General features: G+C 37.8%; 1 protein-coding gene and 2 long non-coding RNA genes across 3 annotated transcripts; 2 read left to right on the forward strand and 1 right to left on the reverse strand.

Moving 5' to 3' along the window:
* Positions 1-22,439: 22,439 nt before the first annotated feature.
* On the reverse strand, positions 22,440-23,485 carry LOC125268198 (aerolysin-like protein). The gene has a single exon (XM_048190283.1). The coding sequence runs from the start codon at positions 23,438-23,440 to the stop codon at positions 22,493-22,495; it is 948 nt and encodes a 315-aa protein (XP_048046240.1). The 5' UTR covers positions 23,441-23,485; the 3' UTR covers positions 22,440-22,492.
* A 10,472-nt stretch (positions 23,486-33,957) lies between these two features.
* Positions 33,958-34,263, forward strand: LOC125268199. The gene is made up of 2 exons (XR_007184825.1): positions 33,958-34,036; positions 34,224-34,263. It is a non-coding gene; the product is annotated as an uncharacterized LOC125268199 (long non-coding RNA).
* Positions 34,264-53,981: 19,718 nt separating this feature from the next.
* LOC125268432 lies at positions 53,982-56,180 on the forward strand. Its single transcript, XR_007184879.1, has 4 exons — positions 53,982-54,396; positions 54,813-54,903; positions 55,230-55,304; positions 55,844-56,180. It is a non-coding gene; the product is annotated as an uncharacterized LOC125268432 (long non-coding RNA).
* Positions 56,181-72,089: the final 15,909 nt, after the last annotated feature.

Genomic DNA, 72,089 nt, shown 5'->3' on the forward strand with positions numbered 1-72,089 from the left:
TTTGATCCAAAACACAATAATATTGTGAAATATTTTTACAATTTAAAATAACAGTTTTCTATTTGAATATATTTTAAAATGCTGTTTATCAAAGCTGAATTCAGCATCATTACTTCAGTCTTCAGTGTCACATGATCCTTCAGAAATCATTCTAATATGATGATTTGATGATCATTAATCATAAATGTTTAATGATCATCAAATCATCATATTAGAATGATTTATGATTATTATCAATGTTGAAAACAGTTGTGTACAGTGGCATGAAAAAGTATGTGAACCCCTTGCAGAATCTGTGAAAATGAGAATTATTTTAATAAAATAAGAGGGATAATAAAAAAATGCATGTTATTTTTTGTTTAGTACTGTCCTGAGTTTAGATATTTTACATAAAAGATGTTTGCATTTAGTTCACAAGACAAAACAATAGTTGAATTGACTAAAATAACCCTACAAGTGAAAACTTTTGAACAGGATGAAGATGTCACAATTTTTCTTATTTTGTTTAAATATCGTCGTTTTTTATTTAGTACTGCCCTTCAGACCAACAGAAGATACTTGCATGTTTCCCGGCAGAAAAATTAAGTACAATTTACCTTGATATTTGAATTCAAAAGTTTTCACCCCTCGGCTCTTAATGCATCGTGTTTCCTTCTGGAGCATCAGTGAATGTTTGAACCTTTTTTAATAGTTGTGTTTGAGTCCCTCAGTTGTCCTCAGTATGAAAACATAGATCTCAAAATCCTATAGTCACTGCTGGAAAGGGTTAAAATATGCAAAAATGCTTGAAAACTGATGAATCAGCAGGAGCTGGAGGATTTTTCTGAAGAACAGAGCTCAGTTTAACTGCTCAGGACAAACAAGAGACTCATGAACAACCATCACAAAACATAAAAACAGTCGTGGATCATCAGGTAACCACACACAGTATTAAGAATCAATGGTTCACATACTTATGAATGGGGTTATTTTAATAAATTCAGCTATTGTTTTGTCTTGTGAACTAAATGTAAACATCTTTTTCGTAAAATATCTAAACTCAGGACAGTACTAAACAAAAAAATAACATGCATTCTTTATTATCCCTCTTATTTTATTAAAATAATTCTCATTTTCCCAGATTCTGCAAGGGGTTCACATACTTTTTCATGCCACTGTACAATTTTCCCCAGGATCGTTTGATGAAGAAAGTTCAAAAGAACAGCTTTATATATATATATATATATATATATATATATATATATATATATATATATATATATATATTACTGTTTTGGATCAAATAAATGAGGCCTTGATGAGCAGAAGAGTTTTATTTTAAAAACTATTGTTGCTATAGACAATGCACGTCCTGATTTTGCTGAGTTAGATGCGTTCCTGGGTCAACATCTTTTATTTTTCATGATTTTAAGCCTAAACTTGACATAATCTGTAAACTTGTCCCTCAAATCTGATTGGTTGATTTGAATGTTGTTCCAGGATCAACAAAAATGTTGACCCAGGAACATGTTGAACATGTCAATATCAGGTTATGCTACAGTGCCAGTGTAAATGTATCTTAGGGTGTATTCACACAAGGAAAGTCCACTAGTTCACTTGCTTTGGTCCGTTTCGCTTTCACACTGCCCTTTTGGAAGTGAACCAAAATTTGTAAACAAAACCACACGTGTACTAAGGTCATCCATTCATTGGACAGAAATTCTCAAGCAGAGAACCGTACCATTGTTCCACCTCTTCAGCCGGGTCTCAGTACGGTTGTTTGATCCGCACCCGAGTGCAATTGCTGTATTCACACCTGCCCAAAAGATCCACACCAAGGGGGGAAACGAACTTGAGTTTGATTCAGTCGAACCAAACAAGACAGGTGTGAATACACCCTTAAAACCAGAGAAACCTGCTCTTTTTCCTCAGATCTTTGGTTTCATCATCTATGACACTGAACATACTTATAAGTATACTTTTTTTTTTATGATTTCAGTTTTTACCATCTCTTCCAAGCATTCCAATGTTTATTTCTGAATAGTGTATTTACAATTCCCATAAAATTGTGTGTATGTATGCAGGGGCGTAGCAGCCATTTTAAAAGTGGGGGGGACAGCTGTATGGTGATGTGACCCAAAGCTGATGTTCATAATAATAAATTCTAAATAGAATACCAATTGGCATTTTACAGCACCCTAGTGGCAATTTTGGAACGTGTCGTGATAGCTTACAGGAACCTATTTTTGTGAAATCATCCTCAAAATGTAAAAATACTGCAGGACTTTGAGACCAATGTGAGACCATCTATACTTTATTTAGATAAAGATATTTTATGATATTTAAAATATTCTCTGCATTCAATAATAAAATGCCTTAAACTGGAAATTCAGTGTTTAATCTTGTCATTATAAATTACTCTATTCTCCTATTTGATACTGTTCAGTGCTTTGACACAATCTGTATTATTAAAAGCACTAGCTATATAAATAAAGGTGATTGATGGTTGATCTTTTGTTTTAAGGAATTAAATTGATGTGTAATTCCTTAAAATATTGGCAAACAGTTCCAATTAAGAAAACACTGCCTTAAAATAGTCAATCTGCTTTTTTTTATACAAATCTCACCTGTACACATTCTGGAGAGGTTGAGCAACTGTCCCCTCTCTCTGTCAGTGACGTCACAGCCTGCCGTTCCTACAGACCAGTTAGGACATAAAGTAGAATATTTACATAAAGTATAAAAAAATATATATTTTAAATTTGATAAAGTATTTTAAGATATTCGGTGCAAAACAAATTTGATTTATTGTGAAAGGATAATTCTTCTCCGCGAGCAGCACGTAGGCAACAAAAGACAGCAGAAACCAATAATTTGTTACGTCTCATTTAGCAGACGCTTTTATACAAAGCGACAAGTAGGAGAGCATTTAACACACTGAATCCGGCGCGACGTGACGAGGTCCATACGGGTTCTGTTGTCTTTTGACGTTACAGCAGTTTAAATAATAACATGAAAACTTTATCGCGTGATTCGTGTCATCGCGACATACTGTAACATACTTACAGTGTGTGTTTGAAAAAAGGATGTAATCGTCCTTTGCTTTTTTCTGGGGTGCATTTTATCCCAGACGGCCTAATAGCAAAGTGAATGAACGAACGAAAACTCACAACACCAACAAGAGATTTGAAGCTCATAGCAGACGCGCCCAAGAGATGATTCGCTCTGTGATTGGCTGAATGTTAGTTCACCCAAATCTAAGTAACAAATCAGAGAACACTTCAGCAGGGGTCAGAATCACCAGTTTCTAAAAGTGCGGGGGACGTGTCCCCCCCGGTTGCTACGCCCCTGTATGTATGTATATATATATATATATATATATATATATATATATATATATATACAGTTGAGCTAAAAATTATTCATACCCATAGTAAATATGACCAAAGAAGGCTGTGAAAATAAATCTGCATCGTTAATCATTTTGATCTTTTATTCTAAAAATGTACAAAAATCCAATCTTTCATTGAAAATCTCATTATGAGAGAAATATTTTTCTCTAATACACATTGCTCACAATTAATCATACCCTTTTATTCAATACTTTTTGCAACCTCCTTTTGCCAAGATAACAGCTCTAAATCATCTATACTATAAAGCCTGATGCGTTTGGAGAACACCTGACAAGAGATCAGAGATCATTCCTCCATGCAGAATCTCTCCAGATCCTTCAGATTCCAGCTCCATGTTGGTGCTTCTTCTCTTCAGTTCACTCCACTCATTTTCTTTAGGGTTGTATATATGGCACGTACACATATACTTGTGTCATTCAAAGAGATTTACAGCTGAATTTTTAACTCAGAATATTTTTCTATTATAAACTGAACAATTAAACACTTTCTGTTTCAGAATATCCATGTTAGTTTTGTTTGAGATTGAGATGTATTTATTGCATGTACGGCATGAATGCATAAACCTGTACCATTTAAAGAGATTTATAACTACGAAAAAACAAGTATTGTAAACATATTATAATGTAAATAGTCATGAGAGTAATCATATTAAGGGTTCTACAAATGTTTGGCAATGCTGTTATTTTTGCTGCATGTCACTAGAGTTTGTGGCAATAACAGAAGCTGCTTGTGCAGGTAAGATGAAGCATGACTTCAGCTGATTTTCTTACCTTGAAAGCAACCTGCTGAAACAGAAGTGGGTGTTATTTTCCAATACAGAAGAGAAGTCAGTACAGCCCAGACATTTCAAATGCAGTTACCTGATTTTGCAACACATCCTCCACACAAACAAACACGTTATATGTACATTCAAGAACACAGAAGAACCGTATATAGAGAGAGATCACTCCACTCATTCCACTCTTTTTGATCTGAGGTTCAACTACACAGAACCTGAGGAGGTGACAGGTAAGGATCATGCTTCAGTCCTCACTGTAAGTGAAACGTGCAAATGTTTGAAAGACAGCATCAACCTGGATACAAAAAAAAAAAAAAAAAAGTTGATGAACTATTCTTCAAGGTATAAAGTTGTTATATTATTGCTAATATTTGACTGGATAACAAGCTGCAAAAGGGGCATTACTACTATATGCCATGCAGATCTGATGGGGTTCTTTTATATTATTATTATTAGGAATAATAACCTTTCCTGTCAAAACGAGGATGAGACAAACTTATTTCTCCATATGCTGACATAACAATGCTGTATTCTTTATTTCTGAGGTCAGGATGAACGTACTGGTGATTTTGTTGCTTGCGCTTCTGCCTGGCCTGTGTGTCACTGATTGGACAGGTATGTTTGGGATAATTCATGTACATTTGTTAGTGTAAACAGCATGTGTGTTTTGATGTTGAAGGCCACATACAAGGCTCATGACAGGCATTCTCTGTGCAATGTCTGATTGTTGTCTAGTTGTGTGAGAGGAAAAAGACCGAACTTAGACCGACTCATTCTAGTTTGTGGTTCAATTCAGGTTCTGAGTGTATTAATGTGATATTGTTTTTTTTATTTTGCAGAAGATACAGAAGAGATTTCAAGTGAGTTTTCTTAATGTTCAAAGTGCTTACGTATAGCAAATATTCTTAGAGTTCAAATATGTCAAACATTTTAATTAATACATCATGTTGATAACATAGCTTCGTATAATGTTACCCATAATGGTGGGGTTTATTTCAGCACAACAAAAGACAAGAAATATGTGTAATTTGTTTTTCCCCCATGTTAAACAGGGAATATTGCTCTTGGAGCAAAAACAGTCCAATCTTCTACACACATGTTCCTTGGATCGGCTAAACATGCAGTAGATGGAAACAGTAATCCAAATTATGCGCATGGGTCATGCACTCATACTAACGTGGAGCATAATCCCTGGTGGAGAGTGGATTTAATGGGTGTCTACAGCATAACCAAGGTTACCATCACTAATCGCGGAGACTGTTGTGGAGAGCGGATATCAGGTGCGCAGATCCGGATTGGCAACAGCCTGCATAGCAACGGCAACAACAATCAGCTGTAATGGATTGCTCTCTCTCATTTTACTCCAGAAGGGGGAAAGAGATATTATCGTATTGTTCTGAATATAAGGGCGGGAAAAAAAGGGGGGTCAATAATACATGTCAATAATACACCCGCAACAATATTGAGCAGAGTCAACAAACAAGTCTCATTAAGTAGAAATATGTCGTGTCAGAGTGTAATGTTAGAAGATGGTGAGTCCAAATAGACTAAGTCAAAGAAAATCTTATTATGATCCTAAAATCGTCTGCTTCGAAGAAATCGTTAGGCAAGTGTGTCAGTAAGTAGCTGAAAAAAGAAATGTGGGGTTGCCCATAAACCAGAGCCGTCATTCAGCTGAAGGCACCTGGATATCGCCAAAGAGCTGAACATACCCACCAGCGAGCCCCTCATTTATTATTTCGGCTATGTACTGACAGGAAAAAAACATTTATATACCCTGGATCAGGTAGGTAATGCGGATCAAACACCTGTGTTTTTTGACATGCCAACATCTGTCACTGTACATTAAATGGTGAGAAATCAGTCATTGTGAAATATACTAGAAATAAGAAAAACAGGAATTTATGTATTCCATAAAGTGTTTGTTTTTAAATGTGACTGTTGCTATATTTTACCAATAATTATCCAATGGCCACGTTCACACAGCAGCAGAATGCTGTTGTCAGTCCCATATTTGAGTCCTTAAAGGATTAGTTCACTTTCAAATAAAATTTCCCTGATAATTTACTCACCTCCATGTCATTCAAGATGTTCATGTCTTTCTTTCTTCAGTCGAAAATAAATGAAGGTTTTTGATGAAAACATTCCAGGATTATTCTCCATATAGTGGACTTCAATGGCCTCCAAACGGTTGAAGGTCAAAATTACAATTTCAGTGCAGCTTCAAAAGGACTTTAAACGATACCAGATGAGGAATAAGTGGTCTTATCTTAGAGAAACGATTGGTCATTTTCAAAATTCTTCATTTGTCTGTGTTTATCTACAGGGCTGCAATAGTTTGGTCCATCCCATCTGGAGGCACAGAAACATACGAGTTGAGGGCCGATATGTCAACATTGTTCTACCTGGGATTTATAAAATTCTCACTTTGTGTGAGGTTGAAGTATTTGCAGGTATTCTGCAGTTTAATTTATTCTGTGGTTTAATTTATTCTGTAGACCTACATATTAATATCTAAATAACTGTTGTTGTCAACAGAAATGGAAGATAGCACTTGTGTTCCAGGTGAGTGAACTTTGTTTAATCTTTTACTGAAAACACTCAGTTACAAATAACATTCTTACACATTTGATCATTTTACATCGATGACCACAGTGTTGCCTATAATATTGGGATTTAACTCAGCATGACAAAAGAAAAGACAAATAAGAGAAAATTTATGTTCCTTTTTTTTTTTGTCATGGTAAACAGGCAATTTTGCTGTTGGAGGTCAAGCTGTCCAATCTTCCACATCTCCGAAATTTGGAGAGGCCTATGCAAAGGCCCAACAATGCTGTAGATGGAAATACTGACACAGATATATTTCATATGTCATGCAGTCATAACTGACAGACAAGATACACCCTGGTGGAGAGTTGACTTGAAGAACGTCTACACCATATCCAAGGTTGCCATCACTACTCATAGACACTGTTGTTCAGCAGGGATATCCAAAGCGCAAATCCGGATTGGCAACAGCCTAGAAAACAATGGCAACAACAATCAGCTGTAAGAAGAACTGTGATGTTTTCTTGTTTTTCTCTTGCTTGCTACCAGTATAAAACCACAATTAGCAGTTTTTTAAAGGCATTCTGTTTACTTCTAAGAGTATGATATAATAAATTAATAATGTATATCACTATGCAGACACAAAACGCGTAGCTGCTACTGCCACATAAAAGCATGTTGTTAAATATGACAGACGAGACACTCTTCCCGCACTCAAAGAAAGTTAGGTCGCCGAGTGTGGAACTTTATTGGATTCTGTAAAAATGATTTGTTAATGCCTACAGCCATGCTGATATTGGGCCGTATCGCACGGCTACGAGTGTGATATTGCTCATAATAAAATAAATATTTTGTAAATTATGTGTGAATTATCAGTTACAACAATGCCCTTTCATTTTTCCTTGTCTCTTTCTATTTCTCCGTGTATCCACAGGGCTGCAACAGTTTGGGACATTGGATTTGGAGTAACAAAAACATTTGAATTTAAGCCAATTAAGGGACGATATGTCAACATCGCTATACCTGACGCATATCACAGAGTTGTCGTTTTGTGTGAGGTTCAGGTATTTTGCAGGTGAGCTAAAATTAGAACAGAAAAGGAGGTGTGTGTACATTTGCATGTGTGTAAATCAATATCAGCACATAAGTCAGCACACTTTAACCCTTGTGCGGTCTTCGTTTGGGAAGTACACTCAGGGTCTTTGGGGTCTCCACAGACCCCAGGCAACAAAATGTAATTTTATAACAAAATAATTGTGTTTTTAAAAAAATTAAAAAATGTTAATTTTACTATGTTTATTAATGTTTTTACTCAACATTTGTGCAGTTTTTGGAGGATTTATATATTTTTAAATTTATATAAATAAATTTTAAAATACTTTTTTAAATAGGTTTTTTTTTTTTTTTTTACAAAAACAGCTTTTTATGTAAAATTCACTTCATAAAAGACCCACATTCCTAAATTTCATTCATGGGGATAACATGGATAATTTGACATGGTTTAGTGTAAGATTTTTGCCCATATTTTGGAAAATGCAGTTTTAAAAGTAAAAAAACTAAACTTTTTACCAGTAGATGGCAGCAGAGCTCCACTATTTGCTATGTGGTGTTTGAATGACTGAAAGACATCTTTTTCATAAGTATATTTCAGTTGGATTCATATCTAAATATTATGAAATCACAATTATAACAATAAAAGCTACTTTTTGTCAAAGTTTTGTATTTTTTGTAATAAAAAAAAGTTTTTCAGTGTTGTTACATTATGATGAGACCCCACTTAGAAAATGGACAAAATTCATCCTCAAAATCAACATTTTTGAAAAACCTTTTTTTTTTTTTCAGTACAAAAAAAATGCTAAACTTTGACAAAAAGTAATTTTTATTGTTATAATTGTGATTTCATAATATTTAAATAAAAATAAATAAATACAATTTAAATATATATAAATCCAACTGAAAAAAATCTTTCAGTCATTCAAACAGCACATAGCAAATAGTGGAGCTCTGCTGCCATCTACTGGTAAAAATTATAGTTTTTTTTTACTTTTATGAACTGCATTTTCCAAACCACTAAACCATGTCAAATTATCCATGTTATCCCCATGAATTGAAATTTAGAAATGTGGGTCTTTTATAAAGTGAATTTTACATAAAAAGCTGTTTTTGTATAAAAACCTACTCAACAAAAATATTTATTTATTTATTTATTTATATTTTATTAATTAATTTTAAATATATGATAAATCCTCCAAAATCCTCCTAAAAACATTAATAAACTGAGTAAAATACATTTGTTTTGTTTTGAGTTTTTTTTTTTTTTAAACAATTATTTTGTTACAAAATTACATTTTGTATGCCTGAGGGTCATATTTTGTCATCAGACCCTGAGTGTGAGTTTTTTTCTACACCAACATAAAAACAAGATATCACTCAATTTTTTTTTAAATTATTTGTAGATCTAGAAAGTGTTAACAACTGTACAAACTTTAATGACATTTGGACAAAGAGAACATTTTTTTTTATTGTAGCAAACGTTGTTTGGGTCTAAAAAGACCCCAAAGACCCTATAAAAATTATTCTTACTATTTCTCACCAAAAAAAGAAAAAAGAAAAAAGAAGTATTTTTTGAAACAACAGTGTGATGTCTATTGTGTGTTACTGCTTGTAAATTGTCTTCATGATTTTTCTGATTTCATTGTCAGATGAAGCACCAGAACGGACTTCATATTCAAACCAGTACTATTTTTTCTTCTAATCAACTTTGAATTGCATTACATTGAAAATGCACTGTTTATGCTAAAGATCTGTGTTTTAATGTAATGTATGCTGTGTTTCAGTACTAAATAAATGTGATTTCAACATTGACATTGACAGCCTCAACACTAATATTGAGGTTCTATTAAAATTGAATTTCCCATTAACCTTCAGGAGGCCAATTTCTTGGATGTCATTTCATACAAAGGCCCTAAATTTCAAGAAATTAGTCATTTGGATTTCAGAGTTGAATTTAACCCTTTAATGCACAAGCTATGCAAACCTCTTCTAATGCACAACATGGGTCTGAAATGACCCACATTCAGTTCCTATGTTATTTCATGCACTATTGGGCTTTTTTATTTTCTTTTTTTCATTCTTTTTTTTATTTATTTCAACATTTAATATTCTATGAATTGACAATATTCATAGAATAATATCTGATATCTGAGCCATGAATATTCAAAATATCTTGATTTCAATGACCACATAATCCCCAGCAATTGTTTATTCAGTGTCTTTTTTCACACTTTTCCACTAAAGCTTTATCAATATAATATTTATTTTTTCTTATTAATGCACACGTGTCATTCTGTTTCTCTGTTGTCAAAGCAGTGCACATTTCACATTTACATTTTCCCTTTTTCACACAGAAACTGATACATTTGAGCTTTTCGCTCCTTTAAATCTACTCAGACAAGTCAAAAGGTATTTTATACATATAAAATTATCACACATGACTGAACATGTAAGGCCTGAGAACCTGAAAAATATATGTAAACCATACACATGTAACATCCTTGTTACTGATTTTTTAATCAGATCTGCCATCATGTTACATTATAACATTAATTTTTACTTCTGCATTGGCAGGAAATAGAACTTAGTTTGCACTGGAATGTCTGTTTGAACCATTTGACTGGAGAAGTGCCTCGATATTTATACACACATGAACTCTATTTGTTTATTCATATTATATTTGTGTTTGGTTAATTAATGAATATCATAACCTGATACCTGAAGCCTGCATGAATCAAATTAAATGAATTTTTACAAGCACATAAAATACAGTCCTGTATTTGTAAGAAAAATGTAAATATTCCATATTTTAAAGCATCAATCTGATGCATTTTGAGATGCTTTTTTGCCAACCTGGGGTGAGCTGGAGAAACTTAACTTCAGCCATGAGTCAAAAATTATTATGGCCTCCTTACTAAGTATTATGCAAGCCATTTCATGCCAGCCTGTCACTGGGTCTAACATTTACAGTATATGAGGCACAATGTGGTAAGGGCACCACAAATGGCTTAATGCATAACCCCCACAAGAGATGGTGGACATGCTGTAACTTAACTTGTCTACTCTTCCATCATGATTTACAGCCAATACAATGTTCTGTAATTCAGATTTTAATACATTTTATTGGCAAAGATAACAATTTACATTACAGTTCGTAATACTCTCAGAACCAGATCTCATTTTTTCTTCTTTGCCTGAACCACCAATGTCTCCATGGCCCACTTTCGCTGTTTTGCCACATGTCTCAGCCTCGCCCTTTTCTCTTCTTCAGCGTTCTGTTTCTTGGCCTGCTGAGCACTGCCAGATGCTTGGGAGCCATACTTGCTCTGCTGCTGCTGCTTTTCTTTCTGATTCATCTTCTGCTGGCGTTTGTATGTGGCTGCTGCAGAGTTGATGTTCTTGCATAGTGTTCTGTCCACCTCCCCAAACTTCACATTGTCCCTTCTGAAGAGCTGCATGGCTGTCTTCCCCCGGGACTGCAGGGTGTACCTGACCGTCTGGATTGCATTAAATGTTGGTACATTCATGTTGCCACTCCTTTGGTCAATTACATCATTCATCAAACTAAAAGACGACTCAACTCTTGGTCCGTGAAAGATGGAGAGGCAACATTTAACCATTGCACTCAGGGAGGGGTACTTATCTGGCTGGTCAAAGACATGACCCCACCACTCCACAATGCTCTCTCCCTCCTTGAAACTAGGGCTGGTCAGGTCAACATTGAACTGCACAAGTTCTCTCTGGATGTCCTGATAGAACGGTGGACCACTTTACCTTCTGCCTTGTCAGTCCCCTCACCTCAAAATCTACCTCCTCAAAAACGGTAACGTTAGCTAATAATTTTCCACCGGAGCTTTAGCTAGCTGGCTAACGTTGCGTTCTCTCCTGCTGTGTTCAATGACTCAATTCATCAAGCTGTAGCTAACGCTAAGTCTATGTCAACAGAGCTCCTGGGTAACTTAACTTAGATATACCAGAAAATATTAAAATTATTGAAACCATCACTCATCAAATTCGGTCGGGTAAATTGCTGAGGCCAGGCGTGGTTTCAGCTTCTGATGGTGGTCTGCACTGGTGATGCAAGGCCCTTCACGTTAATATTTCCATGCGCTCGCGTTCCCTTCTGGCACACGCACCTGTTCGCAGTTCACTAAATATGAACACCTCACCCCCAAAACATTTTCTCATCGAATCTACACGATTCACGTACTGTAGGTCACGTATTTTGGTTTCAAAACTGCAAATTTCGCCGAAAGGTGAGGGATTTTCATGTATGCAGAGATGTGAGCTGTGTGTCATCTGAAAGGGTTAGATCCAGTCACTGTTCTCCACCAAAGTGACTCATGTTAGTTTTGTGTTTCTTTTACAAAATCAAATGCCGTTTCATGTGCGAGACGTTGCAAAGTACGTGACACATGAGTGCAACAGTTAAAGACTCCGGCTAGCTTTTTACATGCTGCTGTTGGTTAATGAAGTTTTGATGGATGGACTCGCGGTTTAATTAGTGTCTTGTCATGTCAAAAGTGATAATACCTTTCAGTTTTATGGACATCGCCATCTTTAATATTACGCTGGTCACTATCGTCATGGTTACTGTTAAGAGAATACAAGAATCCTTCACAACTTACACACCCAAAATCAGCAAATTTCACTGCCAAATCAGAAGCGCAATAGAACAGTTTTTTAAAATTAAGTCACCAGTAAATTGTATGGCTCCTACAGTAAATGTTGTATTGTTTTATATATGTTTTATTTTACCAGTTGAGGAATCCAACCATTCAACCATCTGAGGTAACGTAGTTAGCCTACTTTAATGAGTATTTCCATTTTATGCAACTTTACACATTTATTAATAGTAAATTATTAATTAATAAATTTAAGATCATGTTTGCAGCGAACAATATATTTTAGACCTAATGGAGTAATAGTAATAATATCTAGGTCTGAATTGAAATATATATTGTATATATTGTGTATGTATATTGGCTATATTGTACGTTTTAATGGATAACGCTACAAACATAACGATCTTATAATACATGATGCATTGCTGTGTCCGTTATCCCATAATTCCCACTTTTGGACACTTTTGCTTTAACGGACATTAGACAACACTGCAAAATCAAGCTGTTGTAGTCATATATTTATTGTCCAACATTCCCAATTTTTCTGATGCATGTCCTTAATTTAATTTCATATGTTGGTATTAATTCAGTGTTTATAAACCTTTTAAAGAATTTTAACCCAAACTGACTGGGTTTCTAGAGAGCAAAGGTTTTGTGAAAAAAGTGGAAGACTTAAACACAAAGTGTGTAAAATAAACTGTTAACAGGATATGATGATCACTAGTGATAGTATTTTATTCTCTATTGTCATCATTCAGGTTGGATTTCAGCTTAAATGTACGATTTTTTTAACAAAGCAGCTGATATTGCCATAGAAACTAGTGGACTGCCGACTCGCTTTCACCACAAAATGGCGGAAATGCAGGGCTGGTGTTTCAATGGAACTATCTATTAACTGTCGCTTCTTGTTAGTGTATATGCTTTGTTCATATTGACTGTGTTCCAGACGCTTCTGTAAGTTGCTGTGTGAACGGGACATCTCAAGTAAATGTGGTTGTCAATCCCAAAAACGGACAGTATGAATGTGGACTAGCTGTTGGCATTGGTCACACCACCAGTTTGTAATATTGGATCATTTCTGGTTTCTTCTAACACTGTTATCATCTACTGCTTTATCATCACGTATGGTGCTCAGGAGGACAACAGCCTTTCCCTTCTCCGACACAAACCTTACCATGGTCATGCTGCCATTGAATCCAAATTCTGAGCTATGCTTCTCCGTCAGTTTGGATGGCTTCATAACACGCGGTATGTCCAACTTGTTCTGGCGAAGAGTCCACTGACAGACGTAAAGGGTGTTTAATTGCATTAATTTATGACAACAATAAAAATGACGAAATAAGTAGATACAAGGTTTCTACCTGACAGCGACGAAATATACTTTGTATAAAATAATGTTCTATTTCAACTTTTATTTTGATGACCTTGCTAACATTAGATAGCTAGAATAGAATATGCCAGCAGCAAGCAAGATAATAGTATTGGAATTATGCATTTCCCTTTCGAAGGGAACTCCACTCTGCGTTGAACAGAACGCATTGGGGAACCGTCACGTGACCCAGGTGTCGAAAGCACTATCCAACAACTCCAATTGCTATTGGCCGGCGATAGCCTATGACGTCATACGGTGCGACCTGGATGTATAAAGGGAGCGCCTGGAGAGACAGTCACTATCTTTTTCGTCTTTCGGTCCTGTTCTGTCTGATTGCATCTTTACCAAAAGACTCCGGTAGGGTTTTCTATATATACCTTACAAACCTTCATGACAGTGTGTTTATCCGTGTCCCAAGGTTTGACACTTGATATACATATTTTTCTGAGCGTTTTCTGTCTGGAGAGGAGCACGCATACACAGTGCTTGAGGGCACTGCTGTGTGTCTGTCTGTTGTTTACTCTGTTCTCGTTTGGTACTCTTCCCGAGGGAAGAGCTATCTGCATCTCTGCCTGGTGGTTCTTGCCCCTGTTTGTGCTAAGGCTTAACGGTGGCTGCAATCATAGGGCTTGCGGATGAGGTCGTTGGGAAGTTTGAGAAAGTTTTATTCTCTCAACTTCCCTGGGGCTGGCAAGAGCGACCGGATGACGATGACGTTCATGTTTGACGTCATCGCGTCCGGCGGTGAGCGCTCCCCTGGCGGGTGTATGCGAGCTGCTGTGTGTTTGGGACGCGCTTCTCGGCAGGCTGCGGCTGCCGGGAGGGCGCGTTAAGAAAGGGGCCGCGAGCGGTTCCTTTCTGTCCATTAATACGGCAGCTTCCATACTTTCCATTCCGTTCTGATCTCTGCTTTTGAGATCGGTGAGGAATGGAAAAACCCCTAGCCATTCAGATTTGTATCTGAACCCAGACAGACGGGAGGGGGAGGAAGAGCGAGTGAGACGGGTGATCGATTGTAAACACTGTTGCGTTTGTGATCAATCTCCCAGCTATATAGGGCGCTTTATAGCTACCCTCTCCTCTTCTTCTTCCACCTTCTGTGTGTATATGTTTATATATAAGCATATGTCATGCTCAGATGCTTCTTATGGTCAGACTGATGGCTGGGCCCATAGTCATTGTTTCTATCAGCCCGCTGTTTCTGTTTGATAGTAAGAGGATCTTTAAGCTTAAAGAACCTTAGATTCCATCCTTTTTTGTAAAAGGGAGCATTAGGAGTTTTTGGTTTTTGAGCTGCAGGAGGGTCATTTAAAATAAGACCTTATTTCCTGTAGTCAGGAAAATTAGGGGGTTTTTGGCATACTGAAGTTGATAGTACTTGTCACTTCAACTAATATGTAGATGTTTAGGTCGGCCTTAATCGGCCGCCTGACATTGTTTGCTTGTGAGCTTCACTTTCTTTCTCTTATCCATGAGATTTGGAGGTGAAGCCCAGGCTTCACTAGGCTTGTGGCCTTGTAAGAAAGCCCGTAGCTTAGCGGCTAGGCTAGAGCTAGGTTTGGTTTGTTATTTACATAACCTTATGTTTACTATCCCTGATTAGGTTGTATAGTTCCTAGTTCTGGCCTCCTCCCGAGGGAGTTGTTAGGCCGTATGCCATTATCCCCTTGCTTGTGTAGGCGCAATTGTGAGATTACAGCTAGGTCGTAGACTGTTTTTGACTCCCTGATGCTGTCTCTCAGGTGGTAGGCCCTTATCTTTGTGTAGATAAGTTATGCAGGTTTGCTAGGCCCCACTTCCTATAACTTTCATGCTAAGGGAAATGAATTCCTCTGAGCCACTTGATATCAGTATTTATCAAGTTTGATTGGACGATGCTAGTTTTTAGCCTTTCGTCTTCTAGGCTTAGAACAGATTTGAGGATCTGTATGGGAATGTTTTTCCTTTTAAATAGCATGTATTTCAAAGTTTTATGTTACTTTGAGTTCTAGATTTTTGCCCTACATATATATATGTGAGCTTACTTATGCTGCCACAGGTTAGCACCTGTTCTCTTAATAGTAGGCCCTTTTTGCTGTAGAGCGGCCTCTATTTGAGAGGATGGTGACTACATATTCCCCAGTTAAGAGGTGTATTTGTGTCACTGAGTGCATCACCTGTTGGATTACATACTCAGGGTAGTTAGAACCACTTTTTGAGGAAAGTTGGTATCTATTTTTAGCTCCCTGGTGATCTTGTTAGCGGTTATATTGCATATAACTCGGATTGTAGGCTTTATGATATTTAGCCTCCTTCTAGTTAGCAGTTGTCATGCTGATTAACTGATCTTGGTTTGCTCACATATGTACACTACCACAGGCCCTGCCATGTGTTTGTTTGAGTTAGTAGGCCTTATAGCCTCCCTTAGACCACGTTGGCTTTGTTTGGTTCCCTTTAGTCACATGTTTAGGGTACATTGCCTGTTGGAATGTTTAGTTTGTATGTGAGCTTAATATGCTGCCACAGGTTGGCACCCGCTTATATATAGCAGGCCCTTTTTGAAAGAAAAGCGGCCACTATTTAAGTGTTCGGTGAACCCTTTCCCCGTGTTACTGAGTGCATCACCTGTTGGATTGCATACTCGGGGTAGCTAGATCACTTTTTGAGAAAAGTTCGTATCTGTCAGCTCCCTTTCAGTTATCTGTTTATCAGCTATATTGCATATAACGGTGATTGTAGGCTGGATTGTTCAGCCTCCTTCTAGTTTGCAATAATTTCATATTGGCTGTTTAATGGATATCAGTTTGCTCACATACTGCTTTATTATTACACTGCTTCAGGCCCTGCAGCATGTTTGTTTGAGGTAGTAGGCTTAATTAGCCTCCCTTAGACCATGTTGGTTGTATTGGTTCCCCTTAGTCACAAGAACTTAGGGTACTTTGCCTGTTTGGAAAGTGTAGCCTAGCACAGGTAGCAGTTGGCTTCCCATAGTTAGTGGGTTAGAGCTGGTTCCCTGTAAGCTTGGTTCCCTGGGAATTCACGAGCTGAAGCCACGTGTCACTGGATCGGCAGGCCACTTCAGGCCTCCTTTTTAGTTTGCACGTTGGCACAGATTGTGTTTTTCTGTGCGGCTCTGGATGAGATGTCAGTAGTGAAACCTTACTGAGGTTTGGTTTAACCTATTGTTGCCTCTGAGTCGATGATTCTAGTTGAGCTAAGAGCCACCTAGCGCTTAGGTTGGATCTTTGTGCTCCTGGAAACGGCCATGAGACTTACGCCGTGTGTCCTGAAGGATGCTAAGCCTGCGGGCCGCCCTTTTTGGATACACTAGTGTTTGTTTAGGTGTATTTCTCTCTGAGAACTATTTCTATACACTTTCGTTGGCCAGGTGGTAGATTCAACCCCCTCTTTTGCGGGCAGTTTACCAGGCTTGGGACCTAAACACTGCCACGAGCTGATGCCACGTGTCTGTTGAGGTTATAGGCCTTCCAGGCCTTCCTTAATACGTGTTGGCGTACGCTGTACTCCTCTTGCTTAAAGAGTAAAAGGTGCTTTTACTGAGTACACTGCTCGTCGGATTGTGTTGGGTGGATTATCATAAGAGCACTGTGCAGCTTTCTATTGCTGCCATGGAAGTTGTCTGTCTGCCGCAGGCTTAGACAGATGTTCAGAATGGCTTTACCAGAAACGGGCCTCTTTCTGAATTTTACTTCTGTCTTTATGTATATAGAAATGTTGTCATGTTGTAGCCCCTCTCGGGCCTCCATGAGTATGTGCTCTTGGCATAGTCTACCTGTTAGGTGAGCTCTGCGCTTCCCCTTGGGGTTTGTAATAGTGCTTAGCTCCCTAAGCTGATTATGATGGTTCGGCCTTGATCAGGCCCCGTCTTAAGCGTCAGCCCCAGGCTGGTTTGTGCTCCCTTTTCAGGGTTTTCAGCGCACAGCCTCCTCAGTGCGTTAATTAAGCACTGGGTAGATCCTAGGTTGAGCGGATTATCTCCCTCGATATGAGGGTTCATAGCACTCAGCTGAGTTCTGCTCTCCAGGATGCCCGTCTCTACGCGTGGGTCTGAGCTGGTTTCTGCCTTTCTGCAGTCACTCTTACCTACTATCTTCCTGAAGAATGCGTTTTAGAGGCTCTGTATTCAGACAGGGTTGCCTGAACTGAGTCTGTTCCCTGAGAAGACCAGGTCGGCCTCCCTGGTGGCAAGGAGGGTGACCTTGCTCCCCTCATGAGTGACTGGCCGAGGTTCCCTTTGGTTCCTTGGCCACATTCCCTTAAAGGAACCACTTTTCTCACAAGAAAATTGGGTTCTAGACGCCTTAGCGTTTCTCTAGGGTCTATTTGTTAAAAGAGAAAGGTAGAAGCCTGTGGGAAGGTCAGCTTGGGCTGTTGGCCAAAGGGAATGCTGTCACTGACAGCCTGGTGTGACCCGAGGGGGAGTTGCTGGCAGTTTGAGAACTGCCTTGAGGTCTTTTGCCTCAGCCATATTTTTTGGCAGGCACTCCCTCCAGCATGGCGGCGTGGGTATATCGTTCCCCAATGCGTTCTGTTCAACGCAGAGTGGAGTTCCGGAGTTCCCTTTGAAAGGGAACGTCTCAGGTTACGTATGTAACCATAGTTCCCTGAGAACAGGGAACGAGACTCTGCGTTCCTTTGCCATGCTTCAGGTTGTCTGCCTTCAGAACAGTCCCTCAAGACGATAAGATAGTGACTGTCTCTCCAGGCGCTCCCTTTATACATCCGGGTCGCGCCGTATGACGTCATAGGCTGTCGCCGGCCAATAGCTATTGGAGTTGTTGGATAGTGCTTTCGACACCTGGGTCACGTGATGGTTCCCCAATGCGTTCTGTTCAACGCAGAGTCTCGTTCCCTGTTCTCAGGGAACTATGGTTACATACGTAACCTGAGACGGTTTCTCACTAGTAATGGATTTCAAGGTCAAGATAACCTTAGCCTAACATTCAAATATTATGTCCAGTTATCTTTCACAATATATGAAAAATGTTGTGAGATATATATATATACACACACGTATATATACACACACATATATATACACATACATATATGTATATATACACATACATATATATACACATACATTATATATATATATATATATATATATATATATATATATACACACACACACATATTTATATACATATATATATTGTAGTACAGTTAAAGTTCGTGTGTGGGAAGGAAGAGGTCTGAGTTGGCGAACAACTGCTGACTGAGCTTTTATTGAGAACAAAGTTCAACAGAAAGACTGCAGCGCACAACAACCGCAACATAAATAATCCACAAAGGGCTTCACTCCAGATTCCGTAGACACAATCCACAAGGGCTTCACTCCAAGCAACGCGCTGTGCCTCAGTCAGCAGTTCCCCTCTCTCTCGCACACTCCTGCTTCTCACGGCGTCTTATCCTGTCTCCGTGCCAATCACTAGAACGAGACACAGGTGTTCGTGATTTGTATTCAACCCACTCACTTACCAAGCGTCTCCCGCTATTCTCTCCGGTTCCAGACCTCACTGAACCACGCCCCCCTCGCCCCATATATATATATATATATATATATATACACACACACACACATATATATATATATATATATATACACACACACATATATACACACATACACACACACACACACACATATATATATATAAATATATATATATATATATATATATATATATATATACACACACACACACACACACATATAAATATGCAAAAATGCTTGAAAGCTGAAGAATTGGCAGGAGCTGGAGGATTTTTCCGAAGAACAGAGCTCAGTTTAACTGCTCAGGACAAACAAGAGACTCATGAACAACCATCACAAAACAAAAAAACAGTCGTAGATCATCCGGTTACCACACACAGTATTAAGATCCAAGGGTTCCCAAACTTTTGAACAGAGATATTTTAATAAATTCAGCTACTTTTCTTGTGGATTATATGTAAACATCTTTTATGTAAAATATCTTACTCAGGACAGTACTAAATAAAAAATAACATGCATTTTGTATGATCTCTCTTATTTTGTTAAAATTGTTCACATTTTCACAGATTCTGCAAGGGGTTCCCAAACTTTCGCATACCACTGTATATAAGATCACAAAATGCATGTTATTTTTTATTTAGTACTGCCCTTAGTAAGATATTTAACATAAAATATGTTTATATATAGTCCACAAGACAAAAAAAAATAGCTGAATTTATAAAATTGAACCACTCAAATGTTGCAGGAGATGGCAGCAACAAGGTGCCAGAGGACCAAACTAAATCACTCATCAGTCACCATGGACACTAACTCACTGCTGTTCGTCATTTACCTTTGAGTATTTAAGTTCCTGCCTGAGTTCAGTTCATTGTCCGGTATCGTCTATATCAGTGGTTTCCAACCATTTTTACACCAAGGCCCACCTCCTCTCTGAATCAACACGACACGGCACCTGTCGACTACAGCACAGGAAGTGGGGAAGATCCATGTATACAGTCTTCAAAGGCGTGGTTCATTGCGATTTCACTTTTTTAACTTTAATTAGTGTGTAATGTTGCTGCTTGAGCATAAACAGTATCTGCAAAATTACAGCGTTGAAAGTTCAATACAAATGGAGATCTTGTATTTTAAAGGAACACTCCACTTTTTTGAAAATAGGCTCATTTTACAACTCCCCTAGAGTTAAACAGTTGAGTTTTACCGTTTTCGAATCCATTCAGCTGATCTCCGGGTCTGGCGGTACCACTTTTAGCATAGCTTAGCATAGTTCATTGAATCTGATTAGACCGTTAGCATCTCGCTCAAAAATAACCAAAAAAAAGTTTCAGTATTTTTCCTATTTAAATCTTGACTCTTCTGTAGTTACATCGTGTACTAAGACCGACGGAAAATGAAGAGTTGTGATTTTCTAGGCCGATATGGCTAGGAACTATACTCTCATTCCGGCGTAATAATCAAGGAACTTTGCTGCAGTACCATGAGTGCAGCAGGCGCAATGATATTACGTAGCGTTTCTCACAAATGTCTTCATGGTTGCAATGCACGCTCCCTGTGCAAGCAGGCAGAGCCCAGAAGAACTAGGGTCTTGTCTGTGGCAACAATGTCAAATACAGTTCGGTGTCAACAGATGTAATTGTTACAGAACACAGACTCACAACGATGTAGAAATGAATGAGAATTTATTGGAAGTAGCAGATAAATGTAATTTATAATTTGAGCAAACATGTTCTAAGCCTAAATTTTAGAGTCTGCCAACTGTCATTTCTGGCCTCAGGCATATCTAAAATATTGCATTTTTTGTTTTTCTTCTTTTTCAGAGTATATGCATTTACACAAATCTAATGACTTGTAATGATTGAGCAGATTGTGTAAAACATTGTGTATTGCACTTATGTTTAACAAATACAGTTTGAGCAAGACTTTGTCTTTTTATGACTCATTACAAGAAAATTTTAAAAATGCTTTTGTTGAATGTACTGAATTTAAATAGAACAATTTAGTTAAAGTAACTAAAACTAAAGTTACTTTGTTGGATGGAACCATGTCTATAATTTTAATGAAAAGGCTTTGAAAGGTGTGCTGACAACCGCTAGAGAATGAGGTGTCATTGATAGTGCACTCGCCTCGCATGCCAGCAGCGGACGGGCTGCGGTTCGACACCGACTCGGAGCAGGGTGGTTAGGACTGGAGTGTGAGTTTTGGAGGCGGAGCAATGAGGAGAGGGGTGGTTTTGTTTGGGTTGATTTCAAATATCAACAATGTCCAACAGTGTTGTTAGAAGAGAAAAAACATACCCAACCTTTAACTGATTCAAATATTCATAATTAATCATAACAAGTTATGATTAATTATTAATGTTTTTTCTTTGAGCTAATTTGCTTCACTGCTTTTTTGCTGCACAAGTCCTCAAATATCTATGGAAGATTGTTTTATAAAACTTAAAAGATAATTGCAAGTTTAAATCTTGCAATTCTGACTTTTTTTGCTTGGAGTTGTGAGTTTCTGTCACAATTCTAACTTTTTTCCTCTTAATTATGAGTTTATAGCTCTCCCAATTGCTCAAAACTTAAGGCCCTGTCCACACGGAGACACGTTTCTGTGTATACGCACTCGTCCAGACAGATCCAGCATTTTCGGGAGGTGAAACCGCTATTTTTTGAAACCGGGTTTCAAAGTGGATAATTTTGCATTTTTGGACGACCTGAATCGCTTCTTTTCAGAAATGTGGCTTTATATCACTACATTGTCAAATCCAATAGAAATAGCACATTAAAGTTACAACTACATGATGTAACCACTTTTGTGTGTATGTACAGGTCTGAATCCAGAAATATTTTTGCTCATGTGGCCGAAAAGTCCACTCAACAGAGATAAGTTTTGCACAGCAAGAAAATAATTCCAGGAAACATTGCTTGTAACACATGGTTTATTTAATCATTTTATTTTTAATTAAATCTCATTTAAAAAACATTATTACAGAACCTATTTCTAGAGTTTATTTTAAAGTGATTACACAAAGTATGAATCTATATGAATATTTGTGCATTGGTATCATATAAGACTATTTGAAAACAGCAACTGTTGTGTGTATACACGCACACACACAGGAAACACCCAACCACCAAAAAACACCAAACAATTTGCCCTAAATGTAAAACAATTGATACATGATTGACAAAATTAGAAGTAATCAAATAACTTGTGCTACATGTGCAATCTGTCTTAACATTACAGAGGAGATTCCTTAGTCTCCACTTTGATATCAGTGTAAGTGACGCCTTTGTATGTGCCCTTGGTTTCGTACTGTAACACACTGCCATTCGTGCAGGTGATCTGCACTGTGCCAGTGTAAGGCAGGTCAAAATTGGCTCTTCCAATGGTGACGTTAACATCCACCTTCTTCCCTGGTGGCACATCGACATCAGTAGACAGAGTTTCGGTTCTCTCATCTGTCTGCTCCTGACTGTAAGTGCTTTCAAGTCCAACTTCGACTTGGTATCCTCCTGTAACGTCTGCAATCTGTGGAATCGCAGCCTTAACTTCCATATTAAATACTGTTTTCAAACTTGCTCTAATAGACCATGAAGATTTGTTGGTTATTGTCTTTGAGGATTCAACTCTTTGTTCTTGAGTGACGGAGGAGCTGTTCTTGTAAGAGAGGGTTTTGATTGTTTCTGTTGCCACCTTTGGTATCAGTTGGTTGATAGTGGGATAGTTGACATTGGTGAGAACTGCTGATTCAACTGCATTGAGAAACATGAATCCCATGCAGTCAATGTCGGCACCAGATCTTCCTACAACTTTCAAACAATATCCAGAGCCGACATCCATGTGATTTTCTGTAGTTAAACCACAGATTGTCATCTTTGCAAAGAATTCTCTCCCAAGACTGGTTCTGAATTTGATAGCTCCAAGACGTGATCCTGCTCCGTTCCCCCACAAGGACAGTGAGGTGAAACACTCACCAGGCTGGAACTTGAACTCTTGATAATTTCCAAATGGTTGTCCAAAAGTTTGATCTCTCCCATCTGAAAGCCAAACCCTGACAGCCTTCACCTGCCATCCTCCAACCCAAACCCAGATCTTCTCTAAACTGGCACCATTGTTCTCACCAGTTAATGAAAATGGACTACCTCCCCTTCCACCAATTTGCCCTAGAGTTGTTGGGTAGGACATCTTTGAATTAAATTGATCTGAAAATAATAAACACAGATCAGAATTAGCATCAGCTATATACTTTCTTGCAGTGTTTCCCACCCAAGATTCTGGAGACACAACAACTGTACATGTTTGATTACTTTTTTTAACTGACCCATCCATTTGGGGTCTTCAGGTCTCTACTAATAAGCTGATGAATTGAATCAGGCGTGTCTGGATAGGCAATCATGCAAAATGTGCAGTTCCCTTTCAGTCAGTCACTTCAGTGACTGACCAATTGAGATCTTGCCTGAGAGCCTAACGACCTTTGAGTTTAAGCAAAACGAGCCAATGCACATGTTTGGAAATATATGCTTTTCCACTGTCAGGCCGAATGGTTCTAAAAATGGCAAGTAATGGCTTAATGGTTATTTTCCAGTCAAGCTTGTTTAGCTACGACACGATTAAAAACAATTCTCAGCCCAGAATGCTCAGCACTGTTGGCTAACCATGCATGCAGTGATATGGCCACTCAGTAGAATAATGGCAAAAGTTTTTGATACAAAACAGCTTGTTGAATTGCACTAATTTAAAAAAAAAAAAAAATGCTTGCATTTTAATGCATTGTATTTTTAGGGCTTGCATTTATATGAGCTGAAATTCAACATGGTTGTATATTTCACACACATTTTCATTATTAAAAATTCTATCATTTATATTCACCTTTCAGATTTCAAGATATTTGGTCTGTTTAAAAATACAACTCTTAATATTCGACAGGCAATTTTCAGTCCATTTTATTTCGCTTTACAAATTCACTTTCACAAATTCAGTGGTTCAAATTCAACAGAAAATTCAACATTGCACGTCCGGAAACTGCAGGAATAGCAGTAGATTGCCGTCGGTAATCTCCATCGGCTGTTAGTCTTCCTCACCAGCAGGTGGTGCAAGCGGCTGTTAATGAAGACCAGTGCGACGACTAGAGAGTCATTCATTCATTCATTAATTCAAAAAATGGATTTACAGAAATGGAGCAAGCAGTAAGTATATGTGATGATTATCAGGGACAGTATATATGTGGAAAAGCTGATGAAGATACAAAAGATGTGTTTATGTTTGTCTTTCCCTGTGTATAGCCTACATGTAAGCAGCTTTCTCTACCATGAACGAGATTATAACGTTATTCCTATTTGTACCGAACCATTTCAGTACAGGGCTTTCAGTACGGTGCACGTGTGTACTGAATGCATTACATTGCAACATTAAGGTCTCCTATTAATCGCAATAAGCTCTGCATTCTGCAACTCTGCATCTTACTGTTTCAATGAGAATTAGGCCTATCGGAGATTTTTTTCTCTCAAAAACATAATTCTGACTTGGTGCATGTGACATAATCAGGTGCGAGTTATTTTCCATTAAAAAAGGAATGCTAAATGATAAAATTGTGCTTTATTAGGCTATTAGAAACTGCATATATGCCCATGAAACAATGATATTGTGTTCATTATATGGGCATTGCCATCGATGCAGGCATCAAAAGGTATTTACACTATATTTGCTTCTGCTTTTGGAGTGTGGAAGTGTGATAAAGGCACTGATCTAGGCTATATAAATTCTCTATTATAGATCAGATAAAGGTAGCCTATATGTACACGTCATGTAGGCCTACAAAATATGTTGTTTTAACGACATAACATTTCGTTAATAGCGATGTTGTTTTAAAGACATCGTTTTAACGAGAAAAGATGTCGTTTTTATGACATAATTGAGTGGAAAAATTATTATGTATGAGGCAGCAATGCACCGCCGTAGATATATATATATATATATATATATATATATATATATATATATATATATATATATATATGGTGGCGCATTGATGCCTCATACATAATTTTATATATATATAATTTCTTTTCTTTTTTAAGTGCCGGGTGTGTGTGTGTATTTCCATCACAGGTTTGGTCTTAAATTTCATGTAAGGTGGTATTAAAGGTGCCCCAGATCTTTTTTTTAAAAGATGTAATATAAGTCTAAGGTGTCCCCTGAATGTGTCTGTGAAGTTTCAGCTCAAAATACCCCATAGATTTTTTTTAATTCATTTTTTTAACTGCCTATTTTGGAGCATCATTATAAATGAGCCGATTCAGGGTGTGTGGCCCTTTAAATCTCGTGCTCCACGCCCCAAGAGCTCGCGCTTGCCTTAACAACATAAAAAAAGTTCAAACAGCTAATATAACCCTCAAAATGGATCTTTACAAAGTGTTCATCATGCATCATGTCTAATCGTGTAAGTACAGTGTTTATTTTGATGTTTACATTCGGTTATGAATGAGTTTGAGGCTATGATCCGTGGCTAACGGCTAATGCTACACTGTTGTTTAAAAATGAAAATAGCGACGGCTCTTGTCTCTGTGAATACAGTAATAAACGATGGTAACTTTAACCACATTTAACAGTACATTAGCAACATGCTAACGAAACATTTAGAAAGACAATTTACAAATATCACTAAAAATATCATGTTATCATGGATCATGTCAGTTATTATTGCTCCATCTGCCATTTTTCGCTATTGTCCTTGCTTGCTTACTTAGTCTGATGATTCAGCTGTGCAGATCCAGACATATAATCCCTTTCATAATGTTGGGAACATGAGCTGGCATATGCAAATATTGGGGGCGTACATATTAATGATCCTGACTGTTACGTAACAGTCGATGTTATGTTGAGATTCGCCTGTTCTTCGGAGGTCTTTTAAACAAATGAGATTTATATAAGAAGGAGGAAACAATGGAGTTTGAGACTCACTGTATGTCATTTCCATGTACTGAACTCTTCTTATTTAACTATGCCGAGATAAATTAAATTTTTGAATCTAGGGCACCTTTAAAAAGATATTAAATAGTCTTAAATTTAACTTATTCATATCTATGGACACCCTGAGCCAATGAAGAATATGAATCAGCACTCTACTGCTATTCCTGCAGTTCCCGGATATGAAATGTTGAATTTTGTGTCAAATTTGAACCACTGAATTTGTAAAGCGGAATAAAATGGACAGAAAATTGCCTGCCGAATATTCACCTTTCAGATTTAACTTCCAAAATATTTGGTCTGTTTAAAACTACCCCACATGGAAAGAATCTATATGTGGATATATGTGCATATATGAAACCTATATGCAGTATATATGCACATATATGCTGCATATATGCACATATATGATAATATATATGCTGCATATATGCATATATATACTGCATATATGCCATATATATACTGCATATATGCGTATATATGCCACATATAGACAAAATTGAGGTGCATATATGTGCATATACAGGAAATATAGGTCTCCTGTATTGCTTCTTCATATCCACATATAAGCCTATGTCACATATAAGCCTATATCCACATACAAGATATGTCCTTCTATATAGCTAATGGCAGGATCTGGTCATTTTGTAGCTCATATCTCATTTTTGACTGTCATACATGATGCCTAGCTCATATTTTCTATTATCAAGGCAAAAACTAAGAATTAACGAAAAAAATTACGCAAGAACTTATGTATGTGCGAACACGTGAAATTGGTATCACATGTAATTGGCATGTTATGGAATTTAACTACACTCTAAAAAAATTGGTTCTCCAGCGGTTCTTTGGGGTGGTTAAGGTGCTATATAGCACCACTACCTTATAAAGAACCTGTAAAGCCCCTGTATGGTTCTTCAGCGGTTCCTTGCTGTGGTTAAGGTGCTATATAGCGCCACTGCCATAAAAAGAACCCATTAAGCCTCTGTATAGTTCTTTAAAGGTTCTCTAACTCTCTTATTCTCTTAGTTTAGGTGGGGAAAGGATTAAAAACAACATTAAATTACAGTGTATTTTCTAAACATAACCTGGTTCTCAACCTTTTTGTCCCCAAGCCCTCTGTAAAAGTGAATATGGGTGTAAGTTGGATTGCTATAACTATTTGAGTCTAATTACTTCTTCTTTCTGCGAATTGCTCTCAATATTGTACACTCAACTACTCAAATATCTCACTTTCAGCCAAAGGATAATTTCTCTTTAAGGACCCTGTGACAGACGGTTTTTTTTTCTCACGTCATGACTCACGAGCCTTTCTCGAGTTTTCTGCTCGGCTGCCATTAATTTCCCCTGGACTCGGATGAATTAAGGTAGGTTGGAAATGTTTTAATTAATATACTCGATAATGCAAAGGTTGAACATGTGTTTTAGCTGTTTATGAGTTAATTAACGTTGTTTGTAAACATGAATACTAACGAAATCGTATCTAACCGAATTTTTGAATTTGCGCGGCCTGCAGTATAACGTTACTGCAGGCCGCGCAAATTCAAAAATTCGGTTAGTTACGATTTCAACTTTTCTATTCTATACAAGATGTTGAATTTACTCGTTTTATTCTAAAGAAATGTATTCAGTTTGGACCATGTAAGTATGTCTCTAAATAATTTTTAAAAGAAACGTCTCTACCGTGTATGTAGCGTGTACTATTTGAAATGCTGCGGGCAGGAAGTGCGTGGAGAGCGGGAGAGACGCTCGAGTCGAGGCTGAGGGGATCCTTGCATTACAATTATTGAGTTTAGGTTTTTAAATTAATGCTTGTCAGTTCTTTATTTGTCTTTTCACGTTAGCTCTGATTTATTGATCTATTTGTTCGACCAAAATGATGAAGAAAGTCTGTGAGTAAAGACATACTTAAGGCTTATTTCATTTGACTAGCGCGGGGTGTTTTTTAATCCTGTTTTTTTGTAGTAGAATGAAATGGTTGCGTATTTACACAACTAATTAATTACATTTTTAAATACAATTTGAGGGTGATGCACAATACCCCCCTGCATTCCCAAGACAAAGGTAGCCATGACATTGTTCACCCATTTACGGGACTTGTCAATTTTCCCCGGAAGGCCCGATCTCCACCGACGTCTCTGGGTGATGTCAGACAGCACAATGGTCATCTGAGGGAAACGCCAATAGAGATGTTGCAGATCCTGCTTCATCGCTGCGACGAGATCGATGCTCTTCCTGCATCCCAAGTCGTTCCCGCCGCAGTGAATCAGCAGGACATCTGGGGCTGCTCTTCCTCTGAGGGACCGGTAGAAGAAAGGAAGGAGTCCGTGCCATCGAAGTCCACTCCAGCCAAACCAGTAAAGGTCATTGCACACTGAGTCCGAAATTCGCATGCGAAACTTACGCACGTTAAAAAATAAATTCGACCTCACGTTATGTCAATCATGTTTGCACACTGGCTCCGAAACTTTCGTCCGTCAAAAAAATATTCGGATCAGGTTCGATTTTCTGCGTTTTTCGCATCCGTGGTACGCATTTTGAGAGACGTTTTGACAATTCAGAGCCACCGTACGCGAACGCAAAAATCCAGAATGCCATCTGACAAGTTGATCCACGTCGTCTACAGCACAAAACAGCAGCACTGAATGACAAACAACGTGAGGAATACAAAGAGACAAAATATAAAGACAGATTGTGCCAGTAGTAAAGCATCAAACAGAGCCACTGACATCCTGAAGTAAACTTTGAAACGCTCGGATAATCCCGCAGCTCCTTGATGAGGTGAATTCTCCTTTCTCTATGCAATCTCGGGATTGAATGGACCCAATATTACCTCTTTTTCTTTTTTTAAGAAGAGAGGAGACAACTATCGTGCTCACTGCTTGAAGACTTCATTTTGTATTGTTTTGCGATTTGTTTTACGTTTTTTTCGCAACGCATTCATTAATACGCATCGGACTCAGTGTGCAAGGTCTCTGTGCGTGACGAATTTTTAGGATTGCGAATACGAAAAACGCATGCGAAAATTTCGGACTCAGTGTGCAAAGGCCTTAAACCTTGGCCGCTAGGCCAAGATTGGCCCCGATGGTCTCTCTGGCCCTCTCTTCCCCACGACGAATGCAGCTACTCCCGATGATCCAAATCACTGGACCTGTTAATAGCATACAGCAATCACAATCAAAACACTGTTTTGTCAGTATGAGTAAACAGATTTTAACACACAAGTAACTTGTCTCTGGCCATTGATTTATTTATATCCGAACAAAACAGAAAAAAAGTCTATGCAAATATACAATAAAACACAAATTAATTGCTCTTATCTGTTCATTGAAATAATAATAACAATATAGGTATTACACAAGGTTAATTTATTATTTTATTCTCTCTTACAGTGTTGCTTTCCATATTTTATACTATATATTCTAAATGATACTATATTAATATGGCTTACCTTTGTTGGTAGTAGTTAGCCATGGTTTTAGTTTTTTTTCTTTCTTCTTTTTCTGGTGTTAGCAGAAGAAAAGTTTGTATTTTTACCTATGAGGAAAGAAAAATGAAAAGGGCAACCATTAGTTATAGATGTTATTGGTGACATTCGTTATTGTCCATTTATTATCTACCGTAATTTCCGGACTATTGAGCGCACCTGAATATAAGCCGCACCCACTGAATTTTAAAAAAAATATTATTTTGAACATAAATAAGCCGCACATGTCTATAAGCCGCAGGTGCCTACCAGTACATTGAAACAAATGAACTTTACACAGGCTTTAACGAAACACGGCTTGTAACAAAAATAAATACCGGTAATGTTAGGCTTTAACGAACGGGCTGTCACAAAAATAAATAGGCTTTAACGAACGGCTGTCACAAAAATAAATAGGCTTTAACGAAACACGGCTTGTAACAAAAAATAGCAGTAAACAGTAGCCTACCAAGAAAGTCATTGGTCACTATCTTCCTCCTCCTGTGCACTGAAACCACTGAAGTCATCATCTTCGGTGTCGGAGTTGAATAGACTCAGAATTGCTTCATCCGATACTGGATCGTTTTCATTGTCGATCTCGTCACTTTCATCCGGAGGCAAATCCCCCGCTGAGCCCTCTTCAACACGCAGAAGTCCAGCCTTTCGAAACCCGTTGATGATGGTGGATTTTTTGACAATGCTCCACGCTGTCAGGACCCACTGGCAGACTTGACCATAAGTTGCTCTTCGCATGCTGCCCGTTTTAGTGAAGGACTTCTCCCACTTGTCATCCAAGCCTCCCACTGAACACGGAGCGCCACCTTAAATGCACGATTTACACTGATGTCGAGTGGCTGCAAATACTTTGTTGTGCCTCCAGGAATCACAGCTGGAATTGAGTTTGTCCTCTTGATGGCTTCTTTCACCGAATCGGTTATGTGGGCCCTCATGCTATCCAAAACGAGCAATGCCTTGTTCCTGTGAAAGAATCCTCCCGGTCGCTTGCCGTAACACTCCGTATGCCATCATGCATTAGGCCTTCCGTCATCCATCCTTTCTTGTTGACTTTCACAACAATTCCTCTCGGGAATTTTTCTTTTGGCATCGTCGTGCGTTTAAAAATCAACATCGGTGGAAGCTTTTCTCCCGATGCCGTGCAGCTCAGAACACAGGTGAAGTGCGTTTTTTCATGCCCGGTTGTTTTCAAAGTGACGGATGATTCGCCTTTCTTGTTGACAGTCCGAGTGAGAGGCAGGTCAAACGTCAGAGGAACCTCATCCATGTTTATGATGTCGTGCGGGCCAATGGAATGCTCCGCTATCTTTGCATCAGTGAATTTGTGGAAGTTAGAAACTTTTTCCTCGTAGTCGGGAGGGAGCTGCTGACACAGACTCGTCCGTGCTGGACAGGCCTTTACGTCTCATAAATCTGAGACACCACGATGGTCCACCACTAAAATCCTCAAACTTCATAGCGGTGGCGATTGTTTTGGCTTTCAGTCGGATCTGCACAGTTGAAACACCTCGGCCGTCTGCTCTCTGTGTGTTGACCCAGTCTTCGAGCTCATTTTCTAGTTCGGGCCATCTGCTTTTCTTCCCCCTGAAAGCTTTAGTTGTCTTTTTGCACCGAGTCAATTCCTCACGCTGCTGTTTCCAACGTCTTATCATCGACTCATTAAGACCAAGCTCCCGTGCAGCAGCTCGATTTCCTTTTCCAACAGCCAGATCAATCGCCTTCAACTTGAAAGCTGCATCATATGCATTTCTCCGTGTCTTTGCCATGACGAGGGTGACAAAATGACCGTAATCAGAATGATGGGGGAGCGCGCTCGATTTAATCTAAACAGTAAACAAAAAAGTTCTTTGACCTTAACCCGTTCGGCAATTTCATTGGTCTAATGAAAGCTTCATGCCGCCAAAAAACAGCACGTCACAGAATGTTTTTTTTTTTTTTTTTTTTGAAAAAAAAAAAATATATATATATATATATGCGTATCCATATATATATATAAGCGGGAAAAATCCATATATTAGCCGCGTCATTGTTTACTGAGAAGCTGAGAAGCAGCGACTTTACGGACAGCGTATTTTACAGACATTTTTAAAATGTTGTTTATGATCTTTTACTGACTGCTTTCACTAAGTGTCAATGAAAAGTTTTTGATTGTATAAAAAATGTAAAAAATTTAGTCTCCTCTCCTTGATTATAGTTGAAGAATAAGTAGGCTATCTTTGGTCGTTTCTGTCACTGGTGATTCATTGTGTCACTGTTGTTACTGTTTTTTGTCTGTCTCATTAAATAAAATGTGTCATATGTGACATGATAATACTTTTACATTCATTGAATTCTGCTAAACTCAAGAATTAAGATATAAAGGATTGCATTACTTGTTTATAACTGTTTTTCAAGTATTTCCATTGTTATAGCAAATACATGCATAATTATATTAGCATAATTCAATCACTTTTAACTAACCTGATTGAAAAAAAAAAAAAAAAAAACACAATCTCCTTATTTTTTTCATTATCTTTTTTTCTGTAACTCTGACTGCATGTGCTGAAAAAAATTGAGAAATATCATTTCATAAAAATGTTTAAAATGCCAGAGAAGTATGGTAACACCAGTGACAAAAAAATGGTACATGCTGTCTTTAAATGCACAAAATAATAATAATAAAGTCTATGTGTAATATAATAATGTGGTCTAAGTTTAAACGTTAGAAAAAGAAATACATTTTAAGACATTTTGTCATACCAAAAGTGGACTTTTCTGTAGAATGACCCGAATTCAACTATTTTTACTTGAAGTAAAACCATAATATCAACCTGCACAACAAAACAATCATGGTTTCTGTAAATCCATTATCATGTTTAAAGGGATTTTTAAGGAACACAACCTCCTTTAAATCCAGTAGGTTTAGTTTCATTTGCCCTTTGTCTGAGTTTCAAGGTGTCAGGTCTGTTGATAAAAGGCAACGCTGTTTTTTTTTTACAAGTGTTGTTATGGAAATACCAGATGAGGGACGTCAGTAGGACTTTCGCAAACTGGCAAGGACTTCAATGTCCTCCGAACGTCCGTCAGCGAACGTTACAAAGCGGACCAAACGCGGACGTCCTCCGAACGTCCGCCAGCGAACGTTACAAAGCGGACCAAACGCGGACCTTAACGGACGTTCACAACGTCCGGGGGACGTCCCTTGTTTGCTGGGATGTGCATCAAAAATTAAATTTTATTTAAAATATTCGATCCCTGGGCTGTTAAATAACTATTGGAATTCATAACAGTTCTTGAACATAATTTTACATAACTTCTTAATAGTATGCATTAACTTAATATGGCGTACTGGCGTTACATTTTAAAATACTATACAAACTAATTAATCAGAATAGGGCTGCACGATTAATCGCATGAGATTGTCATGCGTGTCTCGTCAGTAAAGCCGGTTCTGTGATTAGCGGTAAATGTCCATCACCTGCTTTCAAATGGAGCGGAACTTAATATACAGAGCCGTAGTTCGCGGACAAGCTACGCAATATCGCGTTCATAACCGCATGCGATTCATCTACGATAATGAACGCGATATTGCGTAGCAATATCACATAACATTAATTGAAAATCGCGCCACTACTGGCCAAGCCCTCATTTGAGCAGTTTGGGGGTGACAAAAAAAATCGCCCATTGCAGATAAGAATTGAGGACGCTGATTGGCTAAATTTTATGTCACATCTTGAATATATTTATATATTGAATAGGCATTTGACTAAATTCTACAAAGACCCGCCTTTGGGCGATTTCTCGATTGCCCCTCAGCTAAAATTGAGTGGTGCACACAGAGAGGACATATGGTGATTGTGAAAAAAAAATATTTTCCACAGATGATTTTCTAATATATTACATCATACAAATATACATTTAAATAATTTATATGATTATAATTTTGCGTGTGTGGTTCAGGGAGGGCGGCGCCCTAGCGCCCTCTATTGGCCAGCCGTCACTGGTATTAACTAAGATGTTTCAGTATTACAAATCAAACAAAGAATCATTTGATATCTCAGTTATCATACCATCACAAATCCATATTGTTAACGTACTTGATGGCTACACTGGGAATATTTTACCGGGAAATATTGTAATTGTGCTGGTCTATGAGAACTTTCAATATTTAGTCTAAGTTAAAAGTTATAGTTAGCACCATCTTGTGTTCAAAGTTTAGTACTGCATGTAATGTTGTAGAGTCCTTTTATGATGACATCATAATCACAAGACAGATCTCCAGCAAGCAGCAGTAAAGACCATGCGGTTATGGCTGCTATCATTCCCTGATTTAAGTTGGTCAGAAGGCACATTCGGTATGAAAGTATATCTATATTGTGATTCTATGTGCTGTATGTTTAGTTAATTATTTATATTTTATTTGCTGGATGTTAACCTTATTGTCTTTATCTTGCAAATTGTGCAACCTTTTTTCTGATTGTGCAATATTAGTCATTTTTCTGTATAAAGAGCTTATTTTTCTGATTTTTTTGTATGTTTCAGTTTTACGTTATTCCAAGACCGACAGTAAAGTTGAAGAAAAGATTCCTTGCGTCTGTTGTTATTGGAAGGCGTTATCTGTCTGCCAAATCAAGCAGGGCGTTTGAAAAGAGGGCAGAACAGTAAAACGAATATCTTCAGTGACCAACTTCTAGTTTCTAACTCCAGGGCGGGGAGCTAGCCAGCTCATAAGGTGATCTTCCTTCTACAATGTCTAAATCAAGTTCCAAGTCTGGATCACAGAGGCAATGTTCGTCACGGCACTCACGAGGCTCGTCCGACTGTAATCACAGCCGCCGCAATGGCTAGAGCAGAGGCTGAAGCGGCTAAAGCGGAAATAGCTTTTGCTAAAAAAGAAAGTGAACTGAAAATACAACAAGCACAGCTTGAAGCATCATTAGAGACTTTAAGGCTGGAAAAGAGAGTTGCGGCCATACAAGCGAAGGCAGAGGCCTTGGAAACGGCTGCAGAGCAAGAAAGTAGAGGAAATTTGAGTGTAATCGAGTTACCTATAGAGGACATAACAGAACGCACACAGGCTTACTTATTGGAACAGGCGGATAGTGTCACGGATACACAAATGCCAGTGCTGGATGGGCCATTTTATGATAATGGAGGCATAAACGTTTCGGAATTGCAACAAACACAGACTACTGAATTGCAGCAGGAGAGTCAGCGTAGTTTTTATGCCACACTACCCAAGTCTCACCCTGTTAATGCAGAGAAGCGTGCAGCACCCTACCATTTCACAATCCACAGATATACACCTTACACACTTGGTCCAGCATGAGGCAGACTCCAGGTCACCTCAAGATGTGTATCACACACAATCTACAACATTTCAAGGCAGCGAGGAAAGGGGTGGAGACAGGCGAGTGATGTTCGACTATTCTCCAACTCAGAGAGCTACACCCTTACAAGCTGGACCGTATCAAGGTAATCTGCATGCAAATAACCAAATGTCTGATGTCATCAAGTTTATTGCAAGACGTGAATTAGTGTCCACCGGCCTTACACAGTTTAATGATCGTCCAGAGACTTTCAGAGCATGGAGGGCATCCTTCATAAATGCTACTAAAGACCTTTACTTCTCACCAAGCGAGGAGATGGACTTGCTAGTAAAATGGCTAGGGGTGTGAATCATCTGAGCATGCAAAACGGATCAGAGCTGTGCATATAAACCATCCTCTACAGGGACTCAGTCTGATTTGGGACAGACTTTATGAAACTTATGGCTCACCAGAAATGGTAGAGAGCGCTCTATTCAGGAAACTGGAGAGCTTCCCAAAAATATCCAACAGAGACAATCACAGGTTGCGTAAATTGGGAGATTTGCTCATTGAGATCCAATCAGCTAAGCAGGATGGCGATTTGATGGTTCTTTCCTATCTAGACACACCACAGGGAGTAAATCCAATAATACAAAAATTGCCATTCAGTTTACAAGAAAAATGGCTCACAGTGGGATCTAAGTACAAAGAGGACTAAAGAGCTTCCTTTCCACCCTTCAAGTTCCTAGTAGACTTTGTATGTCAGCAAGCTAAAATGCGAAATGATCCAAGCTTCTTTCTCTCAGCTGTACAGGAAGAATCTCGTAAATCCAAACAGACAGTCAAACAAACCTGTTTTCCCCAGAGCCGTCGCTACACACAAGACTCAGGTCTCTTCTGAAAATTCATCAGCTGTCCAGCGAACCTCAAAAATAAGGTAAACCCAGCAAAACAGTGCTTTCTACACCATAAGCCTCCAAGGTTATAATCGTTAACGAAAACAAACGAAAAAACGAAAACTAGGTGGGAAAAAACATTGTCGTTAACTGAAATAAAATAAAAACGAGGCATTACAAAAAACGATAACTAACTAAAACTGCAATGTGTGTTTGGCAAAACTAACTAAAATAAAATAAAATTATATATTAAATGTCCTTAGTTTTCGTCTTTATCAATGTCTTTCATATAGCAAATAACGTTCAGCTGCATTTCCTTTCCCTGCGTCTCTCACACAGCCCCTCCCCTCCGTGCACACCGCGTCTCCATGAGAACGAGTTGTTCGACTTTGAAAGCAAGTTCGCTAAAGGTTGGTATCTCGTGAACACCTTTACACAAACGCACATTAAAAAGTGGTATAAAAATATTTTTTAATTCTGAATATGACTTTGTCAGCATGTTAATGTCGACGCGAGAAGCGATTGCTACTATAGCAAGTTAACTAGTCGCAAGTTTGAGGTAAAATGCACTTGGGTTGTCGATGTCAAAACACTATATAAGCTGTGATTCAAATATTAAATAATGTCATTTGTTTACTCTTACACTGAATGTATGCTGCTTCAATCCAAATGTGTTTGCATAGTTCACCCAAAATGAAAATTACTGTGATAAAAAAATCAAGTTTACAGAGTTTTAGTGTCACTGAAGGTAAACCTGCGTTGCTCATGGTGGTTAACGTTACCTCTCTTAACGCGCTCTTGCTGAATGGCAAGGATTGCACTATGGACTATTGTACCTTTTGTATGTTTTCATTTTTTTTTTAACTGTATTTTATTTTTTATAACGAACAAGCTGCGATGTCACATTTCCGCTGCTTTGTTGTGTGTGCGTGAGGCGCGGGCGCGATTAAACAGCTGTCTTTGCAGGGGACTTGCCTCATCGTCATGGCAACGGTTCGTAGCCAGGTCAGATTACGTCAGAGTTGGTTGCCGTTTATTGGATGCTCAGACTACCAAACTAACGCCGATTAAACATGTTGAGTCTGGTGAAAACCGGCTCAGACCAACGCCAACAGGGGTATCGCACCGATCCAACAAACTCCAACAGACGAGTTTGTTGGCGTTTGTCGGTGCGGTGTGAATTGGCCTTTACACTGAATGTTTTCTGCTTCAATCCAGACGAGCAGGCTTAGACCTTATTTACCAGAGAAACAAGCGCGCCGCCATCTTTATAAAATTGTCTTTGAACTTCCGTTTTGCGGTAGCTCTGTACATTTCTATCGCATCGCTGTCAAAGAATAATTAGTTGGTTAAGTGGATTTACTTGTTGTAGAGTTAAAGGGATAGTTCACCCAAAAATGAAAATTTGATGTTTATCTGCTTACCCCCAGGGCATCCAAGATGTAGGTGACTTTTTTTCTTCAGTCGAACGCAAATTATGATTTTTAACTGCAACCACTGCCGTCTGTCAGTCAAATAATAGGAGTGATTGGGAACTTGAACAATAAGAGTCGAAAAAACTTCCATAGACAAATCCTAATTGAACCCTGCGGCTCGTGACGACACATTGATGTCCTAAGACACGAAACGATCGGTTTGTGCAAGAAACCGAACAGTATTTATATAATTTTTTACCTCTAATACACCACTATGTCCAACTCCGTTCAGCTTCCGGTTAGTGAGGTCTGATCGCGTTCTGACAACGGAAGTGATGTCTCGCGCTCATTGAAGTATATGGGCGAGACATCACTTCCGTCAGCAGAGCGGGTTTTTTGACCTCACTAACAGGATGCTGAACGAAGTTGGACATAGTGGTGTATTAGAGGTAAAAAATGATATAAATACTGTTCGTTTTCTCACACAAACCGATCGTTTCGTGTCTTAGGACATCAATGTGTCGTCACGAGCCGCAGGGTTTAATTTGGATTTGTCTAAGCAAGTTTTATTTACTGTTACAGTAGAAGTTCCCATCCACTGCTATTATTTGACTGACAGACGGCAGCGGTTGCAGTTAAAAATCATAATTTGCGTTCGACTGAAGAAACAAATTCACCTACATCTTGGATGTACTGGGGGTAAGCAGATAAACATCAAATTTTCATTTTTGGGTGAACTATCCCTTTAATGAAAGTTATCATGAGCATTGTTATGTTTAAAGCAGATATCTTAACAAATGTCAGTAGATCGGGAAGATTTTAAAATGAGCAGTTTATTCATAAATGTAATATCGCTGTGGAAATACAAATCGGAAGTCAAAAGACAACGAGCGCAACGCTGAAAAGGGGCGGGGCTACATAAGGTCTATAGGGTGTGAAAATTGTACAGCTGTGGTATTTGTATAGGGTGTGAATTCTGTATAGAAGATGTGTAGATTTTTGGTAGATTTTTAGGCAATTTTGTGAAGGTGTCACACACACACTAAAAAAATTGAAAAGCTGTATTTAAAGTTTGTTTTTTTTGTTTTTTTTGTTATTTGTCATGTTCTTTTCTCAGATTGAGCTCCCTGACAATCTGACAGAAATGTCTTGTTGTGGCTTAAAAATGGGTTGAATAGGCTACATAGTAGAATAGGCGGTTCATGTATGTCTTCTTTAGTTGTTGGCTCTTTAGGTTTTTTACTGGCACACGTCACTTACACATTTTGCAGTTACTTCAGAGTGTTGAGATGTTTACATATTTGTGCCCATATGTACTTTTATGTACTGGTTTTATTTTTTAATGAATATTTTCTAAAATTGTATGATGTTTTTGTTGAGTTATTATTACACAATACTTTTTCTGACCTTTTTGAATCTTGCCCCTGACAAATAACCCAAATTACAAAAAAAGACTAAAACTAACACTAAAACTAATAAAAACTAAACTAAAACTAAGCATTTTCAAAAAAATAAAAACTAAACTAAACTAGCAAACCCACTTTAAAAACTAATTAAAACAAACTGAATTTGAAAACAAAAAGCAAAACGAAATAAAAATAAAAACTAATGAAAAATGCAAAACTATAATAACCATTAAGCCTCACCCTCTGTCCAGTTAGAGGATTCAGGATGAAACCTATGGAAGAGAGAAAGTCATTGCTCAAACAACAAGGCATATGTTTCAAATGTTGCGTTCCATAACACACATTGAAAGAACTGTGATCACATTGTGAAATGTTTAGAATGTGGCAGCGTTCCCATGGCAGCACTCCATCCAGGTCCAGCACCATGGACCAGAGAACCACAGTCTTCGACTAGAAGATCACAAAGTGAGTGAGGACGTATCAGTGGATTAGGTTTCCTCCGCTTGTACAGAGGTGTGTGGAGACAGTCACTTCCACGCTCATGCTCGAAGGTATGTCTTGTGAAGGTATTTCCAAAAGCCACCCAGAGAAAGCAGTCAAAATGTATGCAATTAGACGATCAAAGTAACAGATCACCCGCAAGCAGAATTCTTCGATCTGTTTGGCCTTACAGAGTGTAACAAGCCTATACTCTCAAAACATGCGCAGGTCAGTCGAAACAGAAGGCAGACAAGCACGGGGCTTTCAAGTGGAATCGTTGATGGAAACTTAGTCTTACCCTTGCCAGTGCTTCTTGAGTTAACGAAATTCCAGACAATCGCTCTGAAATCCCCACTCCAGAAGTTGTTAGTAACCACAGGCACCTAAAACATCTTGCGAGTTACATTCCAGAGCCGGATCATCACGTTCCCATTCTTCTCCTGCTAGGCAGAGATATGATTAGAGTCACAAAGCCCATAAGCAAGTGAATGGGCCAACAAATCTCCCTTTGCGCAAAAGTTGGACTTAGGAGGGTTATCATTGGAACATGTGCCTCTGGAAAGTTCATAAGCTACCTCATCCAAACTTACCACACCAACGTTATGGAGAAAGGTCAGTCTACATACTTTCGCCCGTGTCCTCACGATTACACTGTGAAGGATAGATTCCAAAGCATGTTCACTCACCAAGTCCCTTATCAAGGAGGGAAGACTAACAGAATGGGATGTATTTCACAGAATGAAAGACGATGAAAAAACAGCGCTGTCAATCGAGGACAGACACTTTCTGCAGATCATGGACAGAGAAGTCTATAAAGACGAGGAAAATTCATGGGTTGCTCCACTGCCATTCAAGCAGGCCAAGGCAGTATCTCCCAAACAATCGGCCACAAGCTCTGGAACGTTTCAACTCACTTCTAAGATCTTTCAGGAGGAAGCCTGAGATGAAAAAAGACTTTGTAGCCTTTATGGAAGGGCTATTCCAAAACGATCATGCAGAAATAGCTCCTTCGGTTGGTCCCAATGAACAGTGTTGGTATTTACCTTCTTTCGGCGTATACCATCCAAAAAAGCCATCCCAGATCAGAGAGGTCTTTGACTCGAGCGCTCAATGCAAAGGTACGTTGCTGAACAAGGTTCTCTTGACTGGTCCTGACCTTAACAACAGTCTCCTCGGAGTCCTCATGCATTTTCGCAAAGAGCCTGTTGCCTTCACGGTAGACATACAACAAATGTTCCACTGCTTTAAAGTTCGACCTGCAGACAGGAAACCACCTCAGGTTCCTCTGGATTTCAAGGAAATAACCCAGAGAATAAGGTCACGGAATACCGTATGAAGGTACACGTATTTGGGAATAGTCCCTCTCCAGCAGTGGCCATTTACTGCCTTCACCGTGCAGCTCAAGAAGGAGAGGAGGAATTCGGTCAAGACGCCCGACAGTTCGTGGAGCAAGACTTTTATATGGATGACGGATTGAAATCCTTACCCTCTTCAGAGATGGCAATTGACCTTCTAAAAAGGACACAGGTCATGCTGGCTGGATCTAATTTGAAGTTGCATAAATTGGCTTCAAACAGCAAGGAAGTTATGCAAGCTTTCCCATCTGAGGATTACGCCAACTCACTGAAAGAACTGGATTTAGGTGTCAGCTCGCTTCCTATGCAACGAAGTCTCGGCTTGCTTTGGAATCTAGACACAGACTGCTTCAACTTCCATGTCAAAAAGGATAGGAGGCCTTACACTAGGCGTGGACTGCTGTCTGTAATAAACAGTTTGTACGACCCACTAGGATTTGTGGCTCCTATCACAGTTCAAGGCAAAGTACTACTGAGAGAGCTAACTGAGAATGCTGCTGAGTGGGATACGCCCTTACCTGCGAACAAACAAAAGGTGTGGGAGGAATGGAGAGATTCTTTGCAAGAGCTGCAACATGTACAAGTCCCAAGAAGCTATGGGCCCACATCGTTGTCAGGCGCCAAGTTCAAGGAGCTCTGTGTTTTTTCTGACGCTTCCGAGAGAGTAATCGCAGCAGTTGCTTACCTTAAAACAGTCGACTCAGATGGTAACTGTTACACGGGGTTCATCACAGGCAAAGCAAAGCTAACGCCACAACCAGAGCACACTATACCTCGACTGGAACTCTGTGCGGCTGTCTTAGCTGTGAACATGATGGAAACCATCACTGCAGAGATTGCTATCAAATTTGATGAGATTACCTTCTTCACGGATAGTCGAGTGGTCTTTGGTTATATCTATAACGAGAAACGTAGATTTCATATCTACGTAAGCAACCATGTACAGAAAATCCGGAACAGCACAGATCCAGAACAATGGCATTACGTGAGCTCAGAGCATAATCCAGCTGATGTTGCAACACGACCAATAGCTCCAACCAAATTACAGGACACTATCTAGTTCAGCGGACCAGCATTCTTACATCACCCAAAAACAGAGACTTTCACTAAAGAATCATTCGCACTTGTTGATCCTGATCGAGATTCAGAAGTTCGTCCACAAGTTACATTGTTGCACACCGTTGTCTCAAATCGCCTTGAACACTTTTCGGACTGGAGCCGACTAGTCAGAGCTGTTGGAAAGCTGATTCATGTTGCACGCTCTTATAAGCAGAGCCAAAACAACACCCCTCAGGCATGCAAAGGATGGCACTGTTGTAAACTCCCTCTTAGTGTTGACACAATACTCCAAAGCACAGAAGTTATCATACGAGCAGTACAGCAGGAAACTTATGCTGATGAGTTGCAATGCCTCAAACGGAACAAACCACTTCCCAAAACCAGCACACTTCGAAAACTAGATCCCTTCATTGATCCAAAAGGACTGCTGAGGGTCGGAGGTCGTCTGGACAAAGCAGATCTAGGTTCTGAAGAAAAGAGACCACTCATCATACCTGGCAGGAACCATGTAGCATTACTTTTGACACGACACTTTCATGAGCGAATCCATCATCAGGGTCGCCACTTCACAGAGGGAGCGATAAGATCTGCCGGCTATTGGATAATTGGAGGCAAAAGATGTGTGAACGGTCTCATCCATTCCTGCGTAATGTGCCGCAGGCTCAGGAGGGCCTGCGAGACTCAAAAGATGGCGGATCTGCCTGCAGACAGGCTCAGTACAGAGCCTCCCTTCACACATGTGGGAGTGGACGTGTTTGGCCCCTGGTCAGTATCTGCTCGTAGGACAAGAGGCGGCTATGCAGAAAGCAAAAGATGGGCAGTGCTATTCACATGTCTAAGCATCCGGGCCATTCATATAGAAGTGATTGAGTCCCTGGATACCTCCAGTTTCGTTAATGCTTTAAGGAGGTTCCTTGCAATTCGGGGTCCAGTGAAACAGATTCGCTCTGATAGAGGGACCAATTTCATTGGAGCTTGTAAAGACTTGCAAATTCCTTCCAATGTTGATGAAAAGGTGGTGAAACAATTCCTGTCAGATCACGGCTGCATATGGACATTCAATCCTCCGCATTCGTCGCACATGGGCGGTGCATGGGAGAGGATGATCGGCATTGCTCGCAGGATCTTGGATTCTATGCTTCTGCAGATGACATCCTCTAAACTCACGCACGAGGTACTCTCCACCTTCATGGCTGAAGTCACGGCCATTATAAACAATAGACCACTGATACCTGTGTCAGCCGATCCAACAGATCCTTTCATCTTAACACCTGCCACATTACTTACCCAAAAGACTGATGCTAGCTCAGTTCCACCTGGGGACTTCGGAAAGCCTGATCTGTACAAGCAACAGTGGCGCACAGTGCAAAGCCTCGCAAATACTTTCTGGGACCGATGGCGTAAACAGTATCTTTCTATCCTACAGTATCGGCGAAAATGGCAACACCAACAACCCAACATTTCCAAAGGATGCATAGTTCTGCTCAAGGACTCTCAGTCTAAACGGAACAATTGGCCCCTGGGCATCATAACGGAAACTTACCCCAGCCAAGATGGGCGAGTACGAAAAGTGCAAGTAAAAATCATTGGAAAAGATGGACCCAAATTGTTTCTGAGACCCATTGAAGAAATAGTAGTCCTCCTTCGCGAAGATTCTGAATAAACTATTTGGGTTTAGACTCAAGTAAGAGGGTTTGGTATTCTCTGAATGCCAGACGGGGAGTGTGCTGGTCTATGAGAACTTTCAATATTTAGTCTAAGTTAAAAGTTATAGTTAGCACCATCTTGTGTTCAAAGTTTAGTACTGCATGTAATGTTGTAGAGTCCTTTTATGATGACATCATAATCACAAGACAGATCTCCAGCAAGCAGCAGTAAAGACCATGCGGTTATGGCTGCTATCATTCCCTGATTTAAGTTGGTCAGAAGGCACATTCGGTATGAAAGTATATCTATATTGTGATTCTATGTGCTGTATGTTTAGTTAATTCTTTATATTTTATTTGCTGGATGTTAACCTTATTGTCTTTATCTTGCAAATTGTGCAACCTTTTTTCTGATTGTGCAATATTAGTCATTTTTCTGTATAAAGAGCTTATTTTTTGTATGTTTCAGTTTTACATTATTCCAAGACCGACAGTAAAATTGAAGAAAAGATTCCTTGCGTCTGTTGTTATTGGAAGGCGTTATCTGTCTGCCAAATCAAGCAGGGCGTTTGAAAAGAGGGCAGAACAGTAATTATGGCTGCGTTGTCTTTTATTATAGAAACGTACCACGAGGATTTAAATAGATATATTTCATTCTTAAAAATCACACAAAATAACTTTATATAGATACATAATTTTACTTACCGAACATAGCACACGAAGAAAAACTTCCGTCTTGAAATTTGGTGTCAGCAACTGAACAGACCAGGCCAAAAGGTCAGGACCAATTTTGTAATCCACCAATCAGTGCATTAGTTCTCTTGTTTCTAGAGGAGGTCTCTGCGGAACAAAAAGGGGCGGTTACCAATTTTGGGGTGCTGTCACACTGGAATAGGTGTTTTTCAACCTCTTTACCTGATTTGCTCAAATCGAGTGGGAGATTTCCGGAAAAACAGTAAGAGATATTTTATATGAATGTAAGTGTATTGTTTAAGCTGTTTAACAGTTGTTTAACGTTGCGTGAATATGCTTGCTAGCCCGTTTTAAAAAAGCTCCAAACAATCTACTTTCACTCACTTCTTGCGATAACTATTATTAGCAAACATTATTATATTTGATGAATCTGTTGGTCACTTGATTTATTTATTTTTTTTTACCATCAGGTTGAGGCTACTCTGTGTCTGTGGTCAATAAAATGATTATAAAGTTTAAAGTCCTCGTCATCATTTCAGGTTATCACATTTATTTAATGCTTACAAGTCCCAGATAACACGTACGTCGCGGAGACGTCTGTGAAAGATCGTAACGTCTGGTAAACATCGCATTCCATCGACCGTTTTTAGTGGTTAATGAGCCGTCATCCTTACCTCTATACGACGTCTATACGACGAATCTTCAATATTTGAAATCCGTCTTCCATCTTCCGTTTTTAGTGGTTAATGAGCCGTCATCCTTACCTCTATACGACGTCTATACGATGAATCTTCAATATCTGAAATTACGTGCAGCCATGCAGCGCCGGATCAGCAGCTCGCTTGATTAAGTTGTCTGCATGGACGTGACAAAGCGGGTCTAGTCGCGTCGCGCCGCACGCGTCCAGTGTAGACACGGAAATATAAACTAATTATCTATGCATACAATTTGACAAGCATCGAATTCATGTTGTGTTGCATTTCCCCCAACGAGTAGCCTACATAACGTGTAAAAACAACAACCACAAATGTAGTTATGCCTATTTTGAAGATTCAGCATTGATAAATGCAGTTTCACTGACACATTTTCACTGTTTTACATTTTGCACTTACACTTAAATAGCTTTTGGCTCAGAATAATCAAAAAGGCACTCATGATAAGCACTGCATTCATGGATTTAATTTTTAAAATGCTTTAAATGATTTGCAAAGGGTGACTTCTGATTACAAATCAGAATATATAAATTATAATACTAATAAAAATACAAGCTCATATGAACACTTTCTGGAACCCATAATGTAAAACAGCCAGTTTGTTCATCTATCCCTTTGTTTGATCCCTCAGACAAAAAAAAATAAAATAAAAAAAAATAAAAAATTTGCCAGCCAAGTTAAGGTAAGCTTGTTTCAAGCAAACGGTAATTCTACCTGCTTATTAGGTGTTGTTCACGTAATTTCGTAATGCAGAAAGCATGAATTTGACCCCATAGCCTACCATGCTCTGTATAAGGGGGTGATCCATGGCTTTGTGTCAGGTGGTTCTTCGACTCTCTGCCATGCACTGAAATAGTGTAACACCGAGCCATTTTCATATTTTGTTCCAAATAATGATGCTTATAAACTCCAATGAGCAAACCAAAGGTGACCCTTTTTGATGTTTGAGGAATGAGAAAGCAGCCTTTGAAGGAAACACGCTATACAAATATTCATTTGATTCAAAGCACCTTACAGAATTAATGATACTAACTTCCCAGAGTTGATTATGTCCCAAAGTTGATTGAACATTAAAACAATATTTCAATAATAATAAAAAATAATAATAAAAAGACACTTTAAAATGTAGGAACTGCTGAGAGCATGAAGGTAAAATATTCTCACAACTAAGGGAAACTGTTTCACAGGGGGGTGAACTTTACTCACAACACACAACAGCCTTTACATAACACCAGTCTCAAAGATTATAATGAGCTCTAATAGAACAATCCATAACATTTGCAATGGACAAGGTGCAGACACTGGTTATGGACTGCACTTAATGAATCGTTGGTGCCAGATGTGGGAATGAAGCTTGACCAGTGGTAGATCTGAGCATCTAGGCTGAACCATCTCCAAAGCTGTTTGGTGGAGAAAAGAAATAGGAGAAATGTTAGAGCATTTTATAAGGAAATGTACAAGTTAACTGTGGGTTAAAATACTTATTTCTCAAACAATATTGGGCAGTGAACACCATGTACAAGGCAGCAACATGCACACAATACTGTCAACAACCTCAGTACTAGATGCCACACAGCAGCTGTGCCAATGACTTCAGATTGATGATTCTCACAGTATTTATATATATTTTTGCTCATTTACCAGCATTGCTGTGAAAGCTGAGTAACAAATAAAACTGAACAATGTTCTGACTACCACATACAATCATCAGCACAGATCAACCAGCCCAAAGCTGTCTGTAGAAGTTGCTGACAGATTTTGGCTTCCCCATTTAGCTCATAACTGAATAAAACATGTTATGCAATTATAAGGAAATGATTATTACAAAAGCTAGACTGATGCAGGTACAAGGGACTTAATTTCAGTGGGCCCCTACATTCTGCCCAATTACATCCTCCAAACAATGTGAAAACTGTAAAATAATAATAATAATAATAATAATAATAATAATAAGTTAAAGAAAACAAATATAGTAAATGTATTTTTGTAAATAAAGGTTAAAATGTTACATTCTAAAACAAAAACTGTTTGCCCACCATTTTAAAATAAAATATATTTAAAACAAAAAAAAACAAAAATGCAGATCAAATGTTAACTGGTAGGAGGAACACAAATTCACTCATCTGAATGTAGTAAATAAACAGCAATTGAAATACATGTAACAACTGTGGTAATTACATGTATACCCCCTTTAGAGTTAGTGCTCTCATAAATGCATGTAGAATATTAAACCTACATTTAAAATATGCATTTTACCTAAATATATATTTTAGTCAGAATTACTGTGCTCCTTTTCTCTTCATTTATTTCCAACATTTGATAAGGACACAACCAACAAATCATACACTGGAGAAACATCTCAAGTCCACACACATCTGCCGAAGCATCTGGCAGGGCAAACCACGATCAGCTATATGCTTGGTTATTTGAAGCCCTTTCTCTGTTCCTGTCTGTTTTGTGGTCTGTATGCGAGTCAAATCTACTCCACTTATAAAAGCTGCTGCTAGTTCAGACTTGACAGATGAAGTCACTCCTTGATTGGACTCTTGTCATTTGTGATAAGATTTTTGTTTGTATGGATGTTGCCATCTTTGATATTACTTTACTCACCATCACTATAATTACAGTTAATAGTCACAAATTGAACACAGGTTTGACTTTGGTTACATCATACAGCATTCAAAACACTACTGTAATTTCCTGTGTGCAGGACACTGAGACTCACATCTAAGTAAATGCTGTTGTTAAAAAGGGTCATGAAACCCCAAAACACTTTTTTTGAGATGTAAACATATGTATAGGCTGCACATCATTGAAAAAGCTAAAGGTACTCAATGTTATTCATAAGTGAAAAATAGTTATTTTTGCATTTTTCAGAGCGATTTCTGTCTTCCTGTCGAAGCAACGTCACAAAATCTGATGACATTGTGTACTTTCAGCCCAAGTATGGGCATGGACGAACATGCTGATGTAGACTGTTTCGAGCGATTCTCGACATATATTCATGACATAAAGCTTATTTAATCCAATCACTGCGCTGTAGTATGCTTAAGATTATAATTGCGGTATTATGCATGAGGAAGTGTCACTTCTCTCGCCTCTGTCTCTTGTCATTCAGAGACATATCGTTTGTTCGTTTCCTCAGTGCTACAACCAGAGCTTGACATTAATACCAGCCAAATGCGGGTAGATTTCAGCTGTGGTGGGTAAGATAGCCACTCCCACTAGCCACTTTGGCGGGTTGAATATAATTTCAGCCTACAGCCAAATAAAAGATAGCCAAGCTCGTTGTATCACAAAATTACAATTCAGTCACAGTTCTTTATCGATTAACTTGTGGTTAGTGAAGGCGGGATAGGCAGAATCGTGCTGAATGATACAGAACAGAAGCACTGTTAAATAAAAATGTTAAATAAATTTATACATGCTAAATAAACATCTGAAAAAAGGTTTTTTTTTTTTTAAATTACTATTTGTAATTTTGCTGCTTTGTTCTTTTTATATAGCCTAACAAAAATAACTACATTCCAGCTGATATATACGATGTATAGTCTTCATTTGGGTGGTCAATCTACATTTGTAAGTATGAAAGGGTTTTAAATCTTGTAAATCAAGTAAAATGACTCAAAATCAAGTAATTTAAGCATGCCAGAGGCAACTTTAATCATATAAAATGTAATTTCCCAACAGCAAAATTGTGGTCAGTGAAAATGCTGAGTGGCTAGTAACTTTGGAAAACCACTAGCCACAGTGGCTGGTGAGCAAAAAAAGTTAATGTCAAGCCCTGTGTTACAACACGTTTTCCTGCGACGTGACCAGAGCAGAGGTTTGTGTGCATGTGGATTGTTTTGCTGTGATCTACCAGCACAAATGGAAAATATGTTCGCGTGAGATCACATTACAGCGGAGAATTCAAATGTCCCAAAAGTGCGGCTCATTCTCCTCTGCCTGCTCTAGCTGCGTTCAAACACGCGAGCCGTAGGCTGTTTCCCTCAGCACAGCAGCACGAGTTGTTTGTATTTTGCTCGCGATGCGGTCAGAACTGGAGTTTGAATACGAACACATGAAAAATACGATTGTTATGATATAGACGTGGAGCGCTCATATGATCGGTTTCAGAGCGGAGCTTCGCGTTGTGTTTAATAACACTAGCCACGTGAATCCTAGCTCATACAGAATAAAGTATACGTGTTTAAAGTTTTTATTTCACACATTCTCCTGCACTAAACATTAAACAGCACGGTGTAGTTATGCACACATATTTCATCAAGTCTTCTTCAAATTAATTATATGTGCAAACTGGACACTGATACAGTGGTGTAGCCTATCTGAACGCGACGACACGATTATTCTAATAGACAAAAGACTGATTTTGAGACTGCAGTGCTCGTAAATGTAATCAAAGTGGCCTATTATTAGCCCTATTAAATATTCTTTCAAATTTCTCCCTTGTGCTTGGGAGTTTGTCGTCATTTTCTCCATGCTCATATATTAATATTCATTATTCTGTATAATGAGTGTGTTCTATGTCTGTGCTTCATTGGTTGTTCTCTTCCCTCTTCCCTCCCTCTACACTCCGACTTATCCAGAGCTTTACATGCCCATTTTTACAGAGTTTTTTGAGCTTTGAGGTGTGAATGACCAGGCTAAAACAGGAGGTTTCATGACCCTTTAATCCCAAATAGTGCCAGTGTGAACACAGACTACCTATGAGTCATAACAGTTTGTTCTTTTGATTTTCTTTACTTTTTTTATAATAAATTGGGTTAAACTGGCTTCTGCTTTACAACTTACAAAAAAACAAAAACAAACAAAAACTTAATACTGTCATTTGCATTTATATCACAATCACAATTGTGTGCAATCCAAGTAAAGGGAAAACAGTAAAGACTGCAGGAGTCTTTAGGTGTGTATATGTTTTAAAGGTTCACAGTATAACAGTTTTTAATTTCTAAACTATTTAACAACAGGAAGTCAGTCTATTTGATGAGTTATTTTATATATATATATATATATATATATATATATATATATATATATATATATATATATATATATATATATATATATATATATATATATATATATATATATATATATATATATATATATATATATATATATATATATATATATATATATATAGTATAGTGAGCTCTCAGATTCAATGCGTTTCGAGTATTTGGATTTTAACATGGCCTATTTTGCAAACAACATGACTCTTGTCGATCTCCTTAGTGGTTTCTTTATAGTTGAAGCCAAAACTTCAGTTCTACACACCGCGGCGGGAGTGGAATAATTCTATCGTCTTGTGAGCTGGGTTTGTTAATGCTAACTCTAGAGATGTATGCACTTTGACGCACCTCGCACTTCTCCGGTTCCACGTCAGTTTACGTTCTAAGATAACACTGACATCTAGCGGTTGGGTTTTATACAGTCTGTGGTTTTTGATCGCCTAGAATTTTAATAGATGGACAGACAAAAAATAAATAAATAAATCAAAATCTATAACAGTGTATACATTTCCCCCCGTGGAATCAAAAATGGTATCGAATATCGGTACTTTTCAAGGTATCGTATTGAAGTTAGAAATTCCAGTATTGTAACAACACTACAGCCTATATATTTACTCCACGAACTAACTCTACAAACATGGAAAAGAGTGATAGATGGACCTCTCAACCTTACAATGAGGAGAAAATCCAGTGCGACTTTGAGCAGATCTGTGGATAAAACACACAACGCTGTTTCAGCAAAACAATAAAAATTACCTGAGAGTGGAGTTTGTGGGAGAAAATGGTGGCCTCCATACACAGCCCAGTTGCCAGAGTGTCTGGATGATGGAAACCAAACAGGACAGAATTCTGCGCGAGTCAGGTAAGCAGAATAAAATGCACTGTAAATAAACATTAATAAAACAAATGAATATAATTACAGCATGATTACTTTTTGTTATGAAGCTATGGCAGTTTGTTTTCCATTTATATTTATATTAAATATGTTTTTAGGCTACCATCTTTCATAATTTCCATAGGTTTGTCCAACTTTTTCCTACACCTCACAGCGCTTTGCACAAACTATGGGTGTAACTTCCATTAAACTGTAAACATTTTTTTAAACATTCATCATCATAAGCAAAAGAAAGGGCTATCAAGACCAAACTCAACTGCATTGTGTTCCACTTAAATTGTGTGGCATTTAAATCGGGGGAAGTGATTTAAAAAAAAAAAAAAAAAAAAAAAAATTATAAAAATGTACATTTTAAAATATATTTTCATATTTTCTTTTTTAGGATTAATCTACACTACCAGTCAAAAGTTTGGAAACATTATTTTTAATGTTTTCAAGTCTCTTATGCTCATTAAGGCTGCATTTATTTCATAATAAATACAGGAAAAACAATAATATTGTGAAATATTACTAAAAATTAAAATTACGGTTTTCAATTTTAATATACTTAATATAATTTATTCCTGTGATCAAAGCCGAATTTTCAGCATCATTACTACAGTCTTCAGTGTCACATGATCCTTCAGAAATCATTCTAATATGCTGATTTATCATCAATGTTGGAAACAGTTGTGCTGCTTAATATTATTTTATAACCTGTGATACTTTTTCAGGATTCTTTGATTAAAAAGTTAAAAAATATCAGCATTTATTTAAAAAAAGAAATCTTTTGTAACAATATACACTACCGTTCAAAAGTTTGGGGTCAGTAATTTTGTTTTGTTTTTTAAAGAAATGTATTCTTTTATTCAGCACGTATGTGTTAAATTGATAAAAAGTGATAGTAAAGATTTATATTGTTAGAAAAGATTTATATTTTGAATAAATGCTGTTTTTAACCTTTTATTCATCAATGAATCCTGAAAAAAGTATCACAGGTTCCAAAAAAATATTAAAGCAACACAACCGTTTCCAACATTGATAATAACTGAGTATCAAATCAGCATATTAGAATGATTTCTGAAGGATCATGTGACACTGAAGACTGGAGTAATGATGCTGAAAATTCAGCTTTACCATCACAGGAATAAATTAGATTTTAAAGTATATTAAAATAGAAAACCATAATTTTAAGTTGTATTAATATTTCACAATATTTTTGTTTTTTCTGTATTTATTATGAAATAAATGCAGCCTTAATGAGCATAAGAGACTTCGTTCAAAAACATAAAAAAAAAAAAAAAAAAGTAATGTTTCCAAACTTTTGACCCGTAGGGTATAAAAATTTTTTGGGGAAAAAAATAAAATTGTTTAATAAAATTTATGCTAGTAAAAAGAATAAAGCCATAATACATACATTTTAAAATGTCTTTGACATAATGGTGATAAAACTAATATATTATATATAATAAAAAAATTAATATATATATATATATATATATATATATATATATATATATATATATATATATATATACTAAAAAAATAAATAATTAAACAGAATTAATGAATGAATGTCACGTGACCGTATACTATATATATCCGATGACCGTTATAATTTGTATCAGATGACCGTTGTGATTTCCTCAGCCTACTGTACTCTCAACTTTTTTTGATTAATTTTCCCACATTAATAACCTGTAAATAGCTCCAACTGTATATATTACGTTCCTGTTCAGTCGTTACACGTTTTTTTACTTTGTTGTTTTTCTAGTTCATTATTAGTCGGCTTTAAGTTTGTTTGTAGTTTGTCTTCAGTTCGGCGAGTTGTTGGTAAGTATATGTATACAGTATTAATCAGCCTTTTGATATCTTGAAGTTTAATTATATTCGAAATAAGTATTATAAATGCATGTATAGAGCTTGGCAAACTACGTCACTGCGCATTGCATTCTGGGTAGTCGCCGCCATGTTTTAGGTCACGCTCAGGAGCGTACAATGACAACAAATACAAATCACCAGATGAGAAAACGACTATTTACGTTAATATGTTTTTTTGAGAGCTGCTTGCACTTGCTTAGAATAAATGGACTAATATTTGAATCTCTTGTGTTCATTCGATCGCCCAGTCTTGTGGCCAGGACACGCATAGAAATCACACTGCCGCCTCCTATCGGACCACAAACAGGACCAAAGTGATTTCTCTATTGCAGTTTTTAATAACTAAATGGCACCGATATATCTGCCAGATAAAATAATAAACACAATATAGATTGATCTCAGCCAGCATATCATCATATAGCCCTGATTTCTTCATGTTAAAACATTAAGGGATAACATAAGAGCATGACCATCTGTAATGCAGCTCTGAAATTAATTATATTGTGGAGTCGCTACACCAAGTAAGTTTTACTGGACCTAAATAGAATAAATACATAACTTCTTACCGAGACAAGCTGAACAATGAATCAGAGGTGTTGCTTTATGAACACGGAGAGTGATCGCAACGAGCTATATCACAAATGACAGTTCTAAACGTGTTTTCGTACTTTATTAATGGCGTGAGCACTTACATATTCAAGTGGATCAGAAGTTATTAATCTGTAAATACAAATGACAAAGCCACATTTTGTTCAAGTTTATTTTCATTGAGTTTCACTTTCACCATTATGTCGTTTCTAAGCTGGAAGGCAGAAAATGAGGGACATTCTAACGCATAATGTGAAAATGCATAGCGTGGCTTAATTTACTAAAACAGTGTTATTAACAAACTAAACTTAGTATGCTTTATTAGTTTGGTGTTTACTGTGTACAGAAAAGCAGATAAGCCCAGAATATGAACGCAACACATTTACACGCATTTTCCTCCCATAAAGAAAACGCTTAATGGACAGTGACTGTGTAATAGGCTAAGACGCATTTTGTTCATATTCTGGGCTCATCTGCTTTGCTGTACATAGTTTCTATGGGAGGAAAGCGTTTAACGTTAAATTAAACGCGTTGCGTTCAAATTTTGGGCTATTAGTATGATGTTTACATTACGCCACATTAAGCGTTTAAGAATGTCCCGAAAATGGGACAAAATTGCCCAGCTAACAATGACCTGGCGGTCCGCCAGCGTTTTTTGGGCGGCACAAAGTCAGCGGCTAGACACGGTCGGACCACCGTCGGCACACCATCGGCAAGCCGACCGATCTGAAAATGCCATCGGTCTGCCAGCGTTTTTTGGGTGGCACGCCACCAGCGGCTTGCCGCTGCTGGACCACCGTTGGTACACCAGTGGCAAATTGATAGTCGGTCCAGTTTCTACTGAGCACTTACATGACATCTTTTTTGATAAGTGTGTATTTATTTTATATTATCTTTGCAGTTAAAAATAATATGAAAGCACTGAATAAAAACTATTGACTAATATATCAAAAGCTTGGTATAACTGCCTATGAGCACGCTTTCAAATAAAATAATGTGGTTAAATGTTTGTAAAAACAACAATAAATAATTAAGTTATAAAAGTTTAAGTTATACAATTATGAAGTTATAAAAGTGCCACAATTGTCCCACTATCACGTGCTGGGGTGGCATTTTGCTCCTATGATCGGGTCATAAAACTACAAAATTTATTTTAAATTCATGATGTAATATTAATTAGATTTTTTTTATGTAATGTTTTAATTCTAGATGTTTATTTATGTAAGTGCTGCATGACTGTGACGCGTTTTAATGCGTGCGCGCGCCGAACATTCGAACCGCTTTCAAACACCTGGAGCGGCGCAGAGTTGCCATGGAAACGGAGAAACAACAACTGACAAGCAGCAAAAACAGCAGTCTCTCGCTGTTGTTTTCACTTCTTTCAGGTGAGTTTAGTCGCTAAAATCACACAAATAATACACACAACTGTTCTTGACACTTATCTAACATGTAATTGACACACTTATGTTGAATATTTACTTTATAGAAACAGTTTAGTGTCTTCGAAAATCTCCGTTAGCATCTCCGTTAGCATCCCGTTTTCAGAAGAGGTAACTTATGCTAACTCTATCGATTGATTTGTTTATGATAGTTTAGGCTTTTAATCACAACTTTATGTGTAGATGAGAGGTTTTGATAGTTTTATAAAGGTTTTGCTGTCAGGTGATTAGAAGCTGGCTAATTTATAAATGTAAATGTAGCCTAGTGTTAATCGGTGACATAACTTGCATGAAGCACAAGTTTTCAAAAGCGTTTTGTGCTCTCATGGTAAACAAATATTGATATTGTTCTGTGATTTCAGCAAAGACAAAATAACCCCTCTACAACAGAGGGGAAGCTCCGAAGATTTCAACATTTCTGAAGGAACCTGCTGACAGAAGAAGGAAACACAGGTGAGCTGAGGAAACTCACCAAATAACTCCATATAAATTTTTTTCCCACAATAATTTTCACCTATACCATGAATCTGTTATTTTCTTCTTTTTTATTTTGTCAAATTTACATTTCTTATTTATTTAATTTGTTTTAAGAAGGCTTTGACATCCAAAATGTAAGTGACACTGTATGAGCAATATTTGATGAATAAGTAAACCTAAAAACATAAATTCTGTTATTTTATGCATTTTCTTCTTTTTCTGCTGTAGCTTCATTTCTTTTAATAAACCTGGCATTGAATAATAATATTGTTGGCTCTGTGACTAATTGTTTATGTTCCTAGATACTTCCCTGCTGACGCTCTGCACCATAGCAGAGTTGGAGCAGATAAAAAAGTTCCTGTCGGACCACATGACTAGTAAGTAAACCCTCTAAACATACACTAATGTTCAAAAGTGTGGGGTCGATAAGATTTGTAATGTTTTTAACAAGTATCTTCTGCTCACAAAGGCTGCATTCATTGTCACATGATCCTTCAGAAATAATTCTAATATGATGATTTGATGCTCAAGAAACATTTCTGATTATTATCAATGTTGAAAGCAGTTGTGCTGCTTCACTTTTTTTTCAGGATTCTTTGATGAATAGAAAGTTAAAAAAAAACAACATTTTTTTAAACAGAAATATTAACTATCACTTTTGGTCAATTTAATGCATACTTACTGAATACAAATGTGAATTTCTTAAAAAAAGGTTTGGGATCAACAAATCCTGTGGGGAAAAATAATAAAAATTGGTTTATACTGTTAAAACAGTTTTCACAACAATATTAATCAGCACAGCTGTTTTCAGCACTGATGATAATCAGAAATGTTTCTTGAGCAACAAATCATCATATCAAAGTCCATTAAAGGAGGTAGTTAGCTAATCTTTCTCCTGTTACTCTTTCTATCTCAGGATCCCCAGCAAGGTTACTAGAAGTTACAGCAGCTCCAGTTTGGATTCAGCCTCACTTGTGAAGACTTCAGTTGATGGAAACTATAGATGGACATACAAAACTAACAGATATTATCCTTGTATTGTAATCATTGGTCCGGGTTCACAGACAGGGCTTAGATTAAGTCAGGATTAGGTTTTAGTTAAATTAGGACATTTAAGTAGCTTTTTTAAACATGCTTTAGAAAAAAATAAAAAACATTACTGTTGTGCATCTTGACACAAAACTATTACACTGACATATTTTAAGATATGCTTTCAGTTAAAGGGTTAGTTCACTCCAAAATTACATTTGTCTTTAATTACTCACCCTCTTGTCGTTCCAAACCCACCATTCCAAACCTGTAAGAACTTTAATCATCTTCAGAACATAAATTAAGATATTTTTGAAGAAATCCGAGGGTATCTGATCCACACGTAGGCAGCAAAGTCATTGCACCTTTTGACATCCAGAAAGGTAGTTGAAAACATGGTTAAAATAGTCAACGTTACTACAGTGGTTCAAAAAGTATTCTCGTCGCTTCATAGCATTAAGATCGAACAACTGTATTCCCTCGGATTTCATCAAAAATATATTAATTTGTGTTCTGAAGATGAATAAAGGTCTTACAGGTGTGGAATGACATGAGGGTGAGTAAATAATGACAGAAATTATATTTTTGGGTGAACTAACCCTTTAAGCCTTGTCTGTGAAACCGGGCAAGTGTCTCAAAGGGAAGGTTTGCATGACAGTTTTGCTGACAAATAAACAGGGATATCTCTATGGAAGCTTGTTTCCATCACTAAATAAAAGAAGGTACTTGTAGGGCTGCACGATTTATCGCACAATATGCGCTGCGCAAAAAATAATTGCAGCCTTTGCCAGATCGTGCGCAATTTAATTTTAACTTAATAGCGATAAATCGTGCAGCCCTAGGTAATTGCGACTTTCTATCACGCAATTCTGACTTTATAACTCACAATTCTGACTTTATATCTCACAATTCTGACTTTATATCGCAATTCTGACTTTATATCACTCAATTCTGACTTTATAACACGCAATTCTGACTTTATATCACTCAATTCTGACTTTATATCACTCAATTCTGACTTTCTAACACGCAATTCTGACTATAACACACAATTCTGACTTTATATCTCGCAATTCTGACTTTATATCACTCAATTCTGACTTTCTAACACGCAATTCTGACTATAACACACAATTCTGACTTTATATCTTGGGATATATATAACAGGGATATCTCTATGGAAGCTTGTTTCCATCACTAAATAAAAGAAGGTACTTGTAGGGCTGCACGATTTATCGCACAATATGCGCTGCGCAAAAAATAATTGCAGCCTTTGCCAGATCGTGTGCAATTTAATTTTAACTTAATAGCGATAAATCGTGCAGCCCTAGGTAATTGCGACTTTCTATCACGCAATTCTGACTTTATAACTCACAATTCTGACTTTATATCTCACAATTCTGACTTTATATCGCAATTCTGACTTTATATCACTCAATTCTGACTTTATAACACGCAATTCTGACTTTATATCACTCAATTCTGACTTTATATCACAATTCTGACTTTATATCACTCAATTCTGACTTTCTAACACGCAATTCTGACTAACACACAATTCTGACTTTATATCTCGCAATTCTGACTTTATATCACTCAATTCTGACTTTCTAACACGCAATTCTGACTATAACACACAATTCTGACTTTATATCTCGGGATATATATAACAGGGATATCTCTATGGAAGCTTGTTTCCATCACTAAATAAAAGAAGGTACTTGTAGGGCTGCACGATTTATCGCACAATATGCGCTGCGCAAAAAATAATTGCAGCCTTTGCCAGATCGTGTGCAATTTAATTTTAACTTAATAGCGATAAATCGTGCAGCCCTAGGTAATTGCGACTTTCTATCACGCAATTCTGACTTTATAACTCACAATTCTGACTTTATATCTCACAATTCTGACTTTATATCGCAATTCTGACTTTATATCACTCAATTCTGACTTTATATCACTCAATTCTGACTTTATATCACAATTCTGACTTTATATCACTCAATTCTGACTTTCTAACACGCAATTCTGACTATAACACACAATTCTGACTTTATCTCTCGCAATTCTGACTTTATATCACTCAATTCTGACTTTCTAACACGCAATTCTGACTATAACACACAATTCTGACTTTATATCTCGCAATTCTGACTTTATAACACGCAATTCTGACTTTATAACACGCAATTCTGACTTTATATCACTCAATTCTGACTTTATAACACGCAATTCTGACTTTATAACTCGCAATTCTGACTATAACACAATTCTGACTTTATATTTCACAATTCTGACTTTATATTTCACAATTCTGACTTTAACTCGCAATTCTGACTTTATATTATGCAATTCTGACTTTATAACTCGCAATTGTGATATTTAAATGAAATAAAAATAAAAAAGTAATTGCAAATTTTTATCTCACAATTCCGACTTTTTCTCAGAATTGCGAGATAAAAATTTGCAATTACTTTATTTTTATTTCATGGCGGAAACAAGCTTCCATATATCTCAGTACATGTTACTCAGAGAAAGATTAAACATTCTCCATTCACATATATGTGAAAATACCAACATTGTAACAATACAAAGTGTGTTGAAAATCTGCAAACTTGCCCTTTAAAAATGTTGAAGATAACATCCTTTTGTCTGTTTAACTGAACATGACTTAAACACACAATTTTAAATTGATTTCATCTTAGAGCTATTGTCATATTGACATTCCTCTGGCTGATTAAAGGATATTTTGCTATTGTATAATCTTGAACATGCATTTTCTGTAAAGCTGCTTTACATATTGTAAAAAGTACTATATGGTTTTACTATGGTAAACTGTAGCAACTATGTTTTTTTTTCTTTTCAAAACATGGTTCTACTATTGTAATATTACAGTAATACTAGAGTAAAAGTATGGTTATCACGACCATATTAGGTAACCATAGGTTTTGAAACCATGCGTTCTGTAGTTATGGTTTTACCACAACAATCATAGATAAACCATAGTTGTGGTAAAACCATGGTTCATTTTGTTGTTTTTACTGCAAATGCTGTGGTAAAACCAAGGTTAATTTAGAAATAAATGTGAATTTAATGCTCCTAATTTAGTTGACTAATAGTCACGTTGGATAAAACATCTGATAAATGAATAAATGTATGTATTTATTTGATCTGTTCATTGAAAATGTATTTAAAAATAAATTTGCAACTGCTATTGAGAGTGGTGTACATTGATTCATTATAGTGTGGAAGGACAGTGGTTAATATAAGGAACTGATTATAAACCGTGGACCGACCGCGGGCCGCCAGAAAACCTTTATTATAAACCAGCGGCTCAATAGCGGACCACCGTCGGAAAAGTGGCGGCTGCCGCCGGTGGTCCGCTGGAATAACGATGAGCAAAACGTCAGCGCACCGCTGGCGGTGTCCGCCGGTGGGCCGCCCACTTTGCCACTGGTGGGCCGCCAGTGGCCCACTGGTCTGATGTTAGCTGGGTGCGCTTCATTTCACATCCGTTTTCCACGCTGGTCAGTATATGCAGATAGTTCATAACACAGCCAGCGTTCACCATTCTAATATGTTTTTAACTGTATAATATAAATTTTAACATCTTCCTCCACTATTTCCCAGTCTCTACTGTACTGACGGTGACCTAAAGTCCCAGAATGCAATGCGTCGCTGACGTCACGTTCCCAGACTCTATACACAGACAATAAATAATCGCCAACACAAACGTCGTAATTAAAACAAAATGCCTACAAGTTTTTATAGGCGCGTTTTTTTCCGTTCCTCACAACAGCTGTGACTGACAACATCCGCGGGGGGCGGGAAAATCTAAAGCGTTGCTTTGCTCAATACTGATTGGTTAGACCATACGTGTCCAAACTCGGTCCTTGAAGGCCGCTGTCCTGCAGAGTTTAGCTCCAACTTGCCTCTACACAGCTACTTCAAGTGTGTTTAATTGTGGCTGGAGCTCAGCGCAGAGAAAAGTAACGTGTAAAAAATTGAAGTGCTGCTCTAATTAACACTTGTGCCGAATGCAAAAATCGCCATTTTATGCCATCAAACAGAGCACTTTAAGTATTTGGTATCCGAAACCATAGCGGACGTTATCGAGTGTACTCACATTTTTCACAGACGGATTAAGTTACACAAGCACTAAACATATGATGGTCATTAGACCATGCAAGACCCACTATTTGTTAACATGCACAGCTAACAGGTCGTGTTAAACATGATTAACGTTACCTTCGTGAGTGACAATGACACCCTGGGACAGACCGAGCGCAGGCCGTTTCCAGCTTGAATTCAGACGCGCTTTGGTGAATCACAGAAGGAGCCTGTACGAGGATGGCAGTGCAACACACAGTCAAGATCACGGGATTTAGTCAAGTTCACGAAACCAAGACATGCATGCTTTGCTGGTACCATGACGCCGATCAAACTCCGTCCATCCGTCGACTTGGGATTTGAACTGGAGTTCTTGGAGCGCGCGCACTTGAAAGTGTGACATCAGCAGCGAACAGCCAATCGCATGCCCTGAAACAGAGAATCCGAATTCACTTCCCGCGAGACACTTGCTATTCAATACTCTCATTTGAAGAAGATTGAATATAAAGTACAGAAATGCATCTAGACAGCAAGATAACTTTTATGATACAGCAAGATATTTAGTTTATATTGTTGAGTATAAATATGATCAAGACTCCATTTATTAAATCAAATGCAGTAAAACAGTAAAATGGCTCAATTTTATTACAAATTAAAAAAAACTTTTCTTTTTGAACATATTTTAAAATGTAATTTATTCCTGTGATCAAAGCTGAATTTTAAGCTTCATTATACGGTCTTCAGTGTCACATGATCCTTCAGAAATCGTTCTGATGTTTTTAACATTTCTTATCAAAGGATTATCACCACTGGAATCCATACCATTCTTAAATATTTAAATAAAATTACATTTTTACAATTGTTTTTACTGTATTTTATCTGATAAACATAGCCTTTCTAAACATAAGAAACTTCATATCCTCCTTACTAGTCCCAAACTTCAAAATCTTGTGTGCGTGTTATGTATGTGTCTGTGTAGACTTCAGATGCAAAAGCCTCCAAGTGCCATCTGAAATTTTCTTATAAAATGTGCATCTTTACAAGGTTTCTATGTTTAGGTTCAGTAATTTAACTTTAATGGCAGTTCTATTTAAAACAGGAACCTGATAAAAATGCTCACTTTATAAGAATATTTTAGATGACACTTAGAGGCTTTTGCATCTGAAGTCATCATCCTTTGAGTTCAACTGATGATGCTTTATAGTACATCAATTGTGTTGATGCAAATATATTGGTAGGCCAGTAAACAAACAACAAAAAAGGGTTTGTTTGTGTTAAGGTCTTAATACTATGGCTTGCAATGAGCCGTCCTATTGGACGCTGAGGAGAAAAGCCAAGGAGAAGGTGGATCAACAACTGCAGACAATAAATGCAACAACTTCGGGGACGGAGTTGAGTTGCATGCACAGTGACTCACGTAACGCCTGTCAATGTCAAATCGATGATGAAGACACATTTATGGACTGTCTCTCTCAGATTGACGAGACTGAAGCTGTCAATATGGCAAGTCTTCTTGATGACAGTGAGTCTGACCCCGAGTCAGAGTCTGAAACCGATCCAACTTCCCTAGGAGAAGATTTGGCAACCTGGGCTACTGAAAACAAAATCTCACACGTGGCATTAAATTCATTACTAAACATACTACGTCAACATAGTTTGAATCTGCCAAAAGACTCAAGAACGTTGCTAGGAACGGTGCGTGGGAACCCTCAAATACAACACAAAGCTGGTGGCCAGTATTACCATTTTGGAGTACTAAATTCAATCACAGAGGTGCTACATCAGAATGTCAAGATTCTGAGCAACATTCACACATTGGAGCTTCAGGTCAACATCGATGGTCTGCCCCTCTACAAGAGTTCGTCAACACAGTTCTGGCCCATTCTTGGAACACTGCAAAATATCCGACAAGAAGAACCAGTGACAATAGGTTTATTTTGTGGCACAGGTAAACCTACCTCACTGACCGAGTATCTCGAAGACTTCATCACGGAAGTAAATGAATTGGGTAATGGATTTGAGTTTGAAGGAGTGAGATTAGCTTTACAACTTTCTTCGATGGTTTGCGACGCACCTGCTCATGCATTCCTAAAAAACATCAAAGGTCACACAGGCTATCATGGATGTGAAAAATGCACACAGGATGGAGTGTACCTGGAAAACAGGATGACATTTCCAAGAAGCGACATGCCTCTAAGAACCAATGAGAGCTTCAGAAACAAGACCGATTCTGATCACCATCATGGCATGTCACCCCTTGAACAAACTTCCCTGGACATGGTCTCTGGCATCCTCCTCGATTACATGCACCTCGTGTGCCTCGGAATCATGAGAAGACTTCTCCACTTGTGGTTGAAGATGGGTCCTCTCACTTGTAGGCTGTCGGGATTTCAAATAAACACATTAACAGAAAGGTTAGTGAATGCTCAGAGAAGCGTGCCCATGGAGTTCGCAAGGAAACCAAGGGCACTGAGGGAAATTGACAGGTGGAAGGCAACAGAGTTCAGGCAGTTTTACTGTATACCGGACCTGTTATGTTGAAAGATCTCCTTACCACAGAGGTGTATAAAAACTTCTTGCTGCTTTTTGTGGGAATCTTCATCCTGTGCAACAACAGACTGATGGAAGATTACTGTGATTATGCCAATGACATACTGGTTCTCTTCGTCAATCACTTCGGTCAACTGTATGTGCCACAATTCCTGTCCTATAATGCACACTGCCTTGTACATCTTGCAGATGATGCAAAAAAGCATGGCGTGCTAGACAACTTCAGTGCTTTCAAGTATGAGAATCACCTGAACAAACTCAAAAGACTTCTGAGGAAACCAACATGCCCTCTGAGTCAAATAATAAAAAGATTCTCAGAGATGCAAAGAAGCTGCAAAAAACCTCACAAAACCAGGCCACATCTGCTCAAAAAACAGCATGCAACTGGTCCTCTACCTGCATCCTTTCATGAAGCGACACAGTATAAAGAGTTAAGGACAAGCCCTTACACTCTTAAACTGGACCGGGCAAACAGTCACGTTTACATCGGCGGTAAAGTTGCAAAGCTGCAAAATATCATTTCATTCAGGGATGAAATTTATGTAGCTTACAGCACCTTCAACCATCAGGAATCTTTTTTTGACTATCCCCTACCATCCTCTACACTCGGCATTTATTTAGTTGACGATCTCTCAACCACCGTCGAGTTCTGCAAATTTGAGGAAATAGAGAACAAAATTTTTCTTGTCCCACATCAACATCATTTTGTTGCAATTCCACTTTTACATACAGATTAATTCTTTATCAGCACTTTTTGTTCCATAGTTTATGCATTTGAATTACATAGTTGAATTTATCCAAGTTAATACACAATATGGGTTTCAGGCTGGCAGTTCTCTTATATTAAAAAAAAAAAAAAAAAAAAAAAAAAAAAGTGTACCTAATAGTGGAGTTTGAGGGAGAAGGGACGACTGGACCAGTTGCCAAGTCCTGGTATGCTGACGGATACTCCTGGTGGCCACCATATAAAGACATTGACAGGCTGTTAAAGAGTGTTAAAATCATGGAGACACCACAGCCAGAGAAGGGGTGGACCCGGCATAAAACAAGAATCCTGCACGAGTCAGGTAAGAGTAAATTATACTGTAAATTAAACATGATCTTACCCAGCATAACTGCATTTCATTTTTCAGAATCTTTGTACATTTATCTATACTGTAAAATGTGGTCTCACATAAAGCTTTAATAAACAAAACTGAAACCATACCTGTATTTCATTTTTCAGCATCTTTTCAAAATGTAGCCAACAACTGGAAGAAGGCCAGCTATACATCCGACATAAATTCAGAACCCGAAATTGCTGGAAAAAGGATTCCAAAGTAAGTCCTCACAAAAGACAAAGAAATGTTTTAACACATGTAAATGCCATATACTTTCATTTAAACCAACTTTACCATAGTTCAACTGAATATTTAAATAATAGAATAGCAGCTTCAGTATGATTGTTACAGGTTTTAAAGTGTTTCTGCCATCAAGTACTCACCCTCAAGTCGTTTCAAACCTGCAAGACTTTCGTTCATCTTTTGAACACAAATTATGTTGATGTCTACGCTCAGACATCAACGCAACTACCCCCTCAAGGACCAGAAAGGTAGTAAAGACATTGTTAAAAATATAACATCACAAGTCCATGTGACTATAGTGGTTCAACCACAATTTTATGAAGCGATGAGAACCCTTTTTCTGAGCAAGAAACAACAACAACAACAACAACAACAACAAAAATTGTTGAAAATAATTCAACAATTTCCTCTACCATGTCAGATTCCATCACGCATGCACAAGAGCACCACGATGTACAGGTATGTGCGTGGTGCTAAAGCAGGAGCCGGCGTTTTGACACAGAACCCGCTGCGTTTGTGCTGCGTTTACCAAAAAGAGGTGGTAGTGGCATTGCTGTCTACGGGGGGTCAGAAAGTTACTGGATGTCATCAAAAATATTTTCATTTGTGTTCTGAAGATGAACAAAGGTCTTACAGTAAATTATGAAAATTATTATTTTTGGGTGAACTATCCCTTTAAGGAGAAATAAAGCATAAAATGTTTTTAGTCCATTTATATGAGTATTTGCTACATCACACAAGGGGCAATTAATGTGTGCAGTTGTACTTTTTTCTTTGTGTTCCTAGAAAGAAACTGTGCTCCAACCACATCTACTCATCGGATGATGAGGCACCAGAACAACCACCTCTTAAAAAAAGAAAAACTGCAGACAAAGAAAGTGTTCCACCAGCACCAAAGCCTCCATCAATTCCAAAACGCACCAAGAAAAAAGGTAATGGAAAATAAATGTAAAAACATGTAAAACATGGTAATAAAATGAATGCTATGAATAACAATACACATTACATTTAAACTCCAATTTAATTTTTTTTTCCCCCCTGGTGAAAGAAATGCATAAATGAAGAAAGCCAAACTATTAAATGTCATGGATGTATATTTGAGTAATTCATGATTTTTTGTGTGTGTGCGTGTGCGTTCGTCAAAATGAATTTTTTTTTCCCAAAACGTTATTTTTACAGAGATCGGTAGTATATTAGTAAAATCTTATGTGTTGATGACAATTAAAAAAAAATTCATGATCCATGACATTCAATATTTTTGCTTTCATCACCATTTGTTTTTCTTTCTTCAACATTTTTTTTCAACATCAAAAAATTGATCTATGTAATTCTCAAATTTGGTTGATTTACACAGAATGGCCCAGTATGAAATAAGTAAGATTAAAAGTGCATAACAGCCAGAATACAAAAACAAAATTTCCCTTTTATCAGGTCCTGTTGTGCAGCCTCAGGTTTTGCAGAGCAGAGCTGTAAACTCTTTAAGCAACTGTAAGTCTGAAGTGTCTCTTATCTTAAATCATTTTAATTGTTCTATCCAAATCTACAATTATTATTTAAAGCTACAACTATGTCAGCGGTTCTTAATCCTGTTCGTCACATTTTGTATATCTCTTATCACTTCAGACATTTGTGCTATTCGACCGTGGATTTCACAGGATCCACCATGATTCCAGTTCGAAGGGAGCATATATTTTCCATTCAAAGGACATTAAAGTGCATAAGACATCCCTTTAAATTGTATTTATTCATAGAGTTATATTACGTCACACTTCTCTAGTTTCATCAGGCAGTGGTGTTGCGCAAATCCTTGAATGAATGTTCCTAATTGAACTAAACCTTAACAGATTTCCTGTGCAGGAAAATAATTAAGAACCGCTGAATTAAGTAACTGTTGAAACATACAGCTGCAGAACTGAAATGAACATCACTAATGACCCCCCCGACTGTCAACAGCATTTGTTAATCAGCAACAAAGTGATATGGAAGACCAACAGCAGACCTGGTGTGAGAGTCTCCCCAGCTTTCAAGGTAAATTATTAGTTGTATCTGGCTGGTGGGAATGCTCAAATGAAGTCAAACATGTGATCCAATTAATGGGTTATTTGACTCGAAGAAACTTTTGTGAATTGTGTCATTCCTAACCCATAAACTATTTTCTATTTTCATTAAGATGTCTTTAATGAACACAGTAGGGGTGCAACGGTTCTCGGTAAAAAAAAGAAAAAGAAAAAAAGTACCGTTCTCCACTTACAGTTCGGCACGCACTTGCACCCCGGTCCATCTCGAAAAACGACCCATCTATAGGCTAATATGGTTTGTTTAAAATAGCAACGTGGAAGACGGACAGAGTTCAGATCATGTATATTTCAGTCGATGGATGCGCATTCTGGCTTCTAAAAATGTTACAACGATAATCAGAAAGCGTGGACAAAACAGTCACTCAGTGTAAACTTTGTTCAATGCTAGTGCTGTATGCTCTAATGTCTAGTCATTTACACTGTTATCACCCGGGTGTTGATGTGAGCGCAGGTGAGACCTGAACAGCACACATTGCTATCTGTGTGTTTAAACTAAACTCATTTAAGCCTGGCTAATTTAAATATTCAAGAGCAAGACGCAAAAGAAAACTTGCGCGTGCTGTGAGAGCGTGCACACACTTATTTCAGACAACGTGCAAATACAGAGTTCTCTATCAAGTCTTGCGTAGCAGTAATATTGGAGTGGAGGCTATCAATACATAGAGAAACTTCATATGCATTACTTTTACAATTATGTTTATCATCTTTAAAGTGTGTAAGTTATGGGGAAATGCCCTGATGATGGAGGAACAGTAACCTCACAATTACATGTGCAACTTACACACTCCATCTTTTGCAGCTCCAGTGCGTGTTTCTCAGCCAGACCATCACGGAGACGGTTGGAGTATTGATCCACCTAACACACAAGGTACAAGAGCACAATCAGGGATGAGGAAATCAGAAACACATTCACAGCGTTTAAACAATCTAAAACTAAATAACATAATATTTTGCGTTCAAACCATAGACCACACCTTTTCTGTCATGAGACCCTCAGGGGACCACCTTGGAAGAACGCAGAGTAAGATAAATGCACATAAATTCACTTAAGTAAATTTTACACCCCTCACCCAAATAGAATCAAGTTAATAGAAAAAAAAAAAAAAAAAAAAAACAGTTCAAATTGCAATTGCAATGTACTGTTAATTTGCAAATGTAATAAATGCAACTTACCCACTCCAATTTTCTCAGCGACTGTAGGCATCTCTCAGGCAGACCATCACGGAGCCGGCTGGAGTGTTCATCCACCTAACACACAAGGTACAAGAGCATTAATTACAATAAGGAGGAGGAAACAAGAGAAGCTATTTAGAGCACTATACAGAATTTTAAACAGCATAATATTAGATGATCTTTTCTATCCATAGAGCACACCTTTTCTGTCCTGAGACCCTCAGGTGAGCACCAAGGAAGAACACAGAGTAAGTTACATTTGATCGCTATTACAGAGTTGTAATAAAGCAATAAGCCCCAAGAAGCTGTGGTTTTCAGTGAATTTATAACAGCTAAGGAGATGCACACCAGTAATGTTTTTTTTTCTAGTGTACATTTATAAAAGCTACTTAAATATCCTAATTGAACTAGGATATAAGTTATAAGATATATAACTAAGGCCTAATCCTGGCTTAGCCTAAGCCCTGTCTGTGAAACCGGGCCTATATCACGGATCATATCGAATCATATCACCGATACATATCATCGCGTTTTATATATATATATATATATATATATATATATATATATATATATATATATATATATATATATATATATATATATATATATATATATATATACGATCTATCGTTACACCCCTATTTTTAACTGTTAATGCGTTTGTTGTGTTAATTTTGATTTTCTTCACACACACAGCAAGATTTGCCGTCTAAACACTTTTTTCCAGCCCGTTTTGATTGAGAACATATAAACTGTCCTGAATATCAGCAGTTTCTAAACAATCAGCTGATAACAGAAATAATTGCTTGTATTGGCTGATACATCGGTGTATCTCTAGTTGTAATTCATGTAATTCTTTGGTTTTATTCTTTCCTAAAATTTCAATTAGCAACACATTTTTCTGTGTGTTTACTTGTGTTGATAAGCAAATCTTACCTTCTCCACCTTTCTCAGCGACACTCGGCATCCCTCAGGCAGACCGTCACGGAGCCGGCTATGGTGTTGATCCACCTAACACACAAGGTACAAGAGCATTAATTACAATAGAATAGGGAGGAAAAAACCAAAAACATTTCAACTTCAACAAAATCTAAAACTGTTTATTACATTCTCTTTTCAAATCCACAGAGCACACCTTTTCTGTCCTGAGACCCTCAGGTGATTGTGACCACCAAGGAAGAACACAGAGTAAGAAAAAAAATAATGAAAATAAATAAAACAAAAGAAGAAACAACAGCACACTCAAGTTCACTTGTGCATTCACATCATTTGGTAACACTTTACTTGAAGGGGTGTGCATAAGACTGACATGACACCTTCATAATCTTGACATGACACGTGTCATGAATATGAAGGAGGTTTTTATGCATGTTTATGACAACTGTCATTAAATGTCATTCGCTCAATTATGTCATTTTTAATGCAAAGATGACATTGTTTGAGATGTCTTTGTTATGACAACTTGACATAAACCAACACATCATAACCTGTCAGTGTCTTTGTCATGACAACTTGACATTAGCAAAACATCATAACCTGTCATAAACATGACATAGCAGATTAATTATCAAACTTAAAAAAAAAACTACTTAGCTTTATGGGTTAACATTACATTATTTTGGTAACATTTCAGTATAGGGAACACATATATAAACGATTAACTATGACTTTTCCCTCAATAAATTCTTAATTTACTGCTTATTATAGTTAATTGTTAGGTTTAGGTATTGGGTAGGATTAAGAATGTAGAATAAGATCATGCAGAATAAGGCATTAATATGTGCATTATAAGTACTAATAAATAGCCAATATTTTAGCCATATGAATGCTAATAGTAATAAGCAACTAGTTAAAAGACCCTAAAATAAAGTGTTACCATTATTTTATAACAGTGTCATCTTTTTTACGAAATTTGAAATTGTCTATTATCTGACCTTCTGTTGGAGGAAACTTAAAAAAAAACAAAACAAAACAAAAAAAAACAACATGAAATGAAAAATAGTCATGACGCTGTTATAAAATTATTTGTCAGAGTTGTCACTTAATGACATTGTAATGACAAGTTCAATTTGTACCACTGTACTTGAGCTCAAGATACATATTTATGACACTATTATAATGGCCTCATGACAGCCAATGTCAAAACCAACCACATGACAGTTTAATGTAATGTTAACCCATAAAGCTAAATGATGTCAAGTTGTCATGACAAAGACACTGACAGGTTATGATGTATTAGTTTATGTCAAGTTGTCATAACTCGGACATCTCAAACAATGTCATCTTTGCATTAAAAATGACATAATTGAGCGAATGACACTTAATGACAGTTGTCATAAACATGCATAAAACCTCCTTCATATTCATGACATGTGTCATGTCATGATTATGAAGATGTCATGTCAGTCTTATGCACACCCCTTCAAGTAAAGTGTTACCCATCAGGTAGTGCAGATATATAATACATCCAGAAAGTATTCTCAGTTACAGCCTTATTCCAAAAAGGATTAAATACATTTTTTCCCCCTCAAAAATTCTACAAACAATACCCATAGTGACAACATGAAAGATGTTTGTTTGAAATCTTTGCAAATTTATTAAAAAAAAAAAAAAAAAAAAACCACGTGCTTAAGTATAGAGGGTATGTTGTGAATTCTTTATATTATGTTTTTTTCTGTATTATCTGCTGCTGTGTTCTGAATCAGTTAAGGGTTTGTAGTAATTATTCTACATATGAAAATGACGTGTTACGCAAGTCGTAGTGAATACAGTTTTGGCGTAAGTGACGCATACTCCGTTGCGCATACGGAGCCGTCAGTATATGACGCATTTTCCACCCGTGCATCATCTTTGATTGCAGGACAAAGTTATTGACAAAGTAAGTTTATTTCCTGACTTTATGTTTGTCATACTGGATGTTTATAATACTGAGACGATCTCTAACATTAAGCCGCGGGTGTTTTGCGATCATTGATTATTCGTTGGTCATGTGAAACGCACGTGAAAGTGCCGTTAGCATCGCGGCTTGTATTGCTATGACCATACTTCGTTTAAGTATGTTTATGATTCTATATATTCTATATTTGTTATACTTTAAAACAATGAGGACGCTGTTGATGTATCTCAAGTTATTTATATGCTCTTATATATTCTGTTTACTTGATTGTTATTCTGCTAATCACACTTTAAGAGCTTTTATATTTGTTAATTTATAGTTTACTCGTTTATACAACATTATGTGAATATTTCTGTTTGATATTTAGTTATTTACTACTGTTTATTTATTTACTAATTGCAGAAACTACCTCCAATGCATAATGTGTATATGGTGAAACCCTGCACAAAATAAAAGGTGGAAAAGATGTGATGACTCCTACTCCCTGATCAGAGTGCTGAAGTGGTTAAGAACATTAAAGAACCGGCATTCAGTGGGGCAATCCCCAACAAATGGTCCTTCGAGCCGGATCCTTGACTGCATCAGAATGTCATCAGATGGCAAACCATCATCCGCTTCCCATACTGATACTCAAGCAAGACCCTCACGGCGATGTCAGACCCCCAAGCGCTTTGAAGATTACATCCTTGACTTCCATCACCGACCTGCCCTTTCCTCCAGTCCTGTTCAGAGGGAGTCAGAGCAGCAGAGAGGAGCAGCAGCCGCAGTGTATACTAGTCAAGCAGATGCAGTCACCAGTCAAGGTGGACATCGAATCACGCCCAGTCCGAGTCAAGCAGATGTATTGAGTATGGACTCATTGACAAAACTCATGGAGTCTATGAACGAGAGGGAGAAAGAGGAGAATGTTGAAATGGACAGTCTTCTCAGAAAATTAGATCAGCTTAAGAAACGTAAGCACCGCCGAAGCGAGATGATGGAACACATTAAAACGTTCTTGAGGGAGGAACAGGAAGATAAGGACAATGAACCAGTACAGGCTGTATCGCCACAATCATCTCCAGCACCTTCTAATTCATCAAGCCCTCTTCCCTCACATTCATATGACCCTGCATCACATGCTGGGAAACAAGCTGAATGCACATCGGTGAGACATGAGGAAAAGTCAGTTAAAACAGGTGCTATTCCTAAAGCGGGGCTGGAGAGTCGCAGCCTTGGATTCACTCCCATTCATCCACATCAGCCAAGAACTACGGGTTCAACATATTCCCCTATCTCCTCTGGCGTGGCATCTCCTGTCTCACATCTGTCACTGCAACCACTATTTCAGCCTGTTCCCACCCATTCTCTCACGCTTCCGCTCAGTCAAGAACGAGCTGTAACTCATGATGCCGAACATTCATTCCAGCCGCAGCAGCTGATTGCGTCAGCACCTGCCTATCAACATCCTACAGTACCTCATGGCTATCTTGCAAAGCCACATACGCAGATGCAGCTGGTGAATGAACCTACCTCATTCAGTTGTGTCCCTCCTTACCAAACAATGATGTCATCAGCATTATCATCTCAAAACGTGATACCTGGGTTTGTCCCTTCAGTGAACACTGCAGCAGTTGTCGCTCCTCCACAGCTGATACCAAACCGGACTGTAGCTCCGCAGGGTGGCAGTATACCGCAACGGACATTGTATAGCCCCCCTAAACCTAAAATTCCAGACTTCACAAGTGACAGTGAGAAGGAATTTGCTAATATGAAGCTGGCATTGGACAACTTGCTTGAGCCTTACCCAGAGTTATCAGAGAAATATAAATACCATGTACTGTTGGAACATCTGAAACTGCCTGAAGCTCAAATGATAGGGCAGTCATGCCGGCATCATCCCTATCCGTATTCAGCAGCTATGCAAGCACTTCAACTGCAGTATGGTCAGCCGCATCAACTGGCTCAAAGTGAGATAGCTGCCATCCTCACATCACCAGA

The sequence above is a fragment of the Megalobrama amblycephala genome, linkage group LG5 (genome assembly GCF_018812025.1).
Source record: "Megalobrama amblycephala isolate DHTTF-2021 linkage group LG5, ASM1881202v1, whole genome shotgun sequence".
NCBI lineage: Eukaryota > Metazoa > Chordata > Actinopteri > Cypriniformes > Xenocyprididae > Megalobrama > Megalobrama amblycephala.

Coding starts and splice junctions, on each gene's coding strand:
- LOC125268198 (XM_048190283.1), bottom strand. CDS start 23,440: ATGTCCTACCCAACAACTCTAGGGCAAATTGGTGGAAGGGGAGGTAGT.